General features: G+C 39.4%; 1 non-coding gene across 1 annotated transcript; it reads left to right on the forward strand.

The window, feature by feature from the left end:
- The first annotated feature begins 17,452 nt into the window (after positions 1-17,452).
- On the forward strand, positions 17,453-17,559 carry LOC141609730 (small nucleolar RNA R71). Its single transcript, XR_012527645.1, has one exon. It is a non-coding gene; the product is annotated as a small nucleolar RNA R71 (small nucleolar RNA).
- Positions 17,560-72,089: the final 54,530 nt, after the last annotated feature.

The raw sequence follows: 72,089 nt of genomic DNA on the forward strand, positions 1-72,089 counted from the left end.
TCGCTCTCGGCTTTGGCCGAGGTAATCGGGGTTAATGGCTCGGTAGCGATTCTTCTCTTTGAGTGACAAACACTTCGACGGAAAAGTTGGGTGATTCATTCGTTTGCTATGATCATGCGTTGGGGTGTCCACAATGGGTTTGGACACCTCCGCCGCTATACAAAGTATTTCCTCAAGTTGTCGGTGTTCCAATGGCTCATCAAAGGCACACCTCCCATGTCTGTCAGTCGGTATGTGCCCGGTCTCATCTCTTCAATCACCTTGTAGGGACCCTCCCAGTTGGCCGTCAGTTTACCATGAATATTTCCTTTGTTGGTGGCAGCCGACTTCCTTAGGACTAGGTCTCCCACTTTTAAATCCCTCTTGTGGACTCTTCTGTTGTAGGCTCTTTTCATCCGGCTTTGATATACTGCCAAGTTGAGGCGTGCTGTATCTCGGCTTTCTTCGACCAGGTCTAAGGAAGCTTTCAGGCCATCCTCGTTTTCAACTGGGCTGAAGGTAGCCGTTCTGAATGTTGGCACCGTTGCTTCAATCGGTAGGACTGCTTCGGAACCGTAGACTAGGTGGAAAGGGGTGTACCCCGTTGCTTCTTTCTCCGTGGTTCGAAGGGACCATAGGACGCCGGGTAGTTCATCGGCCCATCTTCCCTTAAGGTCTTCGACTGTCTTCTTCAAACCGTTGAGGATCGTTTTGTTGGCCGCCTCCGCCTGTCCGTTGCTCTGTGGGTGGCAGACGGAGGAGTATGCAAACTTGATACCAAGCTCTTCTAACCAATTCATTATCAGGTCACTCCAGAACTCTCGGCCGTGGTCAAATACTATAACTTGGGGTAATCCGAAACGAGTTATAACATTTTCCCAGTTACCTTTCGACGGCCGCCGTGGTCTTCGCCGTCTCGCTACGACTTCAACCCATTTGGTGAAGTAATCAACAGCGACGATCAAGAACTTCCTTCCTCCGGAGGCTGTTGGGAATGGTCCTAGCATGTCCATCCCCCACTGTGCGAAGGGAAGAGGGCTGAGCACCGGTTGTAGGTCCCTGGAGGGAGCGTGTATTACCGGGGCATGCATCTGACAGTTCGTGCACTTCTTGGTCTTTGTTCTGGAATCTTGAAGCATGGTGGGCCAGAAGTAGCCGGCTCGTAGAGCTTTGTGGGCTAGCGTTCTTGCCCCCATGTGGTGTCCACGATGCCTTCGTGAATCTCTGTCGATATTAGCTCTGCGTCGGTTGGACCGACACACTTCAAAAGTGGTCTTATTACGGACCTTCGTACGTTCTCCTTCGAACACTAAGTACACGCGGCGATCCGTTTCATTTTGGCCGAGGGATGGCGGCCCTCCGTAATTCACCCGTAAGTTTGTATTTCATTATCGGAGTCATCCATGTTGTCTCGGCCTCTACGTTGCCCACCATGCCGTCGGTCTCGGTGATGCTCTTCGCATTCGGATATCTACCAAAGACGGTTCGGGCCGACGTTCTTGATGGTTGGTGGCAAGTTTGGAGAGAGCGTCGGCCCGGTTGTTCTCGGATCTGGGAACGCATTGGATTCGGAAAGACTTCAATTTCTCTATGTCGGCCTTTACCCTTTCTAGGTACCTTACCATTCCGTCGTCCCGAGCCTCAAACTCTCCTCTGATTTGGTTAGTAACCAACAGTGAGTCTGTCTTCAACACAATGTGCTCTGCTCCGGCAGCCCTAGCTAGCTCGACCCCGGTTATCACCGCCTCGTATTCGGATTCGTTGTTCGAGGCCGAGAAGGTGAATTTCAAGGCGTACTCGAACTCGTCCCCGTTTGGGCTGATGATGAGGATGCCGGCTCCTGAGCTGTTCGTCGTGGAGGAGCCGTCGGTGTAGACCTCCCATACGCCTGGGTTTGGCTCTTCTTGATACGTGCATTCGGCCAGGAAATCTGCAAGTGCTTGCCCCTTTATCGAAGGTCTTGGTTTGTCTTGAATGCCGAAGCCGGAGAGTTCCACCCCCACTTGATGAGCTCTTGGGATTGCTCGAATTTTTCTAAAGCTTTCTCTAACGGCTGATCGGTTAGGACCGTCACGGGGTGCGCGTCGAAGTAGGGTTTTAACTTCCTCGTGGCAACGATGACAGCGAAGGCTGCTTTTTCGATTAGTGGGTAATTTCTCTCGGCGGGCAACAGTGTATGGCTGACAAAGTAGATTGGGTGTTCTTTGTTTGTCTTCTTCCCTGATGATCACTGCACTGACCGTGGCCGAGGTAACTGCTATGTATAGGTATAGCGTCTCCCCCAGCATCGGCCTGGACAGAGTTGGGAGAGTCTGAAGATGAGCTTTCAACTGCTTGAAGGCCGTGCTCTGCTCCTCCCCCAGTGAAGTCTTTATTCCCTTTCAAAACTTTGAAGAATGGGGTGCTCTTGTCGGTGACCGAGAGATGAAACGGCGAGAGCCGCCATTCTTCCGGTCGACATCATAACCTCTTTTCGATTCCTTGGCTCCGGTAGGTCTAAGATTGCTTGGACTTTGTCTGGATTTGCATCGATGCCTCGGGCACTGACAAGTACACCGAGAAATTTACCTGCCCGGACACCGAAGTTGCATTTCATTGGGTTGAGCTTCATCTTGTACTTCCTTAGTGAACAAAATGTTTCGTGTAAATCGGCCAGTGTTCGTTTGTCGGACTTGCTTTTTACAATAGCATCGTCGACGTAGGCCTCAATGTTTCGCCCTTTTTGATTTTGGAACACTTTGTCCACTAGCCTTGTATACGTTGCGCCGGCGTTTTTCAAACCGAACGGCATCATTTTATACATGTATGTGCCGTTAGCGGTGATGAATGCGCATTTGGGCATGTCTTCCTCGACCATGAAAACCTGGTGATATCCCGAGAAGGCGTCTAGCGGGCTCGGCATGGTATAGCTGCCGTGGCATCGATTAAGCCGTCTATCCGTGTGCGAGAGGGTAACAATCTTTGGGGCATGCTTTATTAAGTTGGGTAAAGTCTACACACATTCTCCATGCCCCCGATGACTTCTTTACCATCACAACATTGGCTAACCACTCCGGGTAGGTGCAAGGCATAATAAAGCCCGCCGTAAGTAGTTTGTCTACCTCGGCTTTGATGGCCTCGTCTTTCTCGGCTGAGGAGTTCCTCATTCTTTGCTTGACAGGGCGAGCGGTGGGGAGTACGTTCAGCTTGTGAATAATCACCTCCCGGCTCACACCCGGCATCTCGGCCGCTGAGTAGGCGAAGACGTCTTTGTTTTCCCTTAGCAGGTCCAGGAGTTTGGCTCTGAATTTTGGCTCCAGGTTGGTACCGACGGTTACGGTGCGGCCTGGGTCAATCTCCACCTCTTCGGTCTCTGCTCCTTCGACCATGCTGATGGTTCGGTCGTGCTCGGGCCTGGGAGTGTGCTGTATCTGGAAGGATTTTAAATTTGAAGCGCCGGCTCTCACCCTCTCTAGATACCTCGTCGTCTTATAGTCCCGAGCCTTGTATTCTCCTTTGATCTGGTTGGTCAATGAGAGTGAATCTGTTTTTACCACGACGTGTTCTGCCCCGGCGGTTCTGGCTAGCCTGACTCCGGTTATCATTGCCTCGTACTTGCATTCGTTGTCTGAGGTCGAGGAGGTGAGCTCCAAGGCGTGCTCAAACACATCTCCGTTCGGGCTAATGATAACGACGCTGGCTTTCGAGCTATCCGTCGTGGAAGGGCCGTTAGTGTGTATCTCCCATACGCCGGGATCCTTCTCGTTCTTCGAGGTGAGTTTATGAGCCTCCCCCCGGTCCGAGACGTATATTAATGTCAAGGCCCGGACGGATATTACGGCTTGGGTTTCACTCAAAGTGACCCGGCCTATGAGGACGTCGTGGGCAGATGTGCCGTTGATGACTATAAAATCAGACATAACGTTCCTGGCTGCAGTTCCCTCGCCGAACCTTACCGGCAGTCTGACCGACCCCAGGGGTACCAGGCCGACCCCGAAAAAGGCGTACGGCGGGTTGGTGCGGGGTTCAAATCTTCGACTCTCAGACCGAGGCTGAGAAAGCATTCTCTGTACATAATGTTCGTGTAGGCGCCCGTGTCGATTAGGCACCTCTTCACCAAATGGTTGGCTATGTTCAGGTGGACTGTGAGTGGGTCGCTGTGAGGAGCAATGACTCCCTCGTAGTCCGCCAGTCCGATAGTCATATCGGGGATTTTGGGAGCGGGGGTGGCTGTGTTGGGCACAAAGTTGACGGCTTTGACATGGCTCATTCGATTCTGCCGTTTATGTCCATGAGCGGACCCATCGTTCCGTTGCCTCGATGACAACATGGATTACTCCTATCCGTTCAAAGACGGATTCTTTGTTTGACCCGCCGGCATTCGGTTTCGGCCTTTGGCGACATACTTGCCGAGGCTCCCCTTCCGATCGGCTCTTCAATGGCGTCCTTCGGATGTCGGCAGTCGTTGGTTAAGTGTCCGGTGTGGCCGTGGTACTCACAGTATTGGCTCGTGTCACCGTCACTCCTCGGCCTAGGGGGCCTTTCCCACTTCTGGCCTTCGCTCTTGCTCAGAGCGAATACCTCGGCGGCCGACACGACTAGGGGGTGTGATCGCCGCACCGTTTTTGTAGTACGCTCCCGAACTCCCCCGCGCCCGTCGAGTCCCGTCTCTGGCAGTTGTCGGACCGTGACCTATTATTGTCACGGCGTCTTTCATCGGGGTTGCCCTCCCGGCGCTCTTCTTTTCGAGTGCTCGGCCTCGTTGGGGCCTAACCACGTCTTGTGATAGTCTTCTACTTTGATGGCCTGGTCGGCCATTTTTCTGGCGGCATCCAAGCCCAGGCCTCCGCACTTGATGAGCTCATTTTTCAAATCTCCCCTTGGGAGGCCCTTCATCGCGCGAAGGCCGCCGATTGCCGGATTAATCTCTCGAATCTGTTGGACCTTTCCGTCGAACCTCTTCATGTAGCTTCGTAGAGACTCGCCCCCCTCCTGTTTGATAGTTAGGAGGTTCGATGTCTCCACGGCCCTTCTCTTGTTGCAAGAGTACTGGGCTAAAAAGGCGTCCCTTAGGTCGGCGTAGTAGTACACCGAGCCGTCGGGAAGCCCCTTGTACCAACTTTGAGCCATCCCATGCAACGTTGTTGGGAAAACTCGGCACCACACTTCATCGGGCTGCTCCCATACCGACATGTGAGACTCGAAAGCCTCAGCGTGGTCGGCTAGATCGCCTTCCCCTTTGTATGATATGGGCGGCAACTTGAGCTTAGTTGGCACCTGGACTTCTAGGACGTAGGCGCTGAGGGGCTGTCTGATCACATGCCGGATGGCACTCGGCGATCGGCTCCTCGCATTCCTAACCCGGCTCCTCTCCTCGTAGCGGGAGGGGCTCCTTCTTCGACTTGGACTTCTTCTCCAACTCTGCTGAGTCGGACTCCTCTGGCTCCTTTGGGGTATGCCTCGTTCGTGTTGCGGGGACGCTGTCCTCCCATGAGTACGGGAAGGACTTAGGTCTACCACGCCCACTTTGGGCTCCCCGACTTTGTTTGGGCCGCTTCTCCCTAGCGCTCCGTTCAAATTTCTCGGAGTCACATTTTGGGCCCTGGTCTTCTGGACAGTTTCCGCCGCTCTTGTCGGCGTGACAGTGTGAGCAGACGTATTACTAATTAGGTCCAGGACCATTTTCAGCTTTGCTATGTCAACCACATGCCCCATGATGGTGACCTGGTTGGCTGGCAGCGGCATGTCTGGTGTTATCGGCATCCCGAACTCCGGTTGGATTACCCCGCCGGTGGAGGGCTGCACGACTCCAGAATTGTTGAAGGTATCATCTTGGTGGAACGCGGTTTCGTCGGTCACGACTGCGTCTTGTTGTTTCGACATCTTCTCAGCTTTTTGGGTGGGTTTTTGTTTTGTGTTTTTGAGGGATTTTATTAACTTTTAGTATGTCTCCCCACAGACGGCGCCAATTGTTCCGGGTGTAATTCCAGAGCAAGTATAGTTACCACCCGTGGCTTGTTGAATGATGTCTTGAGTTGGATTCTCCCTTGGTCTTAATCGTTCCTCTCGGCCTCTCCTGCAACAATGAACGAACTGAGGGCTTGGCTTTGTGCCAAGCGTACCCACTCCGACGCCCAAGTCAGTAAACTTAGATGTATCAGTTGTATGCTAATTGGCTAGGAATATATTGTAGAGAGATAAGGAAGATTATACCAGATGAATAGTGTATTTAAGTCAAGTTGTGTATTTCTGGATTGGATCCTTTCCTCAATGAAGGTTGAGGAGTATTTATAGACTTCACCTTTTGTCACGTAGTGGCCAAGTGGCCAAGTGGCTAGCAGGTGGAAAGACTGATCTACCCCTCGGCCGAGGGACCTATGGCTGGCCGGCGGGCCCTGGTGACTCACCGCCGAGGGGTCTTGGATATGAGTACGCGGGTATGTGTTCCGGCTGGCAGGTTGTCATGCCGGGACCCAGGTTGGCAGGCCGATGGGCCGCATCGGCTAGGTCGTCTAAGTCGTTGACTTGCTGTGGATATCTTTGACCTTGCTCAATATGTTGACTTGGTCAGCGGTGCAGAATATGCCCCATCACTTAGCATAAGGCATATTATTATGATAAAGACTTGAATTATGAGCTTTGTTTTCAAAAATAACGGGTCAAACAATGTACATGGATAACTGTATTGGGATTCAAGTTGTAACACCCTTATAAGTCGGGATCCTTTCCTTTAGGCATTCCCAACGTATGGAGGCATCACAAGACTTGGTTTCCCAAGTTTTGCAGTGCGAATAATCATGTAAAGAAGTTCCCATCTCAACATAAGCAATAGATAAGTTATAGTTAAATGGTTACAAGTTGGGGGATGCTATTACCATCCCAAATGTTATACAACCAAATCTAAAAGTAGGAGTTTAATTGTCAAAAAGCTAAGATAAACACAAGTGGTGACGATAAGTGAAGACCGCTCCTCAAGCCCTCGAATGATTCAAGCTAACCTGTCAACACTGCTCCCCATATGGGCGGAAATCTCCATATGGTACACCACAGATCATTCAAAACCCAAGTGTTAGCTTAATGATATAAATGTTCAATGCATGCGATACTAAGCTTACCTAACATATGACAATGCAAGATGAAACAAACAAGGTACAATGAGAGATAGGAAATCACCCTCCAACACACATTCACACAACTGGTGACCGGGACACGCCCATGACGTCACTAACACACACAAGGTACTCGGGACACATCCGTGGTACCGGGCCCGAGTGCGACTCGAGTCCCCTGACAGACGTCGTGCCTCACCACACAAGTCCCTCCGTAACCCAAGTACTAAATGTGCACATCCCCCTTGGAGTGGAAGCTCCAAGGGTGACTTGAGCGGAAGACGGTTTCCCAACCGCCTTTCGTCTCCAAAAACGGAACCAATGATCTTCCAACATCCTCCAATGTCCACCAAACCAAGAACACACCAACAAGTCCAAACAACAAAACTATGCAACCATAGTGGTAAGACAAGTACAATCATGCTCAACTCTTTACTAATTCATTTCTCATCATTTAATTGCTCTTTAACATGTTATAATGCAATGTAATCATCTTTGTGACAATTTACCATTCTCATCTTAACCAAATTACCATGAAGTCATCTTACATGATAAACCCTAATTACCAAAACATGTTATAATGCAACTATCATAAGACAAATGCAATTAGTGACAATAAATGCACAATTAAACACTAATATCACCATAGCTAAGTAGGGAAAACCGTACCTCAAGCTTATCTTCAACAATCCACAAGCTACTCACTAGAAATGCTCCTCGATAAAGCTCCCTACACATATTAATTACTACAATCAATACTACAATCTATTGTAATTACCATACTAATTAAATCGCCCCTTAAATATCCCCTTTAATTCATACAACCTAATTAAGTATAGAGTAATCTACTAACTAAATAAGATTGTTAAGACAAGATTAAAGGGAAAAGGAGTGTAGATCAACTTACAACCAATTGGAAGAACAAAGGAGGCAACAATCTTCTCAAGAGAATTAGGGTTTTGAGAGGGTTTGTTAGTGAGGAATTTAGAGAGATATTGAGGGAGTTTAGAGAGTGGCGTGAATAGTGTTGAAGAAGGGTTTTGTGTTGGAAATCTGAAATGATAAGGTTCCGAAAGCGACATCTCACCAACAATCTTCTCGTATAAGTCACACTCGACCGGCACTCGGTTGAGTGGCCGGTCCACTCGATCGAGTGGAAGCTCCACTCGGTTGAGTGGATGGTCACTCAGTTGAGTGACCAACTTTACAACCTTCCAGAATACTGTCCAGTAGCACTTGGTCCTTCACTTGGTCGAGTGGGGCTCCACTCGGCCGAGTGAATCGTTTACTTGGTCGAGTTGAGTCTATATAAATGCAGGGTATTATAATCTGCCCTCCTTAAAAGGAACATCGTCCCCGAAGTTCACACCCAACACTCTAAGAGTCAAAATTCTATATCCTATGAAATTCTCAAAGTTAAAGGCGGTGAGTCGGGTATCAAGAACTAGTATGCTATGACCAACTATGACCAACCAAAATTTATACGGCAAGTCAATAGATTAAGAGTTTCGTGTTACTTGTACTTGCGTAATACGCCCTACCCTTCTAGAAATATGGTTACGACCTCGTAACCGACTCATACATGTTCGAAAAGGTGAGGGTATCGTTCTTTCATGCTCTCCTCGGCCTCCCAAGGGGCCTCTTCAACACGATGGTTGGACCACAACACTTTCACCAAGATTGTCTCGCCATGTCTTGTTTTCATAACCTTTCGGTCTAGGACTTCTTTGGGTTTTTCTACATACGTTAAGGCATCATCGAGTTCGATCATCTCCGCTTCGAGCACATGAGAGGGGTCACTTATGTACTTACGCAATTGAGACACGTGGAATATATTGTGAACTCAGTCCAAGGCCAGTGGAAGTGCTAAGAGGTAGGCCACTTCCCCGACTATCTAAAATTTTGTAGGGGCCAATGAACTTTTGGCTAAACTTGCCCCTTTTCCCAAATCTCATGACTCCTCTCATGGGTGAAACTTTGAGTAGTACTTTGTCTCCTACCGCAAATTTGATGTCTGGTTCGATATTATCTCGTCGTCAAAGTTATCAACCAAAACAATATTTATAACTATACAAACTACTCTTTAGTGGAGTGGTAAGTAAAGGTCGGATCCCAAGGGATGGGTATTGATTTAGGATTTCAATTGCAAGTTGTTTATATCTTAGGGTGTCACAAATTTTGGGTTGAGAACAGATGTAATCTAAACTAATCAACAAGATGAATGTAAATTAATGAAAACAAGGTAAAGCAATTAAAGGGGTTGTAAACAATTGATTAAAGGCACTAGGGTGTCATGGGTTCATAAGGGAATCATGGAAATAGATCATACAAACATGTTCTCAAATAGATGCAAGTAACTTATTATTGTGATGGAATCGAATTAGTGTATATCTTACAATTCCTAGGAAGATTTAGGTCTCGGAGCCGAGTCGATCAAGACTTTACAACACCTACAAGTCGACTTAGTCTCTTCCTATTCAACTCTATGCATGGTCTAACAAGGCTCGAGTTGATTTATATCTTACAAGCCTCATTGAAAAGATAAGAGATGGGTAAAAAATACAAGGTTTCATAGTCTAGCATTTCATCAAACATAGCATGTGCATAGGTTGAAATCACAACAAGCAAGCAAGTGATTATGAAAGCATATTAGATTAAGCATAGATCAATTCCCATGATTGTTTCCCCTAATTCCCCATTAACCCTAGCTAAAGGACTACTCACTCATGATCAAGTTTAACATGCTAATAAGGTTGTCAATCATACTAATAAAGCAAAACATGATGAACAAATGATGTGAATGACAATAATTAAGCAAAGGTAAAAGGGATTATACCTACTTGAGATGATCCAAATAATAAAGCAAAGAATAATAGAAGTAAACTTGATGATTGATGGAAGGTTGTAAATCCTCCAATAAACCCCAAACAATCTTCTAATTACCCAACTAATACTAAGAACAATTGAGAGATTAATGAAAGATTAAGATGTGATTAATATTGAAATGTGTATTACAACTTTTATTAAGACTAAATTAAGAGATTGATTATGATATGATCCTAATCTAGGTAGTACAATTGGGTATTTATACTAAAATTAAGTACAAGGATTAGGGTTACTAAGGGCTTAAATGACGATTAAGCCCCTAAGAGAAGCTTGATAATTTACAACTCCCGAGGGACATGCGCGGATCATGTAACAACTCCCAAGGAAATCCGTGCGTCCTAGCTTGAAGCACGTTTGGTCCTGTAAGGGGATCCGCTCGGGCTGGCACTGGGACGCTCGGATCCTATGTCTGGGACGCTCGTCCTGAGCTCGGGCCGCTCGGATCCTGGGACAGGGTTCTTCTCTTATTCTTGGCTCCCTAACAATTCGTGGGGATTGTCTTAGGGATTCACGGATATTTCATCATTGCCCATTTCACTTCATTTATTTGCTTAGGCTTCTAGTGTCAATCTCCTCTTCGCTGCTTGGTCATTTGATGCGATCCATTTAGCTCCATTTTGCTCCATAAATGCAAGGTTAACAATCCTCTCCTACCAAGGACACAAAACCTCAAAGAATATGCAAAATGGGAAACTAAAGATAAGAGGACCCTAATATATGCTAGAAAGCATGGGAACGAGGTTAATTCGGGGACTAAATGTGCTCAAATATGAGTCACATCAAACATCCCCAAACCGAACTTTTGCTCGTCCCGAGTAAAGAGGTGACTAAAAATATGACCTTTATTTAAACTATCCTACTAATATAACCGATATGAGACAATTAGCGGGTTTTACTCCGCCCCTTCAACTCACAACAAGACATCCATGAGGTAAGATGCCTTCTTGCAAGGCAAGGTGGGGCTTGCCAAAATGGCGATACATCCAATCATTAAGCATACAAAACAAGTAATGGATGCATCTACAAAAAGTAATAGCCACTTTCCTCATCTAAGTGACAGAGATTATCTAGAAGGGAAGTAATCTAAGGGTACACACTCCATTATAGATATAGTTTCTTCAATTTACTAAGCCTAAGAGGATACCAACAAATCATCTCCAAGTTGTGTCAAGCTAGGGTACCTTTGTCCTCAATCGCTAAATGCTTTTGTCAAGAGTAGACTCCCTATGGTGTTAGAAACACTGTAGGATCACGGAATCCTCCTTCTTGCCTAGACAAGAAGAAGTGTCATCCCCTCTCCACCATGCACAAAAGTGGGATCAATTAAAAAAGGGATCAATATGATTTTGAGTTTCATAATGGGAGTTTGCATTTGATTTTGTTATTTCCCCCAATTTTCTTGTGGCATTTGACACTTTTGAGAACAATTTCGTTGCCATTTCTTTGATGTTTGGAATTTTGATAATTGACAATTTTCAATTTTTGCATTTTTTTTGAACATTTTTCAAAGTCACCGTAATTTGTAACGAGGGTGCTTTTATTTGAAGCATATGAGTTCTTATTTTTATACTCCTCTTTTTTTTGATGCAATTTGTGCAAACTTCTTGATTTTCATTTTGATGCTTGAACTCAAATTGAGAATTTTTATACCCATTCCCTTTTTGTTGACAAAATATGATAGAAGTGGAAGATGGTTGCATGGTTTCAAGGGTCACCTTGGATTAAACGGTAGCCAAGGTGTTATCACACCACAAGGTACTCTTGACTAAGCCTTAGTCCATGAGTAAAAGGATACTAGCATAACACATCCTAGGATGTTTTGGAGGTATTCTAATGAGCAAAGTCTCAAGAAGAAAAAGTATCTACAAGGGCCTTATATACACTTGTCAAGCTTCCCAAATAGATGTTTTCACAAAATTTTCCTAGAATGCAACTACATGCCCTGATGCAACTAGAATATATACAACCTAATGCAAATGCTTCTATCAACTAGTTTGCCATATAAACTAAACGCAACTTCTAAAAGCACATTGGTTTGTACCGCATCAACCAAAATAAAGCCACATTGTCATTAACATATAAAAGGAGGAAGGAGATTTGGAAAGATCATTCCATGCGGTTTTCTATTTCCTTCATGCCTCGAATGTGGCGTAGTCGGTCCAATGTGATAAGAGTGACAAAGAAACACAAATATATACAATATGTACAATTCTACACTACAAGGGAATGAACATGTTTTTGGATTTTTAAAATTTTAAATTTTTATGATTTTTGTTTTTATGAAATAAAAGAACATATTTTTGAGTTTTTCGAAATTTTTCAATTTTTATCATTTTTCGATTTTTGAAAGGTTAGAATTTCCCATCCCCACACTAGTATGGGCATTTTCCTCAATGGCCAATACGATAGAAAATTATGCAATACAATCTATATGAAAATGCATGATTTCTAAACTAGCTATGCAAACTATATGACATATATAACAAGTGATGCAATCTAATCTATCCTATATGATGCATGCTTTCAATTAGTCGGAGAGCTAATTTGAATTAACTCGCATCCCTTGTGAGTGAACTTCCCCAAACCGAACAAGACACTATTTCTAATGTTAAAATAGGGGGAGTTCATGCACAAGGTATGAATGCAATGCATGAATTCTAATTTGTCATTTTGGATTTTGCAAATGGGAACAAAATATGAAACACCTCAATGGGACTGAGGTGTGAGTCCTTTGAATGGTGCTAGGATTCAAAATTATCAAGAGCCAAGATGGCTCTACAAATGATCAAGATTAAAAACAAGAGTTGGTTACAAAGCTAAAGGAGGGGTAGGAGACTCACAATGGAATACGTTGATGCTAGGCACTCAACGCCGCGCTTATTGTATCCTCCATAAAGCTCTGTCAACCCTCAATTGTCGCTCATTGCGACATCATCATCAATGGCCTTATCACCGCCATCATCATCATCGGAATTATCATCATCGGAATCATCACTTTCATCATTATCAACTCCATTGGACCGGAGGATTCACCAACTTCTTCGTCATCGGAACTTGAACTTTGCTCTTCTTCTTGGCATGAACCAATACCTTCCCCATCTTCCTTAACAACAACCTCCTTTCCATTAGCCACCCGACTATCCTTTTCGGTATCTTAAGAATTACTAGGGAAGAACACTTCCTTATCCGCCCAACTAGGCAAAGGACATGAAGGGTCAAGAAGTCCTTGCCTAGCTTGATGTAGTAGGGGTGGATATTGGGCATGATACGTATTCACCCGGTCATCATAAGCTTCTCTATTCATATGTTTCATCAATTGCGTCAAGTAATCATTGCCTACCACGTCATTAGAGCTACTTGGTTTAAACTTTTGGTAGACAAAAGGATAGGGTATAGTCACAATGGTAGAGGAGGAGGGCTTTTCAACTGGATCCCTTTGTTGCTTGATTATCAATTCGGCTTCTTTGGAGACAGGAATGAGGTAGTTGGTTCGAAGGGTAGAGATACGGCAAATCTTGGTGGGCAAGACAATGGACTTTGCTTCCTTGATGAGCCAGTCATTTTTGACCCAATGGAATTTGTTGATCAAAGTACTCAAGTCAAGAAGGTTGCTCCCCTTAACCGGTTTGTAGGTGTTATCCTTGTTGAACTCCAGATTAAAGTGTTTGGCTAACCTTGTTACCAAGCCCCCATTTACAATAAAGGCCGCTCCCTCTTTCCCATTATCAATCTCTAACCACCGATCAAGCAATAATTGAAGAATCTTGTACTTTTTGGTGGACTTTCCATTCATATTCAAGAAGGACTTGAGGTAGACAAAATCCAGTTCGGTGAAGTGGTTGGTGCCTTTTCTAGCAATTAAAGTATTGGACACAAACGTGTACCAAGCTCTTATGCCCGTATGGTGAACATATAAAGCATGACACTCCCGGAAGGACTCAAATTTTCGACCTGTTATAGCCTTCCAAAGGGCTGCGGCATCATACTTCAAAGGCTTTTTCTAAAAATGATCGTATCGCACAAGATCAAACACTTTACCAAACTCACTCTTAGTCATTCTTCTACTTTTATTCTCAAGCCGGAACTCAACATAATTTCGAGTCTCTATCTTGTACACCCTCAAGGAGCTACTACCAAAGCCTTAGATGCTAGAAGAGCTTGTTGCCTCTTTGACAAATTTGGAGTTTTGGGTGCCTTGGTTCCTCCTTTAGTCCTTGCCATTGTATGCTCCTTATCAATTTTGTATCAACAAACCAAGATGTTGCTTGAATGTTCCTTGCTTCTTCAAACTTCAATCAATTCCTCAATCAATTGGGGATTTTCGAAATTTTGCCCAAACCCTAGAAAATTGATTCAATTTGTGAGGAAATTGATGGTTAAATGGTCTTTTGTTGATGAAGGAGTGATTTAATCTTGTTTTGAGCAAGTTTTATATGGATTGTGGTGAATTTTGTTGAGAAATTGATGTTTTTGGATGAGGGGATTGAAGGTTGAAGTGAGGGAAAATGTATGTGTTTGTGTTTTTGAAAGATGGAAATGAATTGGGAAGAAGGGAGTGTCCCGTGTTTGTTTATGTATCAGTGCTGGGACGCTCGGATCAGAGTCGGGACGCGCGGATCTTCTTACATGATATTCTGAAATAGCAAAGCAGTACTGGGAAGCGCGGCTTGAGCTTAGCTCGAGCGAATTTCTGCTGAGACGCTTGAATTAAGTCTGGGACGTGCAGATTTTTTTTCAGCAAAATTTCATAAGTTTTAAACTTCCCAGGACCCGCGGCTCGATAGTAGGACGAGCGTCCTGATGTTGAAGGACGAGCGTCCTGAGCTCGGCTTGCGCATATTTTCTTACAGGACTTTCTCCCTCATTTTGAAGCTTCCCAGGTCTCACGTCTTAAGGCTAGGACGCGCGGATTGAGCCTGGAGACGCTCGGATTGCACTCAGCTCCCACGAGCTCAGGTCTGCTCGTGGGGATTCTCTTCCCGTGTCATTCCTTCTTCCTTTCCTTGTTAAATGTTGTTGGTTGCACTACAAAGGCTTTGTTAGCCAAGGCATTTGTCATCCCCACACTTTATCAAACACTACACATTAAAACACGGTAAAATACCTCCCTCACTCGCTCTCATGTCAAAAATCTTGTATCAAAGCACAAAAAATGTAAATCCAAAAATGACAAAGATGCAATAAAGGAAATGAAATGCTAGTTAAGGGGTTAGAATATTTACAAATGGTGGTTTAGGGAGGACTCCACCAAACTCTTCTTCTTGTGAGAGGTATCAAGGGAGAAAAGCCATGGTGTTGTTGATGTTGCTCAACACCTTGTAGAAGTAGTCGAAGGCGTGCTCATTTTCATGATAAAGATATTGCATAAACCTTTGTGCATTGTTTTCTTCATTGTTGTAGTCCGAGTCAAAGTGATGACAAGGATCAACAAAGCCTTGGTCCAAGGTCATAGCATTTCCAATATAAGGATTGACCAATCCTTCAAATTCTTCGTCCCATAGACCACAAACTTCGCTTGCTTGTTCCCCAATGATGTCATGAGTTGACAAGGGCAACTCTCCTTTCTTGTTGTCACGGCCAATGAGGCCTTCTTCATTACTTGTAATTATGGGTGAGCTATTCAAGCTCTCATTGTTGTTGTTGAAAATTCCATGTTCTCCGAATAGAGCTACTTGGATGTCATCAACTTTCTCCTTCCATATGGGTAATGTTTCTTTACTTTTGGCTTGATCTTTGCAAAGAGATTCTAACTTCTTCCTATCACTTTCTCGGCTATAGATCAACCATGAAGCATGGCTCATGTAGTCGAGGAGCTCTCATTGTTTTGTCAAGATTGAAAGTAATTGTCTCATCCCCTACTTCAAGTGTGAGCTCTCCATGTTTCACATCGATTACCGCTCCGGCGGTGTGCAAGAAAGATCTTCCTAAGATGCTAGAAATGTTGGAATCCTCATCCATTTCTACAATGACAAAGTCTACCAGGATGAAGAATTTGGCAATTCTCACGGGCACATCCTCCCATACCCTTAAAGGTATCTTTGTTGATCGATCCAAAATTTAAATGGTAATGTCGGTGCATTTGAGTTCTCCCATCCCTAGTCTGTTACATACCGAGTATGGCATGACACTTACACTTGCTCCAAGATCACACAATGCTTTGTTGATTATAGTGTCGCCAATGGTACATGGGATAGAAAAAACTTCCCGGGTCTTTGAGCTTTGGAGGATAACTCCCTTGAAAAATAGCACTACTCACTTTGGTAAAGGCAATAGTCTCCAACTTTTGGATGGATTTGTTCTTGGTAAGAATATCCTTCATGTACTTTGCATAAGCCAGAACATGATTGATCAATTCAGTGAATGGGATTGAGACTTCTAAGTTCTTCACAAATTCTATGAACTTTCCAAGTTGCTCATCAAACTTAGGCTTAGCTTGGCGACTTGGGAATGGAACTCTAATCACAATAGGCTCTTTATCAATTTCCTTAGCCTTCTCTTCATTTTTCTTCTTTAAAAGTTTATTGGTAGTAGGATATACTTCCTTAGAGTTCTCCACAACTCCTTGCTTGCTACTAGCATTCACAACATCTTCATCAATTGGCCTCTTCGGCCCCTCATATCTTGTACCACTCCTCAAATGGATGGCACTAACCATTTCATGTCTTGGGGGATTACCTTATGGCGGTAATTGCCCCTTTTGTCTTTGAGAGCTAGAAGCTACTAATTGAGTCATTTGAGTTTCTAGCATTTTGGTGTGGGCAATTATGTAGTTGATGGTGATTTCTTTGGCTTGGCTATCTTTTTGCATTTGGGTGAAGAATTCTTGTTGGTTCTTTTGCATTTAGAGGACTGCTAATTGAACGTCAAAGCTTTGGTCATTGGATTGGTTGTAGGAAGGTTGATTTTGATATCCTTGGCTTTGGTTGAAAAAGGGTCTTTGAGCTTGATTCATTGGAGGTAGGGTGTATGTTGGTTGGGGGTTTTGGACCTTTTGGTTCTTGTATGAAAGATTTAGGTGGAATTTGGTATCCTCATTATAGTAGTTTGAATAAGGGGTGCCATTCTTGTATGCTTGGAAAGCATTCACTTGTTCATTTGTTCCCCTACATTCGTTTTAATCATGTCCCAAGGTTCCACAACTTTCACATACTACATTTGGAATTGGGGATGATGCCACCATAGCATCGACATGTTGTTTGGGTGATTTGAAAGCTTCATCAAGCTTAGCCATGCCCTTCTCAAACTTCAAGTTGATGGTGTCGATATGAGCACTTAGTTGAGCACCCAATTGTGTGATGGAATCTACCTCATGCTTTCCTCCCCTAGTGGCCTTTTGAGGCCTGCTATATTGGGAATTATGAACCGCCATCTCTTCGATTTTGGCCTATGTTTGGTTGTCATCAACTTCGGTAAACCTCCCATTGGATCCCATATTAAGAACATTGCGTGATTCTTCATATAAGCCGTTCCAAAATTGTTGAACAAGGAACCACTCACTAAATCCATGGTGTGGACAAGAACAACAAGTGTCCTTAAATCTCTCCAATGCTTCATATAACGATTCCTCATCCCTTTGCTTGAACCCGGCGATTTGGGATCTCAACATGTTAGTCTTCTCCGGAGGATATAATTTCTTGTAGAAGGTAAGTGATAACTTCTTCCATGAATCAATACCAAGGGTAGCCTTGTCTAGGCTCTTCAACCATTGCTTTGCGGTACCGATCAACGAAAAAGGAAACAATACCCATCAGATTTGGTCTTGAGTACCTCTGGTTTGAGAAATTGCATCACAATAATTAGAAAAAGTCTCCATATATAAATTAGGATCTTCACTAGGCATCCCTCCAAATTGACTTCTCTCAACTAATTGTATGAATGCGGATTTGGCAATGAAATTACCGGTTAAATGTGGTGGTGTAGGAGTACCGTTTGGTAGGTTCTCCTCGGTTGGTACGGAATGAGATGAAAATTTAGGCATCATAGGTTGATTTTGTGGTTGGTTTGGAATTGGGTTATCCTCTCCTTCTCTTGCAAAAGGGTTGACAAACTCAATGTTATTTGGTTGAATGTCCACAATCTCTCCAATACCTACTCCTCTTGAAGTACCTCTAGCAACTCTTCTATTGTTGGTTAAGGTCCTTTCAATATCGAAATCAATAGGTAATAACTTACCTTGTGATCTCCTAGTCATGCAAAATATCAAACATCTAGAAAACGATTAGAAAAACCTTGAGGAAATTGACTTCTCCAAGGCAAAGAAAGATACAACTAAAAACAATTAACGAAAAATCAAATCAATTGAACACCGTCCCCGACAACGGCGCCATTTTTGGTTCAATATTATCTCGTTGTCAAATTTATCAGCCAAAACAATATTTCTAACTCTACAAACTAATCTTTAGTGGAGTGGTAAGTAAAGGTCAGATCCCAAGGGATGGGTATTGATTTAGAATTTCAATTGCAAGTAGTTTATGTCTAAGGGTGTCATAAATTATGGGTTAAGATTAGATGTAATCTAAACTAATCAACAAGATGAATGTAAATTAATGAAAACAAAGTAAAGCAATTAAAGGGGTTCTAAACAATTGATTAAAGGCACTAGGGTGTCATAGGTTCATAAGGGAATCATGGAAATAGATCATACAAACATGTTCTCAAATAGATGCAAGCAACTTATTGTTGTGATGGAATCGAGTTAGTGTATATCTTACAATTCCTAGGAAGATTTAGGTCCCGGTGCCGAGTCGATCAAGACTTTACAACACTTACAGGTCGACTTAGTCTCTTTCTATTCAACTCAATGCATGGTCTAACAAGGCTTGAGTTGGTATATATCTTACCAGCCTCATTGAAAAGATAAGAGATGGGTAAAAAACACAAGGTTTCATAGTCTAGCATTTCATCAAACATAACATGTGCATAGGTTGAAATCACAACAAGCAAGCAAGTGATTATGAAAGCATATTATATTAAGCGTAGATCAATTCCCATGATTGTTTCCCCTAATTCCTCATTAACCCAAGCTAAAGGACTACTCACTCATGATCAAGTTTAACATGCTAATAAGGTTGTCAATCATACTAACAAAGCAAAACATGATGAACAAATGATGTGATTGACAATAATTAAGAAAAGGTAAAAGGGATTATACCTACTTGAGACGATCCAAATAATAAAGCACATAATAATAGAAGTAAACTTGATGATTGATGGAAGCTTGTCAATCCTCCAATAAACCCCAAATAATCTTCTAATTACCCAACTAAAACTAAGAACAATTGAGAGATTAATGAAAGATTAAGATGTGATTAATATTTAAATGTGTATTACAACTTTTATTAAGACTAAATTAAGAGATTGATTATGATATGATCCCAAGCTAGGTAGTACAATACGGTATTTATACTAAAATTAAGTACAAGGATTAGGGTTACTAACGGCTTAAATGACGATTAAGACCCTAAGAGAAGCTTGATAATTTGAAAATCCCGAGGGACATGCGCGGATCATGTAGCAACTCCCTAGGAAATCCGTGCGTCCTGGCTTGAAGCATGCTTGGTCCTGTAAGGGGATCTGCTCGGGCTGGCACTAGGACGCTCGGATCTTATGTCTGGGACGCTCATCCTGATCTCGGGCCGCTCGGATCCTAGGACAGGGTTCTTCTCTTATTTTTGGCTCCCTAACAATCCGTGGGGACTGTCTTAAGGATGGACGGATCTTTCATCATTGCCCATTTCACTTCATTTATTTGCTTAGGCTTCTAGTGTCGGTCTCCTCTTTGATGCTTGGTCATTAGATGCGATCCATTTAGCTCCATAAATGCAAGGCTAGCAATCCTCTCCTACCAAGGACACAAAACCTCAAAGAATATGCAAAATGGGAAACTAAAGATAAGAGATGACCCTAATATATGCTAGAAAACATGGGAACGAGGTTTCGGGAACTAAATGTGCTCAAATATGAGTCATATCAATGTCACTTCTCCTCAAGTTGGCGTAACTATTTTGCCTATCTTGTGCCGCTCTCATCTTTTCATGGATTACATGGACTTGATCAATCATGTCTTGAATCATTTTAGGTCCCAATAGCACGGCATCGGTGCTATCATCCTTACATATCGGGCTTCGGCATTTCCTTTAATATAGTGCTTCAAATGGTGCCATTCCAATGCTAGCATGGTAGCTATTGTTGTAGGAGAACTCAATCAAATGTAGTCGTTCTTCCCAAGAGCCTCCAAATTCCAAGACACAAGCTCTCAAAATATCCTCCAATGTTTGGATGGTCCTCTTCGTTTGTCCATCCGTTTCCGGGTGAAAAGTCGTACTCATCTTCAATTGGGTGCCTAAGGAGCTTTGAAGTTCTTGCCAAAATCTTGAAATAAACCGCGAATCTCGGTCTGATACTATGTCCTTTGGGAACCCATGAAGCTTGACCACATATTTGCAATAAGCATTAGCCAACTCTACCTTACTCCAAGTGTCCTTCTTTGCGATGAAATGAGCCGACTTGGTCACTCTATCCACAATGACCCAAATCATGTTGTTCCCCTGTTGGGTTCTGGGTAGTCCAACTATGAAGTCCATAGATATCGACTTCCACTTCCATTCTGGCACATCTAAGGGTTGTACTTTCCCTTGATGTCTCTTGTGTTCACCTTTTACTCTTTGGCAAGTCAAGCACCTTGCCACGAACTCTGCCACCTCCCTTTTCATAATCGACCACCAAAACGTTTTCTTGAGGTCCTTGTACAACTTATCACCACCCGGATGCACCGAATAAGGTGTGTTGTGGGCTTCATTCATAATATTCTTCTTAAGCTCATCATCATTCGGTATACACCACCTCCCTTTGAACCTATGACTTACATCCTCGTGTAACTCGAATCTCGAGGGCTCTCCCTTTTCTAGTATTCCCTTCCATTCTTGAATTTTCGCATCACTTGTTTGCCTTCCCCGGATTTCATCATATAACTCAGGCTCTAAGGTCAAATCACCCATTGTTTCCCCTTTTAGTATCACGTGGATACCCATGTTGCTCACTTCTTCCTTCAACCTTAGCATGGACAAGGGGGTACACAAGAAGTGCACCGACTTCCTACTCAAGGCATCGGCCACCACATTAGCTTTCCCTTCATGATAGACTATCTCCATGTTATAGTCCCCAATAAGCGCGATCCACCTCCTTTGTCTCATGTTCAAATCCTTTTGGGTGTAGATATACTTCAAGCTTTTGTGGTCGGAAAACACCTTAAAGTTTGCTCCATACAAGTAGTGCCTCCAAATCTTCAATGCAAAGATAACGGCTCCCAATTTTTGGTCGTGGGTTGGGTAGTTCTCTTCATGGGTCTTCAATTATCGCGAGGCATAGGCAATGACTCTACCATTTTGCTTAAGCACACACCCTAGACCATTCTTTGAAGCATCGGTGTATACCTCAAAATTTTCACTCCCTTCTGGCAAGGCTAGTACTCGGGCCATGGTTAGGTGTTTCTTTAGAGTCAAGAAGGTCGTCTCACAACTTCCGTCCCATTTGAAACGGCTCTCTTTCCTCATCAATGATGTCAAGGGTCTAGCAATTTTGGAGAATTCTTTCACAAATCGGCGATAATACCCGGCTAGGCCTAGGAAGCTTCGAATTTTCGCCACATTCTTGGGTGCCACCCACCTAGACACGTCCTCAATCTTGGTAGGATCCAGGACAACTCCTTTCTTTGATATTATATGTCCTAGGAAATCCACCTTTTCCAACCAAAACTCGAACTTACTAAGCTTTGCATAAAGTTGGTGCTCCCTCAAGGTTTGTAAAACAATTCTTAGGTGCACCTCATGCTCTTCCTTGGTCTTGGAGTAGTCCAAAATGTCGTCTATGAATACCACCACGAACTTCTCCAAGTATGGACTAAACACTCTATTCATGAGGTCTATGAAAGCGGCCGGTGCATTTGTTAACCCAAATGGCATCACCACAAACTCGTAATGTCCGTACCTTGATCTAAATGCGGTCTTTAGAATGTCTTCATCCTTGATCTTCAATTAGTGATACCCCGATTTTAGTTTAATCTTTGAAAATATTCCATCTCCACTAAGTTGGTCAAACAAATCATCAATTCTTGGTAGAGGATACTTGTTCTTGACGGTGACGTTGTTTAATTCCCGATAATCTATGCATAGACTTAACGTCCCATCCTTCTTCTTTACAAAGAGGACTGGTGCTCCCCATAGTGAAACACTTGGCCTTATGTAGCCTTTATCTGCCAACTCCCAAAGTTGTTTCTTCAACGCTTCTAATTCCTTTGGACTCATCCGGTACAGGGCCTTAGAGATTGGTCTCGTACCCGGCTTCAAGTCCACCCCAAATTCCACTTCCCCAGGAGAAGGTAACTTGGGAAACTCCTCCGGGAAGACATCCTCGAAATCCCTCACTACCGATATATCATGCGCTTGCGGCCTTTCTACACTAGTGTCCCATACATGACACAAGATCATAGGAGAACCCTTCTTCAAGCATGTCTTCAAGGTCATCACCGAAACTAGCTTTACCTTAGGTTTGACTAAGTAGCCCTTGTATGACACCCTAGTGTTGGAGTATGTGTCCTCAACAATAGTGCGATCAGATGTTTAAATCTCAAATTAAGAATACGAAAGGGATGATTCATTTATATAGTCAACTGATCAACATTAATCAGTAATGATTGGCTAACTAGAGTTTGACATTACTATCGTTTGACGGTGGTGATCAGTTGATCCCTTATGGTCTCACCTATAGGACAATTCCCTTAATAGATAAGTTGATTAATTATATATCGATACAAGTTGATCAATTCCTTAAAATTGAACAATTGTTTTGTTAGTGAGAATATTTATATCTTATTGTAATTTGATTAAATAAGATTTATTTTAGTAATTAAAGATTTCATTACTAAAATTGATCATTGTTTTTGAAACAATTAAGATAAGAATGAATGGTTAAATATAATTAAAAAATGTTGTGAATTATATTAACATGTCCCATTTTATACCATGGAATTATGAATTACTAGAACAATTTGTTATATCTAATTTAATTAATATATATATATATAATGATATTTATTTGATAAATATGCATTAAATTAATTAATAACATGTTACATACTACCTGTGACATATTGTGTGACAAATGACAAATTGACAAAATAAAATGGAAGTCCATTTTACCTAAAGTGACCGAAAATTGGAGGGTGGAAGGAGTTAGTGGATAATTTATTTTATATAATAAAATTGACATAATCATTCCTACTCTACCTAGCCTTAGACATCTTTATTTTAGATAAGAGAAAAAGGAAAAGTGAGAAGGCCATGCATTGGCCTTCCACCCCCCACAACCGGCTCCCTCCTTTCTCATATAGAGAAATTGTTCTCTATATTTTCACGTGTGCATTATTCATTCAACTCACTCTCTAAAATTAGTTTTAGAAAGTTTAAAAAGTGTTCATCTAAAATTCTAATTTCAATATACGATTACTAGTGTAGTAATAAAGATATTATTAGAATCATTTTAAGGATACTAGTATATTAATCTAGTTAGTTAATATATTAGTTTAAGAGTTTTGTTTTGGGTGCAAAAAGAGGAGGATCTCTATATTTGGGATTTAGGAGGATCATCCATAATACTTAAGCTCCAGAACAAATAAGGAAGGTGTCCTTGATTGTGCCCAAATTTCGAACCAAATAATGTAAGGAACATTATTTTTCTCTTTATCTCTTAATTAGTTATGCATGCACTAGATCTTAATGAACTTAAGTTAATATATTAATTAGTTCACTATTATAAGAGTCTAATAATAGGTATATGAACCTAACAATTGTTATCAGAGCATAGGATGTTGCATGCATAATCGATTTATAGTTTTTTCGAGTTATTAGTAACTTAATTAAAACTAAAAATTTGTGATTTATTAGATAAAGTCAGGAAATATTGATGCATGTTGTATATTCTGGTCCTAAAATGTTTTAGGTCAGTTTTATGATTTATGGTATTTTATTTCTCATTTTAATGATTTTTAGCTATTTTATTACATTTTAATGACTAAAATGGTTTTTAAAATGCTAAAAATAGTTATACTTAGTTTCTGACCTTGAAATTTTTATATGACCTTACATGCATATTTTACTTATTGTATGTAAAATTTCGTATAAACTTTATTTATTTTGAATGATTAATGATTTTTATGAGATAAAAATGGATTAAAAGGAGAAAATTTTAATATGACTTCGAAATAGGCCATGAAATTTTAATATGTTGTCATATGCATATTTTAATCATTGTGTGTAAAATTTAAGATGAGCTTGATTCATTTAGCATGATTTATGAATTTTTAGTGTAAAAATAACATAAATAGTGACTATTTTAGCATAAATGACTAAAAGAAATTATGTGGCATGAGAAAATTTTTTTAGGTTGCATTAATATCCCACTTATCAGATCTAAAGTTGTAAAATTGATTAGATTAATTTTTTTATACTTTAGATGTTTTATTTGATAAAACCGATAAATCGCAACTACTTTTTCTCGAAATAAATTCGAAAATTTTAACCATAATTTTTGACATTATGAGTGTCATGGATATATTCCAGAATGTTCATAAAATTTAAAATTCAAATTTTGAAATTATTGTAATTAAATTTGGATTTATTTCATAATAGTTATGATTTTAGGGTCAACATGAGCATGAAATTATATCAAGTTGAATTATTGTCAAAAATTGAAAAATGACTAATTTTTGAGTCCTAAGAGTGTTAGGATAATTAACTTGGACTAAAATTAGATTTTAGTATTTTTTAGCGATTTTAATAAGTTAAAATCATGAATTTCTATAAAACCGGGTTTTATAATCGATATAAGTTAAATAGGGCGATTTGGCACATAATTTGGCATGATAGACACATATTATAATGCTGCATATTTCATTGTTGAATGCCATATTTTATTTACGTAATTCTGAATTATGTAATTTTATCTTAGTATGGCCTTAGTTTTAATCGATATTACCCGTAATGTAAAGGGATATTGATTCGGTTGTAATTTAATGTGATCTCGTATCACTTTTATTTTTATTAGTTTTTTATTTTACAAATGTATAATAGGAATAGCTATGTATTTTTATTATTATTTGGAACTCCGGAGTTCCTTCAAGACGGTGCCATTCGGAAAGCCGTTCCGACAAAGGCAGTGTTCTAGGGAGGCGTGCCACTTGAAGATTCAAGGGACCAAAGGAGTTGGTTTCCGATTATGTAATAGATTATTTGATTTTCTATTTTAGGAAGGCCATACTAGGAATTTATTTTTTGCTTTGCATTTCTCATAATATGTTGCATGCATTGCCAAATCGCCATAACAACACATGCATGTCATATCGAGTTTTCGACCGTGTCAATTATAATTATCGATAATTCGACTTTTAGCTCACTTAAAATTGATAGATAATAAATTGAAAAGACCTTTACTTTTAAAAGATTGAGACTTAGCCTTACCAAATAGTAGGACCCATGACTCCCCGTGACATGTGAGGTAGGTTCGGTTTTCCCAAGGTGCCTTCATTTATCATTGGGTAAGTGGGGTAATAAAACGTTATTACACGTGAAATTTGGTTGGTCTCAACGGGATATTATCACTAGTCTTATGTTCCGTGGCTAGAGATGGGTTTTATGAAAAACATCGACCGAGAGGTCTAAAGTAGAATCAATTAAAGAGTTAATTCACCAAATTTTTATATGTATGGGATGTATCGGTTTTCCCGTGCCCATGTTTGTATAAATATGGATCTCGAAATCATTTATTATAGTTGGGTAGAGGTCACTATATAAATGTTAAACTTGTTTAAAAATATTTACAAGTTTTAAGACAATAAATGTTTATAATTCCTTCATTTTCTATTTTGTAGTCAATTTGATTAATTAGCAATGACAACTCCAATTTCATCCACATCGACTAGCGCAAACGCTCCACCACTCCCCAATGCTTCTTGGCACCGATCCTTCATGGATCGATGTAAACTTGATAAGAATGGTTCTAATTTCGCCGATTAGGATGCGCAACTCCGTTTGGCCGCGGAAGGTGACGACAAGCTTCGTTACCTTACCGAAGCCACTCCCACCACACCTACTACTAGGTCAACCGCCTCCGTAAGGGAAGCCTATGAGGCCTACCTAAAAGAGTCGGCCGCTATCAAGAACGTCTTGATTTTCTCTATGGAGCCCAATCTCCAAAGGAGTGCTATTAAGATGAGCACGGCCTATGGGATCTACACCAAGCTTGTGACCATGTTTTCGCAAGCTCCTAGGATAATCCAATATGAGGTGGCCTCCGCATTTTTCGAAATCAACATCAAAGAGGGCCAAAAGGTTAGCCCTCATGTGCTCAAGTTGATTGAGCTTGTTGAGACTCTTAAGATCCAAGGGGTTGACATTCCCGAACAACTCGTTTTAGACCGAGTTTTACATTCCTTGAATAAAGTCAAAGCATATGTGCAGTTTAGGGTAAACTACAATATGCAAAACATGAAGACTTCTCTCCATGAATTGCACAAATTGCTTGTGCAAGCCGAGAGAGATATGGGTCTTAATGTTAGCTTAACCAAGGACGTGCTCGCAATTAACAACAAGAGCAAAGGGAAATTTAAGAGGAGTGCTAATAAGAGCAAGAAACCCACTTCCTTCAAGGGAAAAGGAAAGGCAATTGAGAGAAGCTTTTTAAAAAAGGGTGCTACTTCCGAAGACAAATGCCATTATTTTAATGGCATAGGACATTGGAAGAGGAATTGCCCGAAGTATCTTGGTGATATCAAAGCTGGAAAGATTGTTCCAGTAGGTAATAAATAAAATTCTCCCTATCATTTATGTTTTGATTTAAAATCTCAACTTTGGTATTTGGATACAAGTTGTGATTCTTACCCTTTTTAATTTGTTTTTAAGGGCATCCGAACAAAAACAAAGGCAAAGAAAAGCAAACATAAGGAGGCTCTTCAAGGAAAGCTAGTGTAGCCGCCCATAGTAGAAGACCTATGGAAGCTTGGCCTTTATTTTGATAGTCTTCGTTTTTATTGTTGTATTTTAAAGTTATTGTTTTAGAACTCTCTTAATTTCCTTGTTAGACATGGAAATTAGTTTATTTCCTTTTGTTTTCAAGAACAAGAAGTTGTATTTGAATTTTAGTGGCTTTGTTTTCAACCCACGTCACTTGGTTAGTGGAAATTTTTCGTTCTAAAACTTGTCATTATACACCTTACACATCAAAACATAAATTTTGTTGACTTTAATTAATCATGATAGAATTACAATGATTGGATCATTGTAATTAGTTTATAAGTCAAGAATTAGATTCTCACTTATGCTTTTGTGACTTAACATCACATCTTATTTGATATAAGAAAGAATGATTGTAAAGTCAAAAGGAGTTATTTGAACTCTAAAAGGAGAAATTTTATAAACCAATTGGTTACACCACTTAACTAAAACTTGAGACCACTTGTTAGACTCCATACGAGCTATGGGAGGGCTTAAGACCTTATGATTATGTTTGACATGGATATGAGTCCAATCCTTTACTCTATAAGGACTAGTCTACTTTGAAGCTAGATTATAATGTCTTTACAAAAGAGTCATTTATTAAGGTTATAATATACGGTATTTTCTTCCTTCACAACATAAGTTTGAAATTATTTGTTGCTTATAAGGCTATCTTTCAAGAAAAATAGATGTATTTTTCAAAAGATAGAGTGGGAGAAAAATAGCAACAAACATACAACTAGTTGGGAACTAGCGTGGAGACCAAAAGAAAGCGTTCTAAAGTGAAACTCATGTCATGTGAAGAGACCAAAAGATAGCATTCTTAGGTAAATCTTCAGACTAGTGAAGAGACCAAAAGAAATTGTTCTTTAGATAATTAGATTATAAAGTGGTTGTATCAAGTAAATTCAATTCTATTTTACATAAGAGCCGTATGAACCAAAGTAAAATATGTGCAAAAGAATAAATTTGTTTTGAGTTGCATAGACAGACATAAGAGATTTCTACAAAAGCTAAGTTAACGTATAACTATGCTAAGATCCATGTTATTATTGCGACACCTCATAGTGTGTATGATAAGGTTAGATGTTAAAACCAATTTCTAAATAGGTATTTAGAAATGAGTGTGTGTTTGTTACATAAACACAAAGTTTTAAATATCACTTAAGATAACAATGATCCTTTCAATCATGTGAAAATAAATTGATTTCACCCGAGTTGTCGAGAAGCCATATGTATGCATGGATTTAAGTGGGAGTCAAAATTGCCATGTATAGACATGAAATTCAGTGCGAGAAATTGTCTTCCATATAGATGTCATATTACTCATTGAGAATATCACGCTAACACTACTATCTATGAGGGAGTGTTTTGATTTTCATTTCTCAATAAAAGATGACATATTGAATTCCAAAATTCCAAATCTAATATGACATAGGGAATTTTAAATTGGCAATTAGATAAGTATCCTATATTGATAAGATTCTTGATCTGCTTAACATCAACAAGGTTGCGTAGGTTATTCATATTGATGAAAGTGGAATTACTATGATAGAGTCATAGCCATTCACTGAACCTAATAAGTTGTTGATCACATGAAATCGATTGCTAATGTTTCCGCCATTAGAACGATTATATAAGTCATTAAATGCACACGACGTGATGATTCATATGTTGGGAGCATTATAAGTCAATAACAAGTTAATTTAAATAAAGGACTTTTGAAAGCCATAAAGAACATCCTTTAAGATTCTTGAGAAGGATTGGGAATTCGTTCTTATGTTTGGATGATATACTAAGTTGTGTGTTGAAGGGTTACACAAAACTTTAGTTTCCAAACCTGTAAGGATTTATCGAAATCCTAGGCTGATTTTATTGACTTAGGAGTAAGTGACTAGAAAAATGTTTTAGTATCAACCATTGCAAATTCTACAAATAGAATATAAGTACATTGTGATAAGATGGTCTACATAGAGAGTAAGAGTAGATCCCTCTAACATAGACTTTGTCACAAGTTATATGATAACAGTGGGTGCATCTTCCAAGTATAAGAGCCCAAGTCTAGTAAGAAAACTGGACATCTACTTAGATAAATTCATGTCATTAGAAATAACATTGAATAGAAGGAAATAGCAATTCATAAAGTTGGAATGTATGGACACATGAAATATCCACTTACCAAGCTTTTATTGCATTGTAACTAGTGTAAAATGTACACTATAGATTATAAGATATGATGTAGTAATAGGGTATTGACTATTCATATATGATAATCGCATTTATCGTTTGAGTTTCTTTAAACTCACCTATTACTATGTTATATCCAAATGGGTTGTTGAGACAATATTGAACCCCATTGAAGTGAACTGGTTTGACATAGTATGTGCCCCTGGTTACTTATAGGAGGTGATGTCTCGAAGTAACTAGAGTGTGATGCGATTGATGGCAAGTTCAAGTGCCATAGGGTCATATGGGATGACTAGTCGATCACATAGACAGACTATATGAGACACTCTGTCGGGCAGTGACCGCTTATAGAGTTCTGGAAATTCATAAAGCCTGGTCGTGGCAAGAGGTACTATAGTATTCTTATGAGTCTATTCTTTTTACTAGAGACCATTCGCCCAAGTTGGCACAAGTTTCTGATTGGCTTTGATTTATACTCTAAGACTGTCATAACTGAAGTCAAATGAGTGTATTTTGGGTCATGATGATCTGTGGCTAAACGAAGGGAATAGTGCGATAGGAATTGTCCACCCCCTTTTCAGGGTTATTCGAAATCTTAGGGCCACTTGAGGAGAAGTGAACTGAAAATGCGTGGCCACGCTCGGAAGGTATCTACGGTAGATAATTCCGGTCAGACAGTTACTCTCCAGATCGAGGAAACCACTCAAGATATGATCAAATGCAAGTACGACCTGCAAGACACCTTGCATTGAGTGGGAGATTGTAATAGGACAAGAGAATTGGTGACGCACACTTGTCTCGAACAAGTGGGAGATTGTTGGAGTATGTGTCCTCATCAATAGTGCGGTCACATGTTTAAATATCAAATTAAGAATACTAAAGGGATGATTCTTTTATATAGTCAACTGATCAACATTAATCAGTAATGATTGGCTAACTAGAGTTTGACATTACTGTCGTTTGACGGTGGTGATCAGTTGATCCCTTAAGGTCACACCCATAAGACGATTCCCTTAATAGATAAGTTGATTAATTGTATATCGATACAAGTTGATCAATTCCTTAAAATTGAACAATTGTTTTATTAGTGAGAATATTTATATCTTATTATAATTTGATTAAATAAGATTTATTTTAGTAATTAAAAGATTTCATTACTAAAATTGATTATTGTTTATGAAACAATTAAGTTAAGAATGAATGGTTAAATATAATTACAAAATATTGTGAATTATATTAACATGTCCCATTTTATACCATGTAATTGTGAATTATTAGAACAATTTGTTATATGTAATTTAATTAATATATATATATATATATATATATATATATATATATATATATATATATATATATATATATATATATATATATATATATATATATATATATAATGATTTTTATTTGATAAAATATGCATTAAATTAATTAATAACATGTTACATACTACATGTGACATATTGTATGACAAATGACAAATTGATAAAATAAAATGGAAGTCCATTTTACCTAAAGTGACCGAAAATTGGAGGGCGGAAGGAGTTAGTGGATGATTTATTTTATATAATAAAATTGACATAATCATTCCTACTCTACCTAGCCTTACACGTCTATATTTTAGATAAGAGAAAAAGGAAAAGTGAGAAGGCCATGCATTGGCCTTCCACCCCCCCACAACCGGCTCCCTCCTTTCTCATATAGAGAAATTGTTCTCTATATTTTCACTTGTGCATTATTCATTCAACTCACTAAATACATCTCTCGAAAATTAGTTTTAGAAAGTTTAAAAATTGTTCATCTAAAATTCTAATTTCAATATAAGATTACTAGTGTACTAATAAAGATATTATTAGAATCATTTTAAGGATACTAGTATATTAATCTAGTTAGTTAATATATTTGTTTAAGGGTTTTGTTTCGGGTGCAACAAGAGGAGGATCTCTATTTTTGGGATTTTGGAGGATCATCCATAATACTTGAGCTCAAGAACAAATAAGGAAGGTGTCATTATTTGTGCCCAAATTTCGAACCAAAAAATGTAAGGAACATTATGTTTCTCTTTATCTCTTAATTAGTTATGCATGCACTAGATCCTAATGAACTTAAGTTAATATGTTAATTAGTTCACTATTAGAAGAGTCTTATAATAGGTATATGAACCTAACACCTAGTACCCTTGGGTCCCCTCAAGGCGATCTTCTTTTGGGTAACAATCTATGTTGGCTTTGTGTTTACTTAGCCAATCCATCCCTAGGATCACTTCAAACCGCTCTAGAGGGAACTCGAAAAGGTTTGCCGGAAAGTTGGTCTCATGCACTATGACCGACGCTTCTTTATGTACTTTTGAACATAAGATTGACTCTCCTGAAGGTAAAGATACGTCATCATTGGCTAGTTCTCCGTCCCCCAATCCTAGGGTCGACGCATAACTCTTAGACACAAAAGAATGGGTAGCCCCTGAGTTAAATAAAACGAAACAAGGATTAGAATTAATAAGGAATGTACCGAAGACAACGTGAGCATCCTCCTCGACACTCTTCTTATCCATGGCAAAGAGCTTGCCACTAGACTTGGGTTCACCTTGCACCGTGCTTGCCGATTGGGTTGGCCTACTCCCCGAAGCATTGCCTCCTGCGAAGCTAGTCGACCTAGATGGAGCTCCCCGGTTGAAATTTCCCAGGTTGTTGCCGCCGTTGAAGTTGGAGTTAGCATCCATGGGTTGCTCCATGCCCCCGAACTCCGGTTGTTGGTCCCACTTTGAGAAGGAGTGTAGTTAGAGTTTCCTTGCCCGAACCTCCGGTTGGGTTCTCTTGGGGTGATCGTGCACTACACCTTCCTGTGGCCAAAGCCACCACAATTATAGCATCGAGGTCCTCCTCCTTCACTCACGGCCCTGACGCCGTAGCCGCCCGACTTCCCGTAGCCACTTGTAGGCGCTCCTCCCGAGTAAGATCTAGCTTGGTTGAAATTATTCTTCTTGGGTTGGTATCCTCCATTCTCACTTTCGACCTTCCTCTTTTCCCCCGACCTTTCCTTAGCCTCCTTGGCCATGACGAGTAGCCTCTCTATATTTCCGGCCCTCACATAGACCTCTTTCACACTCGACACATCTCCGGGTTGAAGCTTCTCTAGGATCTTGACGGTTAGTCCTCCCTCAAACTTGAGATCCAAGTGGGATTGGCTAAGATGAAGGTCTTCCTCGTATGTAGCTTGTTCGTTGAAACAGATGTAGTAATCTTGAACGGTCATAGCATTGGTTATGACAAAGCGACCGAACTCCGCCCGGAGTTTGCATCTTACATGCTCGGGAATGAACTCATTCCTCATCTCCACCTCGAAATCGGTCCATGGTATTGCGACCTCACCTCTTTCTTTATAAAATTCCGTCATAGCATCACTCTCCTTATACCACCACCCTCCTGCGAGACCTCCTAAGTAGAAGGCGGCTTGCTCCACCTTGAGCTCTTCGGGGCACCTCACTACCTCGAACACATTCTCCATTTCCCTCACCCAGTCGCTAAAGAGGCATGGCTCCTCAACCCCAAGGTACTTGATGGGGCGGTGGGGCGAGATGGCGGTGCTCACGGAGGAGGCATCCATTGTCGCATATCTCTCTCTCTAGTGACATTCCTAAGGGCCTCGATGAGGGCTTCATTTTAGGCTATGAGTCGCTCTATTTCTTCCTCGGACACGCGGGATGGAGGCAAAGGAGTCATTGCATGGGTTATCGGCATTATGTCTCTTCAATAAGCGTAACAAACGTCAATACATGCTCAAAATTAGGAGGAGAAAGGCATTGACCACAACACAGATCCACTTGATCGAGTGAGGATTATCACCCGGTTGAGTGGTGAGCCCACTCGGTCGAGTGGTGTCCCACTCGGTCGAGCGACTCAACTTACAGAATGTTTCCAGAATCCCCTCCAAGTCTACTCGATCGAGTGGTCCTCCTACTCGGCCGAGTGACACACAATCGGTCGAGTGCCAAAACTTACAGGAGGTCCTAAGGGTCTGTAAATATGCCCACTCGGTCGAGTGGTAGGGGCACTCGGTCGATTGCCTTCTAGTCGGCTGAGTCCCTTTTCCCACTTGACCAAGTATGCACTTTAAGGGCTATTTACCCATCCCAACTCCTAGAAGTCCACATACAACCCTAATTGCATGTTCTTAAACGCATGTACGGGAAAAGTAGAGGCATTGATACGATATACAACTCACATATGACGGCAATTAGTATATGTTCACAATAACACATCCAACACACCCTTCCTAATCGTATCATCATCAACAGGTTGTCACATTGGATATTACCAAACAATGTAACAAATCCACAACACTAAGCAAGAAATATGCAACAACCATATGCATCACGCACGCCCCATTGCCCCCGTATAGTGACCGACTTAAGTTAAGAGGACAATGGCACAACTTTGGGATGTCTCCCAAAATTGTTACAAGTTCTCTATGACTCAAACCGGGTTCATTTTAGATTGACTTACCCTAGTTCATTGGTTCATTGATTTAGGCTCCAAAACCGATGCTCTGATACCACTTTGTAACACCCCCATAAGTCGGGATCCTTTCCTTTAGGCGTTCCCAACGTATGGAGGTATCACAAGACTTGGTTTCCCAGGTTTTGCAGTGCGAACAATCATGTAAAGAAGTCCCCAACTTAACATATGCGATAGATAAGTTATAGTAAAATGGTTACAAGTTGGGGGATGCAATTACGATCCCAAATGTTATACAACCCAATCGAAAAGTAGGAGTTTATTTGTCAAAAAGCTAAGATAAACACAAGTGGTGACGACAAGTGAAGACCGCTCCCCAAGCCCTGAATGAATCATGCTAAGTTGTCAACACTGCTCCCCATATGGGTGGAAATCACCATATGGTTCACCACAGATCATTCAAAACCCAAGTCTTAGCTTAATGATATAAATGTTCAATGCGTGCGATATCAAGCTTACCTAACATATGACATGCAAGATGAAACCAACAAGGTACAATGAGAGATAGGAAATCACCCTCCAACACACATCCACACAACCGGTGAATGGGACACACCCACGACGTCACTAACACACACACACAAGGTACTCGAGACACGTCTGTGGTACCGGACCCGAGTGCGACTCGAGTTGTAACACCCGCGAATTTCCCATTTTGACATTTGAAATTTATTAAACCGTTTAATTACTTTATTATATATTTTTGAATTTTTTGAATTTAATTAATTTTATGTTAAACACGATTTTTATAAAAGTAATATTTAAAAGCTCATATATATAAAAATACGTATTATTAAATTATATTTTTAAGACATAATTTATATAAGAATATATGTATACGTATTTTGGTCGGACAATAATAGTGACAGTAAAAATAATAATTCCCGTCTTAACTTTTGTCTAACTATAGACCGTCACATTTCCACTTGTGAGACTAATCTTTTCTCGACCCATCCTATATTGACAACACACTCACCTACCCTCTTACACCCTACCTCTAAATATATCCTTTATATATTATTATATATTTTATATAATTCTTTTATTATTACTATTATATATTATTATTATTATATACTATTATTATTAATATCAATACTTTGTGTGGTTGTGGCGATACCGTGTCCGACTCCTCCCTTCATTCTTCCTCTTCTTTGCGTACGACCTGCAGTACAACAGACGAAAGCAGCAACAACAACAAACACCCATTTACGTCTCCTTCAACCTTCGTTTCCTCTCTTATTTCTCAACCAAACTCCATTATTTTTGTACCATTAGCTTCCTCGTTCCTTCCTCATTTTTTTAAGGTAAGAAAGTTTCTGTTTTGACTTAGTTTTCGAATGTGTCGTCTTATGACAAACTCGGTTTTACGACTCAAACAACTCGTTTTTCCTCCTTTTTAGTCGAAGACCTTGAAGACTGAAGAAAGGCTCGTGTTATGGACGTTTTTGCTCTGAAATTCGTGAGGTTAAAGGTAACGGTGATAGGTTACTCGACAATTGTCGACATCTCTTGTTGTTATGTCGTTCTGTGTGCTAAGTTCGTGTGTGGAATGCTTAGTTGCAGTAAAGTCTCAATCTTTATGGGATTTAGCTTATTTTTCGTCTGAAAATGGTGTCTTAACTAGGTAAGAGTTCAGCTTATTCGTGGTCCGTATGTCTTCTTAACCCGAATTGGTTTTGGGCTGCTTTAAGCGTAAAAACAGAGCACATGTATACTGTTTTGAGGTGAAAGTTAGGGTGGTGCGAATGGTAGTCGTTTGGGGGTTGCTCGTGGCCATTTTAGGCGGTCTTGATGCTGAATTGCGAGTCGTAAAACGCAGCTTTTGGGCTGCTTTGAATGGTTTATGGGAGGTGGTTACGGTCTAGTTCTAGATGGTAAAACTTAGCACATTTGGACGGAAATTGGTCATTTGTACATATGAAATTATCGTCTTGATTCACGTTTCATTCATACATATAAAACCCGTCTTAAACTTGTCTCGTTTTGGTTGTTGTTATATGGTTTTAGTGGCTGCCCTATTTAGGTGTTTGTAGGAGTTGTTTTGGAGTTGGACGGGTGGCTGGCCGTGGGCTGACAGCGCGGCCACAGCCTGGTTATCCTGGGTCAGTCGTGGGATTGGAGTATAGTATGTCGATGCTCCTTGTCCTTCTCCTCCTCAATTTATGAATTGGTAATGATCTTACAGTTGGGCTGTTTGTTTTGATGCCATCGGGCCATAAGGAGCTATGGCTTGCCTAGTTGGGCTGAGTTTTGCTTTGGATATTGGCCCAGTTAATAAAATGGGGTGGTCTTATGAATGTTCGTTACGATTATTCAAATCCCGTCTCATGCTTTATATAACTTAATTCGTAAACATTGTTCATTATATATATGTTTTCTCACATGATCAAATTGTTGGGTTTCACCTGATTTAATAGTTGGATTCGTTATATTCTATATGTTGGAGTTTTTATGTTCTTTATGTCGGGTTTATTATGCTCTATAGGATGGACTAATTGTGTTTTACATGTTGGACTTAAATAGACTAAATCATTGGACCAAACCTATAGGATGGTATAGGATTATGATTGACCCATTTGTTGTTATTTACATTTTAACCCTCATATTTTATATAACGTAAATTATTCATTATCACTTGTTATATTTTATTTAACCGGCATGTTAAATTATGAAATGGAATATTTATTAATATGATACAAGTACGAGATATTTACTATAAGTACTGGTAAGAGTCATATTCTTGATAATGCCTTGTATTGTTCTGTTGTGAGAGTCTTGGTCCTATCAGATACTAGAGGTGAGCTATAAGCTCTCTAGTTGCGATATAATCATCGTCCTACCAGGAGGTTGGAGTCTAGGATGTAGTCTTGTGTGTGGTATCTCGGACATGCTTTAAAGGTAGCCTCTGAGTTGGATACTCCGTCTACACTTTGTGTTGGTCTTACACTTGAGATTCGTATTCTTGTAGAAATGTCATGATACTATCATTTATGCTTGGTCTACATTTACGCCCTACTTGTGCTATTCTGGCAAGTACGGGTTTGGCCTACTTGTGCTGTTCTGGCAAGTGTGGTTTTAGGCCACTTGTGCTGTGCTGGCAAGTGAGTCTTATCTTAGTCTTTCCGCCACTTTCGTGCTGTTCTGGTGATTGGGGTACTCGGTCTCCATGCGTAGTCGAGTCTTGGGTTCGTGTTGTGCTGGCGCATGTCGAATCGGGATGTACACCCGAGAATCTGCAGATTTAGACTAGGACCGTATCATTATCGTAGTCCTACCCAGTGAAATTATAGTCTAAGAGTAGTAAATGTCTTGCATTATTTGGATGGTTACTTTGGTCATATTTCCTTGAAATACGCGCTCGTGGCTAAGTGGTTGTGTCTGTTTCCTTGTCTTTCTCCTCCATTTATTTATTGTTGCTTATGCCTTACTTGTTTATTTAATCATTTCTTTTATCCTTGTTGGTTTAAACACGTATGATCCAATGTTTAGTTATAATTCGATTCACTCATGTCTTATCTAATATGACTGTTTGTTTATGTTCTTTGTTATGTTCGTTTCGACATATTATGGCTGGGAGAACCTTGAATTACTCCCCACTGACTGTAGCATTCATGTTTACATGAATGACGGGTTGTGAAGATGCTTATGTGCGGGAATACGTGTGGGCTAGCGAGAACTAAACCCTTGGACCTTAGTTGCTAGTTTAGAAACCGCTTATATGTTTATTCGTGGGATAACCTAAATTTGTCTATTGTTGTATTTGTTTCATTTCATTAGTGGCACCCGCGTGCTATTCTTTAACTAGTAACAATAAAAGGTTTCTAAAATATCACAAATTTCCGCTTTAATTTATTAGTTATATTTTCTGCTTTATCGCGGGGTGTCACAAGAGTCGCCTGCTAGACGTCGTGCCTCACCACACGAGTCCCTCCGTAACCCAAGTACTAAATGTGCACATCCTCCTAGGAGTGGGAAGCTCCAAGGGTGACTTGAGCGGAAGAAGGTTTCCCAACCGCCTTCCGTCTCCAAAACCGGAACCAATGATCCTCCAACATCCTCCAATGTCCACCAAACCAAGAACACACTAACAAGTCAAAACAACAAAACTATGCAACGATAATGGTAAGACAAGTACAAGCATGCTCAACTCTTCACTAATTCATTTCTCATCATTTAATTGCTCTTTAACATGTTATAATGTAATGTAATCATCTTTGTGACAATTTACCATTCTTATCTTAACCTAATTACCATGAAGTCATCTTATATGATAAACCCTAATTACCAAAACATGTTATAAAGTAACTATCATGAGACAAATGCAATTAGTGACAATAAATGCACAATTAAACACTAATATCACCATAGCTAAGCAGGGAAAGCCCTACCTCAAGCTTATCTTCACCAATCCACAAGCTACTCACTAGAAATGCTCCTCAATGAAGCTCCCTACACATATTAATTGCTACAATCAATACTACAATCTATTATAATAACCATATTAATTAAATCCCCCTTAAATATCCCCTTTAATTCATACAACCTAATTAAGTATAGAGTAATCTACTAACTAAATAAGATTGTTAAGACAAGATTAAAGGGAAAAGGAGTGTAGATCAACTTACAACCAATTGGAAGAACAAAGGAGGCAAGAATCTGCTCAAAAGAATTAGGGTTTTTAGAGGGTTTTTTGGTGAGGAATTTAGAGTGGTGTGAATAGTGTTGGAGAAGGGTTTTGTGTGGGAAATCTGAAATGATAAGGTTCCGAAAGTGACATCTCACCAACAATCTTCTCGTATAAGACGCACTCGACCGGAACTTGGTCGAGTGGCCGGTCCACTCGATCGAGTTGAAGCTCTACTCGGTCGAGTTGATGGTCACTCGGTCGAGTGACCAACTTTACAGGCTTCCAGAATACTGTCCTGATACGAAAATTGCGCGGACGCGGTTTAATAGAATAGCGAACAATCATGAAAAAGGGATATTTGACCGATCTAGACCTATAGTTCGTTCAATGGTGATCAATTTCGCAAGACCTATTGCTAGTTGATCAAGTTAATATTTGAAAATGCGTCAAACAAGAACTAGGGTTGGAACGAAAACGCGTCGATCCAAAAAACACAATTGCAACAGCAATTCTGTTTCTTTTCTTATTCAATATTCAATAATCTGTTGTGACAGCCATTACACGCCTTATATATGCTTCAAAAATAACCTAATAACCGACCTAGTATCTCTGATGAGATCTTATTCTTGTTGAATAATAAATTACCTAAAAGATATAATAGATAATTAAACTTCCTAAAACTTAAATAAGGAAATAACTAAATACTAAAAAAACTAACTAATATTCTGAAATCCTAAAAAGCCTAATAATAATAAATAAGACGATATTTTATTCCATTCCGAGCTCTACCAATATCTCGTGCTATAGCTGAAAACAACCCCAAGTAACCGAAAGTAACAGTTGTTGAGACTGTTTCCTTGAGCAGCTTTTAAAAGCAACAGTTGTGGACACTGTTTCTTACTCCGTGCATTATCTACTTCCAACTATGATAAGTGCATAATTTATATTATTTTACCCCCTATATTCCCATTTTACATGTCATTTAGCACTTATCATAGTGTTTTGAGCTAATATTTGTTATTCTAGTTGCAATTGCTTGTTTCCACATGTTTTGTAGGAGTATAAGCTTTTAGGAGCTAAAATCCAACAAAGATGCAAGCTAGAGTGTAAAGGCTAAACAAGACCAAGTATTGGACTAAGTGTATGAAGTTGCATGGGTTTTTGCATGAAGATTTAATGGATTGGAGTAAGAAATTACAAATGAAGTCAAATGCAAAGTCAAGCCCAAAATGAGAGTCCAACTTAAAGGTGAAAGCATTGGATGCTAAGGAGCTTTGGATGCTAAGAATATAGAGCATTATCGGGTGATTAAAGAGCATTAAAGCATGAACATAGAGATTCCTCGAGCAATTAATCGAGGAATTAAGAAGAAATGCCCGGACAACCACGCCCCCGATCGGGGCTGGCAACCCCGATCGGGGTTGACCCCCTTTAGGACTTTTACGTTATGCCCCTATTTTCTTATAAATAGGGGCCTTAATCCGTCATTAGGGTCATCTTATTCTCACGTATTACATACTCTATAATAGCCTTAAGCAATATTTCTCTCATTAGTTTTCATATTTAGTTTAAAGATTGTTAAGCATTTGGTTATTTATACAAGCATTTGGTTCTACTTTCTTCTTTGCAATACAAGTTCATTTCCATTACGGTATTTCTATTTCTAGTTTGCTATTTTACTTTTTCATTATAGTTATCACATAGTTTTCATCAGTAGTACTCTTATACCACATAGTTTAGTTTTATATTATATGCTTTACCATTTAGTTTACATTATTTCCATTAGCATGTCTATCATTTTCTTAACAAAGTTTGTAGTTTATACTTTAAAATGATTAGCTAAATTCCTTAGTCTAGGGGCTAGGGAAGCCAGGCAAAATCAAATATGCAAAATGGTAAATTAGGTTGATATAATAATGTCTAATTGTTTCTATCACATGTTTGCATCATCACGTTTAATATATGTTTAAAGGCCTTATTCATTGATTAAGTTTGTTCATTCGTTCTAAAAGTCGAGAGTGTTGGAAATCATATTTTAAATATCACATATTTTGGTTTAAAGTTTTAGTCATAAAAACTTAAATATAGATCTTATGCATGCAAACTAAATAAGAAGAGATAAGAAAATCGTTTTCTCACCATATGATTTTCGGATTAAAATGGCACAAGTAAGATCTCCTTCTTACTTGTTCTTGAGCTTCCTAATATTGGATGAACAAGGATTCAAGCTTAGAATCTTTCCCAAGGAATTATACCCAAGATAACCTCTTAAAAGACTAATATTATTATTACTAGAACAATACTAATCTTAATAAAATTGACCCAAAATATTGTTTTGTCCTCTTGAAATTTCGGCCAAGAGGAGAAGAATTTTGGAGTATTTGTTTCTCTTTCTAAACTTCTTTAAGTTATTTTGTGAATGAATGAATAATGCTCTAACTTTTGCATGTAGTGTAAGAGTGGAAAAATAAGCAAAATGTTTGCTCTTTTTCATGTGGGAAAACCGAAAATGGGAAGGGGAGATAGCCCAATGCATGCTCTCCTTTTCTTCCCAAGAGAAAGCTATGTATGCAAGGCTATGTTTAGGTCTTATAATTATGTTTTCCACTACTAAATAATCAACACAATTTTTATCCTAATACACCCTCCATTTCGGTAAACACACATAAAATGGATGAGTCCATTTTATTTGTGATTTTGTCAATATGTCACATGTGACACATTACATGACATCTTATATAAAAAATGTATTTTTAACAATTAAAAATCAACATATTAATAAAATATGTCACTTATAAAAATTAACATAGTAATTCACAATTACTTGTACCAAAATGGTTTACCAATTTATAAATCACAACATCTTGTATTTATAATAAATTATTCATTCAGATTCAATTGTTTCTGTAAACAATAATTTCATCTAAGTAATAAAACAATTCGATTACTTAGACCGTATCTTATTTAATCAAATTACAATGAGACACGTAAATATTTCTTCCAAAATCGTCCGTCAATTTTAAGTAATTTAATTAACTCGTATCGTCATACGATCAATTAAATATTCAATTAAGAGTGTTACCCTTTAGGTATGACCTAAGGGGATCAACTGATCACCACCGTCACACGACAGTAATGTCAAACTCTAGTCAGCCAATCATTACCGATATGTGTGGACCAGTTGACTGTAAAATATTACATCCCACATGTATTCTTAAAAACGAAATTTAAACATGTGATCATCATGATCGACAGTTGTGATCGCATTATTGTCGGAGGACACATATTCCAACAATCTCCCACTTGTACTCGACAAGTGTGCGTCACCAATTCTCTTGTCCTATTACTATCTCCTACTCAATACAAGGTGTCTTTCAGGTCGTACTTGCAAGTGATCATATCGAGAGTGGTTTCCTCGATCTGGAGAATAACTGATTGACCGGAGTTATCTACCATAGATACCTTCCGAGCGTGGCCACGCATTTCCAGTTCATTACTCCTCGAGTGGCCCTGAGATATTGTTATAACCCTGACAAGGGGGTGGACAATTTCTATCGCACTTATTCCCTTCGTCTAGCCACAGCTATCATAACCCAAAATATGCCCATTTGACCCCATTTACGAAGGTCGTAGTAACATAAATCAAAGTTAATCTGTAACTGTACCACCTTAGGCGAATAGTCTTTAGTCAAAAGAATCGAGTCATTAGAATACTATAGTAGCTCTCGCCACGACCAGGCTTTATAAATTTGCCAGAACTCTATAAGCGGTCACTGCCCGACAAAGTGTTCCTAACAGTCTGCCTATGTGATCGACTAGTCATCTCACATGACTGTATGGCACTGAACTTGCCATCAATCACATCACACTCTAGTCACTTCGAGACGTCACCTTATATAAGTGATTATGGGAGAATACCATGTTAATCCGGGTTCACTTTAACGGGATTCAATATTGTCTCCACAACTCGTTTGGATGTAACAAAGTATAAAAGGAGTTTTTAGATTTTTAAATACTCGAACGACAAATGTGATTATCACATATGAATAGTCAATACCTGATTACTACTTCATATTGTATAATCCAGTTTGATCTTGAATGTAGTTGTTCATCTCAATTCAATTGAAATGACATGACTCATCATGTTAAGCTTATGAGAAGGCTTTGGTTAGTAGGTTTTATCAACTTCTTGTACCTTACTCAACCTTACTACATACTCGTGTTCCTTTGTAATGTATACATTTGCATCAAAAAACTTTCTGAGTACGTGTCTAGATCCAATCTAGACATAGGCCCTCTAGCCTTAGAATAGCTCCCACTGTTTTCACAGTGTGCGGGACTCATCCTTTTTGCACATCTCATGATTGCAAGTGTACTCAATTTCCGTTGTAAACATCCTCATTGTTCTTTATTGCTTAGAACGATTCTAACAAATCCATTTCTTAAATAACATAGCCACAATGGTTCCTTAACCATCCTAATATGTTTTGATTATGGTTTTGTCTGAAACCATGCGCAATCTCATTTGTCAATTGTCATTTGTGTAACACCCTTACACAAAATTGCATCAAAAACAATTTGCTTTCCATCCTTAATGCTTCCTCAAGCACTTAAGATTAATCTATATGGCTACTTGGTAACTATTACTTCAATTCGATTTGAAACAATTCATCATACTCTAAGTATATGAAGTGTTATACATCATGTCCTATTTAATTGATTCGGTAGCGGAAGCAAATGGAATCAATCAAATATGTTCAACTTGATTGAACTAGTCATGAATCTTATTAACATAAGACTTCTTATTTGACGCTAATATCATGTGGATTTTTCTACATAAATCTGGATATTAAAGATGTATTATATTACTCCAAAAGTCTTAAATCATTCCCAATTATCAATATGTCATCCACATATAAGACTAATTAAAATTTCCGTAACTCCCACTAAACTTCATGTATAAACACAACTTCTCGACTTATCGGGAAAATTTTTATACCATGATCAAATCATTGATTCCAACTCATTGATGTCCTACTCAAGACCATCTCTTAAGTTGCACATTATCTTAGGATTGTAAGAATCTATAAAACTCATGACATGTATTGAATACATTCCTTCTAATTGAAGAAGTGGGTTTTAGATTTACTTGCTATATGTATATCATCATAATGAAACACAATCCCTAAGAAGATCCAAATAGACTTAAGCATTTCAACTAGTGCAAAATCCTTTGCAACCAATCAAGCTTTGAAATCTCTCTTATTTAGTGCAAAACGCTTTGTCACTAATCAAGCCTTTTATTTCGGATTTTCTTGGCTCTAAGCCTTTTATTGAGTTGTGACTTAAACACTCTCATGTAAGTCATATGTTCATTACTTTCCAGAAGTAATTTGAATTAAACAATTTCTTTGTAAGTTGCAAGGTCTTTACTTTCTAAAAGTAACACTAATTTATCAACTTCAACAAGTGATGACTTTAACCTCCTAGGTTTTGAAGAAACAACGTCTTACACAAAATGTCTCATGTCGCCAAGAAAGACCAGTTTCTTGCGACATAACATTCTTTGTGGCTCTTGAATCATAACATTCTTTGTGGCTCTTGAATAATTTCTCCCACTCTATCTTCTAGAAATAAACTTGTATTTTAGAAAGACAGCTCCACGAGCCACAAACCTGTTGTACTCGTTATTATAGTAAGGAAAAATGAGCACTTGTTTCTTTTGAAAACTTACAAACATGGTACCCTACCATTTCATATCTGATATGAATTGAGAGAAGTGAGGGAGGGGCTTATGAGTTTATTGATGTGTAGTGCTTTGCCTTAGTGTGGGGATATCAATTGCCTAGGTTATTCATGTCTTTGTAGTGCCCCTACAATGAAGAACACGAGAATTGAAGAATGAATTGACACAGGTTACGAAGCACCCACGGATGGACCTGAATCCGTGTGGTAAAGGAAGAATCCGAGCGGCCCGAAGGACAATCCGCTCATTCTAAAAGAACCCAAGCGTCAAAGTCACAAGACACTCGTCTTGTGAAGCTGCAGAAAATAAATTTTGGGTCTGATTGAGAATTCGAGCGTCCAAGCCAGGAAACCGCTCGTCTCAGTTAGGACGGTCGTCCAACAGGAAAGACGCTCGTCTTTTTACTACTAAAATCCGGGATCTTTCACTGGAAAGGAATCCGAGCATCCTGAGCCAAAGACGCTCGTCTCAGCTAAGGAATCCCCTCGTCTTTTCTGCAATCCGCTCGTCCCATGGCGTCTTTACCTGAAACCAATTTTTGAAGAATCCGAGCGTCCCGACACTAGGTCCGCTTGTCTCCCTCTGCATTTCAAAAACCAACGGGTCTTTTAAACCCTCCTTTCCCATTCATTTTCATTATTTCAAAACACAAACACTACCCAAAACCCTCAACCTCTCCATCAACAAAAACCAAATTCCTCAACCAAAATCAACCAAATTAAATCCAAAATTCCTCAAAACAAAAATTAATCACTCCTTTAGCCTCAACAAGTGATCCAAACACCAAAATCTTCAAGTTTTGAACCGATTTTTGGGATACAAGGCAACTTTCATTTATCCTAAATCGATTTGGTCATTACTAGAAATTGAAGATTTCAATCTTTTATTGGTGTAACTAAGCAAAGGAGTATAGCAAGAACAAAAGTTGGAAACAAGGCATCCCAAAAGAAGACCCTTTCTAAGAGGCAACAAGCCCTTCTTGATAAGCAAACATCAAAGGCATTGGTAGTCCATGATGCAAGGTTGGAGATTCAAGAACAAAATCTTCCTATGGAAGCTACTACTTCTACCACTCCGGTCATTGAACAATTAGCCGACTATCCGGAGGTAATCTTCACTTCTGACTCCCATAGGAAGAAATTTATTTACTTTGCTAAGAAAACTATGATGCCTACTAAGTTCATATGTGAAGATGCGTTGTCAAAATTGGGTGTCCTTGAGCAAACTAAGACCTATTTCGAGTCTATGGGGTTAAGTAAATTGTTTACAATGCAAGAGTTGATATACTCCTCCCTCACCTTAGAATTTTTCAGCTCTTTGAAAGTCACAAAGGTGGAGACCCAAACCATTATCGAGTTTCGTCTTGAAAATGTTGATAGATGCTTATCGTATGACGAATTGGGTAAGATATTTGGCCTTAGTGATAGTGCGAAATTTACAAAGATGCCTACCAAGTATGACCCCGCTCCTCTTTGGATGGCAATTTCCGGAAGGAAATTCACACGTTTTCATGATTGTCGTGCTCTCTTAGTCCACCATCCGGGCATTAGAGTATGGCATAAGGTCATCGGGAATACTTTGATAGCTAGAAATGGCACAAACCATCTTACCAAACTTGATTTTATCCTTCTTGAGTCGGCTTTGAACATTGGGAGAGAATTTACCAAGCCATACAATGCTTTACGACTTTTGGTTGATCGATGGCTTAATGTTGATTGTGGCAAAGAAGGCACGGCCTTTATTGCCAATGGAAGATTAGTTACCTATTTGGCTAAGCATTTTAACCGGGATTTCAACAAGAACAACACTTATGCACCGGTAAAAGGAGGTCGTCTTATCGATGTGCCCACCATGGTTCTAAAGTTTAAATGGGTCAAGAACGACACTCTTGACAACAAATTTGGGTGGTTGACAAATGAAGCTAGATCCTTCACTTTGCCTAGCAAAATTTGCTGATTGAATGTTCATAGACCGAACTACCTTCTTCCACTCTCTGAAGAGACCGAATACATCATTTAAGACCAAGGGGAAGAAGTTGCCGAGCCCTCCTCCTCCATTATCACCCCACCTTATCCATTTGAATACCACGAGTTCAACCCCGAAAATGCCAAGGCGGGAAATGATTACTTGACTCTACTAATGAAGAAAATGCATAAACAAGCTTATAATGATAGAGTTGATGCTTACAAGGCCCAATATCCGCCCCTCCTACATCTTGCTAGGCAAGGACTTCTCGATCCATCTTGTCCTTTGCCTAGTTGGGCGGATAGGGAGGTATTCTTTCCTAGCACTTCTAGTGGTAGAAGACCGGGTGGAGAGGAGATGGTTGTTGATGAGAGTGGTGACCAAGAAGGTGAAGATGAAGAAGTTCAAGTAGAATAGGAAAGTGAGGAAGAACAAGAAAATGAAAATGAGAGTGGACATGAGAGTGGACATGACTCCACATCGATGGAGGTTGATGATGCCTCAAGTAAGGAAGAAGATGATGATGATGACACGATGGGTGAGGACTACCAAACTTTTAAAGGCTTCTACATTCTTACACCTCCTTTATGGTTTGTCTACTTCTCTTGTTTGTATCTTATCTTGATCATTTTGTGGAGTCCTAGCAACATTAGAGGACTAACACCTTGGCTTCATTAAGGTGTTCATTTTTATTGTTCCCAACTCTCAAAATCCAAAATGACAACTTGTAGTTTCATGCATTGCATTTTATGTGCATGAACTCCCCCAAAATTTTTGACATTAGAAATAGTGTCTATTTTAGTTTAGGGAAGTTTATGCATATGCATTGGGAGCTAATCTAAATTATGCTCTCCACCATAACAAAAACACATGCATCATGTAGTGTAGTTTGGTGTAGTTTGCATTTAGTTTAGAAATCATACATATTCATGTAAATTGCATAATTTTCTATCGTATCGGCCATTGAGGACAATGCCCATACTAGTGCGGGGATGGGAAATTCTAACTTGACCTTTTTATAAAAAAAAAATGATAAAAAAAATACAAAATTTTGAAAAATACAAAAATATGTCTTTTAATTTCATTAAAACAAAATACAAAAAAAAAATTTGAAAATTTGAAAAATCCAAAAATAAGTTCATTTCCTTTATAATGTAGTCTTGTATATATTGTTTGTATATATTGTATTTGTTCATCCTTGTTCACATTGATTGACTACGCCACATCCGAGACATAAGGATATTGAAGACCGCATGGTATGATCTTTCCAATCTCCTTTTCCTCTTTATGTTAATGATTATGTGGCTTTATTTCGATTGATGCGGTGTAAACAATGTGAATTTAGGATTGCATTTAGATTATTTGGCATATTAGTTGGTAGAAGCATATGCATTAGGATGTATATATGTTAGTTGCATCATGGCATGTAGTTTGCATGATTAGAAAAACTTTGTTAAAGCATCTATTTGGGAAACTTGACAAGTTTATATAGGCCCTTGTAGATGCTTTTTCTTCTTAAGACTTTGCTTGTTAGAATACTTATAAAACACCCTACGATGTGTCATACTAGTATCCTTTGACCCATGGATTAAGGCCTAGTCAAGAGTACCTTGTGGTGTGATAACTCCTTGGCTACCGTTTATTCCAATGTGACCCTTGAAACCATGCAACTATAATCCATGTTCTACCACATTTTGTCATCAAAGGGAATGGGCACAAAAATTGTTCAAAATTTGAGTTCAAGAAATGAAAAAGAAAAGTCAAAAAGTTTGCACATTGCATCAAATGAAAAGAGGAGCAAAAATAGACTCCTAATGCTTCAAATATAAGTACCCTCACTACAAATGGCGTGACTTTGAAAATGTTAAAAAAGAAATGCAAAGAAAAGTTGAAATTATCAAGTATTGAAATACCAAACATCAAAAGAAATGGCAAAAAAGGAAATTCTTCTCAAAATGTCAAATGCCACAAATTGGGGGGAAAAACAACAACAAAGCAAACTCCCAAATGAAACTCAAATACTATTGATCCCTTTTCCATCGTATCCACTTTTGTACATGGTAGAGAGGGGACGACCCTTCTTCTTATCCAGGCAAGAAGGGGAATTCCGCCATCCTCTAGTGTTTCTAACACCATAAGGAGTCTACTCTCGATGAAAGCATTTAACGATTGAGGACAAAGGTACCCTAGCTTGACACAACTTGGAGGTGATTTATTGGTATCCTTTTAGGCTTAGTAGTTTGAAGAAACCATATCTATAATGGAGTGTGTACCCTTGAATTGCTTCCCCTTTAGATAATTTTCGCCACTTAGATGAGGAAAGTGGCTATTCTTTTGTAGATGCATCCATTACTTGATTTTGTGTGCTTTAATGCTTGGATGTGTCGCCATTTTGGCAAGACCCACCTTGCCTTGAAAGAAGGCATCCTACCTCATGGTTGTCTTGTTGTGAGTTGAAAGGGTGGAGTGAAACCCGCTAATTGTCTCATATCGGTTATATTAGTAGGATAGTTTAAATAAGGGTCCTAGTTTTTGTCACCTCTTTACTCGGGACGATCAAAGGTTCGGTTTGGGGATATTTGATGTGACCAATATTTGAGCATATTTAGTCCCCGAATTAGCCTCGTTCCTATGCTTTTTAGTGCATAATAGGGCCATTTACTATTTTTAGTCCTTTGTTTTGCATATTCTTTGAAGTTTTGTTTCCTTGGTAGGAGAGGAGTGCAAACCTTGCATTTTAATGGCAAAATAGAGCTAAATTGATCGAATCTAATGACCAAGCATCAAATTGAAGACAAGACTAGAAGGCCTTTGTAAATAATGGGCAATGATGAAGACGATCCTTGCATCTCCGACAAGATCCTTGAGGATTGTTGGAAGAAGAAAAGAAGAAAAAGCTTGCTGAACTAGAATCCGCCCGTCGTAGCATCGGGACGCTCGTCCAACCTCCACAATCCGAGCGTTCCTCCAGCCTGCCCGCTCGTGCAACACCTCCACAATCCGAGCGTCCCACCTTCCAGTCCGCTCGTCCAACCCCCACAATCCGCTCGTCCCGACCCCTTGGCCGCTCGGATTGTCATCCAGGACAGCACGCCTTCTCCTTGTTCTACTCGGGATGCGCATATTTCTGAAAGACTAGCAAAAAGGAGACTCGCATCTTTCTTCGAGAGGAGCATTTTCTCAACTTTTCTTAAGGGTCTTAATCATGATTTAAGCCCTTAGTAACCCTAATTTATGTACCTAACCCCCACTATAAATACCCCTTTGTACTAATTAGATTGACATCAATCCTTAATATAATTTATGTTCTTCTAATCTCTCTTTAATCTTGTAATTAACTTTTAATTAAGCATTAATACAAATCTCAATTCCTTAATTTCTCTATTGTTCATTATTTATTTTGGGTAATTGAAGATTATTTGGGGTTTATTTGGAGGATTGACAACCTTCCAATCATTCATCAAGTACTTCTATTATTCTTTACTTATTATTTTGGAATCATCATTAGGTATAATTCTCTTAATCCCTTTTTAATTATTGTTAATCATCTTCATTTATTCATCATGTTTTGCTTTGTTAATATGATTGACAACCTTGTTAGCATGTTAAACTTGATATGGAGTGAGTAGTTTCCTTAACTAGGGTTAATGGGGAATTAGGGGAAACCAACATGGGGATTGATTCATGCTTAATCTAATATGCTTTCATAATTAATTTGCTTGCTTGTTGTGATTTCAACTTATACACATGTTATGTTTGATAAAATGCGAGCCTATGAATCCTTGCATTTTTTACCCATCACTTATCTTTTCAATGAGACTTGTAAGACATAAACCAACTCGAGTCTCATTAGACCATGCATATTGTTGGATAGGGAGGATTAAGTCGACTTGTAGGTGTTATACAATCTAATCGATTCGGCTCTGGGACCCAAACCTTCCTAGGTATTGTAAAATATACACTAACTCGATCCCATCACAACAATAATTGCTTGCATCTAGTTGAAAACATGTTTGTATGATCAAATCCCATGAATCCCCTGTGAACCCATGACACCCTAGGTCTTTTAATCAATGGTTTAAATCTCATCTTAATCATCTTACTTGTTCATTTACATTGTTATTTAGTTTAGTGATCTTATTATCTCAACCCAAATTGTGACACGCTTAGATACCACTACTTGCAATCGAAAATCCTACATCAATACCCGTCCCTTGGGATCCGACCTTTACTTGCCTCTTTACTAATAGTAGATTAGTTTGTGAAGTTATAAATATTGTTTTGGTCTAGGTTCTCCTAACGACAAGTAACCGAAAAATATAGTCTAACCAGCAGAAGCGCTACAAATGCTAGTATCACAAGGCAAATTACACATGCTCGGTCCGACTCCAGACCCTAAAAATATACTGCTTAGATGGAACAGTAATGCATATTTCTAATATCATCATGGTAGGGGACATGATACATAAGCATGATTTTGTTTAAAGCATATAATTCAAGATATGAGTGAAAGTCGGAAATTCTCCCTCTCAACTTTTAACCCACAAGGCAGTCTAGACAATCCTCATGGATATACCACTTATCAGGAAACTCTTCTTGACTTTTATCCTTCTAGTATTCCCAAACAACGAGGACGAGATGCTCGTATGGATGGATACTCAAAGCCGAATGTCGAAGTCAGTTGCTGGAAGGGGAAATGTTCAAGCATGGGCCGATGATTACAAGTCTGGATCTAAGATCGAGTCAAAGTTCAAGTCCGAGTCCAAGGCTTTCTTTCCCGTTATTTTTTCTAGTGTCTTTCTTTGTGTCCATTTCCATTCCTAGTGAGAACTTTGGGGCTGTCCCACGAGTCATTTATTCTCGAGTCTATGTTAAATAAACATTAATCGTTGCAATGAAAGTACAACTTTTCAATCCACATATTTTATCTTATCTCTTCCTTTACCCTTTCTTGTGACAACAAGAATTGGTTTGAGACATTTTAAAACAAATAACCAAACGTGCCGAGTCAATGTGAGTGCACTTAGTCGACGATCTTATTACAAGTTGTGGAGAATCTGAAACTCCGTGTCCATTTTCCTTACCTATTCTATGTCTGACAATAGAAACCCCTTGTTATAACTAGTTTAGGACGAGCCTATCTCAAGAGATTCTGGGACGAATCCAGACCATCTCCCTTGTTAACGATCCATGATGGAAGGCCAGCCCATTCCCCACAATAAACAACCTGTTTACTAAAGACCAACCCCTTTCACACCAAAGGCGATCTTCTGACTCAAATCCATGGTAGCACGCAAATCTAAGACGATACGAAACATGATCAAAGATAAAGGCTCAATCAAGAGAAACTGATGCCAGTATCCAAGGCCGCGGTTATGCCCGTAATCCAATTCAAAGGAGTCAAAATAAGGAGGCTCAATCAAGCAAGTCAATGTCAATATCCAAAGTCAAAGTTATCTTCAAAAACCTGAATAAATAATCTGAGCGAAAAGCTGAGATATATTCCAGATCATGAATCTGCGTCAGAATCAAGAACAAGCCTGAAATCAAATAATGAACAGAATAACGCTGAAGTCTATATAGAATAAAGTTATAGGGTAGAATCAAGACATCGATGAAGATGGTCAGCTAGCACCCTTACCTAGACTTTCACACATCACACACCCTAAGTCCTTCTCAAGACCGTTACAGGGAGATAGTTAGGAATTTTGAGAATCCTCTCAAGCTAGTCAAGTATACCCATCCTTTAGAGCCAAGACATGGAAGCTTGATCCCGTATCAATTAACCTACCTTTATGTGCTCAGGCTGCATCAAGCCAGGAAACCCCATTTCCAAGCCACATTACAAGCAAGCCATAACCCAATAGAGCCTTAACTCCATAAAATCAAGCTCCAGAGATTTATTCATCAAAGCCTCTTATTTACGAGCTCCACATTCCAAATATCCAATCCAGTTTCACCTTCACCCAGACACGGAGTCTTAAAATTCTTTGCTACCCAGAACAGGACATACCCAATTCATCCTTAGGGTCCACTTTCGAGTACGCTCACACGACAAGGAAATTTTTACAAACTTAATTATACATCTTTGGTCTATGATTAGGGAGAGGAATTATCTCAAATCGATTATTCGAGTCACCAAAGGATTATATCCTTGTGACCCACACATTTTATGGCTCTAACAGCATAGCTTAGGCACGCACTCAAAACTACGATCTGGTTTGATTTCACTCCACGTGAATACGTAGGCAGTCCTCAAGGACACAACCATCCCAATTATCAACTTTCAACCTCAATTCTCAAAGCCAGCTAAGAACTACGATCTGGTTTGATTTTACTTCACGTGAATACGTAGGCAGTCCTCAAAGACACAACCATCCCAATTATCAACTTTCGACCTTAATTCTCAAAGCCAACTCAGAACTACGATCTAGTTTGATTTCACTCCATGTGAATATGTAGGCAGTCGCATAACAAGGACACAACCAACCGAACCATAAAATTCCAACCTCAATTATCGACACCCATTTTACAACCATCCCTTCCACAACCAAAACCTGTTTACTCGGGGCTGCTTCTCGTCGCCCAGTCTCCTATCTACTAAATTCCTGAGTCATGTTCTTATCCTGGGGCTTCTCTTCCGAGGTGACACCCTTCCTTTATTGCACTCTTATTTTAAGTCAATCTCGTGCTCGGTCAAGGCTATGACAAAGGTCTTAGATCGACTCTCCAAGTTACCGTGCCTCAAGAGGGGTCTCTTTTACAGCAAACGGTGGCGAAAGACATCCAAAGTAGAAAATTGATCCATGCCCATCAATACCTTTATGTGTCCTCATCATTCTTGCAATTCTTCTACCTTTGGAACTGATACGCGTTGTCACCCATATTTGGCTAGGGGTTATGCAAGCTTAAACAAAGTCTGTCAGAGTCATCCCCATGTCACGTCAGTCAGTCCTATGTATGTATTGCATCAGTCTGTCATCTTGCGTCTGTATGAGTCTATCAATTCCTGCGTCTAAAGACCATTTAATATGCATAATGCATTACAAGCAACAAATTTTATGTTTTAAACAAATTTTATAAAGAGAAGAGTGATGTGGGTCATAATTACGTACATTTAGTCCCATAACTAACCTAATTTTGCATAATAATATAGCATTTCATAGCCATTTTATTCGTCAATTGCTTCCTATTTGCTTTCCTAGTGCATTTCATATGTCTTGTAGGAAAGAAGATAAATAAGGCTGAATTCCCGTCTCTCACGCATACTCGGAAGCTTGTTGATGATCTTGGACGGACTAGCATGAAGATGATCAAGAATGGTGACCAACGATGATAGGAATAAGGAGTATATGGAAGCATCATAAGCATAGAAGCAAAGGGAGAAGAACTGCTGCTCAACCCACTCGAGTAGGGAACAACCCGCTCGAGTTGGCCAGTGACTCGCTCGAGTCAGATTCAACCCGCTCAGGTTGATGCCTAGACTGCTCAATAACTCATGCGGATCCTCTTGAATCGTGCAAAGGATCATTCCTTCAACACATAAGTATGTTTCCTAATATACCCTTGCATAACCTAATATTCTACCCACTATATATATATATATATATACTTCAATTGTAATAATTAAGGAATTAAGTTTCCTTGGAGTAGATTAAGACCTCTCAGATTAGATTAGGAGTAGATTAGTCTTTAGTCATTCCAAAAATTGCACTTTAGTCTTTCCTTAATTATTTCTCAAACAATCTTAGATCTAGCCTTATAATTGAAGAATTCTTGGGTTTGTATTGGGGAATTGACAAGTGTCCATCATTAATCAAAGGTTTCTTCTATTATCCTTCCAATTTCCTTTGCTCAAATCAAGTTATTTACATTTGGATCTCTTGGGTATATATTTGAAGACTAAGTGCCAAGTCTCCATCTTTATTAAAGGATTCTCCTTTATTTATGTTCATCTTTACTTTCCAAGTTGGTAACCTTCTTAATCCCTCTTTATTTACTAGTTAATCTCTTATTTTATTACCTTATTTAATCATCATGTTCATTTGTGTTGTGATGTGTGACACCATTACTAGCATAATAATCATGATGTGTAGTGAATTGTAATACTACGGATTCTATTAAGTTGCATACTCGACCGAGTAGAGCCTACTCGGCCGAGTAATATTATTTATAGGGTCTGTTTTGATTCTGCCGATGAAAACTCGGCCGAGTATGGGAATACTCGATCGAGTAGAGGATACTTGGCCGAGTATACCTTTACTCGACCGAGTATCCGGTCTGGCGAGTGTTGTTTAAGCGGTTTGATGCGGGAGTGTTTAGGGTTATTTTATAATTACCGTCAGTTTCTAAACATCATTTTAACCCTAATCACTTTTACGATTACCTTCATTACTCTCTAATCACTCCCGAATCATCCTCTAATCTTGTGTCTGTGCAATCGTTGCGACCTTTACGTGCAACCTCGCGTTCTACTGTTGGTAAGTTTATTTCCTATGTCATTTACGTTTTATTGGGGAATACTGTATGTTGGAATTGGGAAATAAAAGGGGAATGGTTCTTTATGTAATTATGCTATGTGATTATTGTATAGGAGAAGACTTCGTAGAGGAGCCTTTTTGATTGCCTGACCTACATTCCGCTGTTGATTACTAAGGTAGGGTTTCCTACTCAGTTTTACTGTTAATTGTATGGCATGATTGTTCCGTGATATTTGTTAACTGCTGATCATCAGAGTATGGGCGTTGTGGTGACGGTGTTGGTGGGGAGAGGTGGTGACAGCTGTGATGCTGTGTGTTGTGATTGTGGTGGAATCACTTGCGGGAGTGGCTTCACATCCTAGTCCGCCCTCCGTGGAACCTGCCACGGGAGGGGATGTGCACATTAAGGGAGTCGCTCGTTGATGATCTAGACTTGGTGGGATCGGCTGCGGTCACCCACTGGCGGCGTGGATTACCTGTTGCGATATGTAATCTGGCAGGGCTACACACTTCGGTGTGTAGTCGGTTACTGTGTGAGATCGGGAGACCGGGGAGTGTGGATGATCAGCTGGTTACCGTGTTGTTTGCCTTACATTGATTGAGTAATACTGACCCCGTGTTGATGTTTGTATAACCTGCGGTGATCCATTCGGGGATGGTGAGCAGACTTGACAAGTATTACTTTTGGTGAGCTTGGGACAATCATGGGGGCATTGTCATCATCAGTTGTAGCATCACTGTTCGAGTCGTAGTTATGATTTTCAGTTGTTAGACATTTATTTACATTTTCTCGTTGGATAAGTTGGGATTTGGTTTTGATGTAAACTTTATATCATTAGTACTTTAATAAATGTGCTTTGTTCAGACGCTTATGATATTTACTAACCTCGGGTAACCGAGATGGTAACACACTTTCATGGTAGGGTGGTCCTGGTAAGACACCTTGGTATGAGGGGGTGTTACAAAGTGGTATCAGAGCCAAAAATTCCGGCACCTAAACAAATGAGCCTAATGAACTTAGGGAGTCTAAATAAAATGAACCCGGGGAGAGTTGTTTGGAGCTACCGCAAAGACTCGTGAGACGTCCCGGAGTCGCAATTTGGCCCTTATTAACTCGAGCCGGTCACATGGGGAAGATTCTTGAGTGTGGTATCTTGTATGTGTATGCATATGACGATTTATGTTGATAATAAATGATGGTTGGAAGTTTACATGTGGAATTCGTAAGATGGTGATTTGGAAAGTGGTAGAAGAATGAGTATATGAATTTTGGTGTATTGGATTCACCTGTATGGCTATGTGTTTATAACGTGGCATTTTAATTCCTGTTGCTATGTGTTTGATGAGGGAATAGAAAGCATGATAGGGGACCTTATATTGTTTTCACCCGTCTTTGGCATGACTCGGCCGAGCAGGGCGGGTACTCGACCGAGTAGGGAGTACTCGGCCGAGTAACCAAGCACTCGACCGAGTGTTGTTTGGCAGTGCGTAGCAGTAGCTACTGGTTGTGTTTACTCGACCGAGTAAATAAGAGTACTCGACCGAGTAGTGTCTACTCGGCCGAGTGTTGTGTATACTCGATCGAGTATAATTTCTAGGTAATTTAGATTGGCTACTGGAGTCGACAACTCGACCGAGTACCCGAAGTACTCGACCGAGTAGTCGTTACTCGACCGAGTATTGCCATACTCGGCCGAGTGTTCTTTTGGCGGGAGATTTTTACATTTTGAGTCATAGGCTTTTGTGCTTACGTTTCCTTGTTTCTTATCAGCTCAAAATGCCGCCCAAAAGAACCCCTGCGCAGATTCAAGCGTCCGAGATGACACTTGATGACGTTGCTCGCATGATTGAGCAACAAGAGGCCCTCATGGAAGCTCTTAGAAATGTGGGAAAGGTAAATGAGAAGTCGTTGGATGCTACTCAGCTCAGCATCAACATTGCTCGTTTCAACCCTCCCACATATGAAGGGGTAGGGGAACCAAAGCTACTCGAGAAGTGGCACCGTGAGATTGAAGCTCTCATGGAAATGGTTAAGTGCCCCGAGGACATGATCGTTGAGCAGGTAGTGTACTACCTGAGAGGTGAAGCAGCTGTTTGGTGGCAAAATGTCAAGGAGGATGCTAGAGCCTATTACCAGGCCGAAGGTTTGGGAGCTATTCCGTGGTCTGGGCTGAAGAGTGCTATGAGAGAGCAGTTTGTGCCAGAGCATATTCGACACAAGATGAGATCCGAGTTCGATTCCTTCACCATGACTGAGGAGATGACCGTCACGGACTACTATCATCGGTTTATGGAGCTATCTCATTATGTTTACGACATGCAGCTAGGACCGAGGGGTTTGGCTCTTCGCTTTGAGAGGGGTTTATCTACCAAGATCATGAATCGCATGGCAGCAGGGGTTGCTACTGACCTTAAGGAAGTGTATCTAAGGGTGGGCCAAGCTGAGAGGATGGTGGATCTCTCCAAGGAGATCAACGAGAGGACTGCTGCTGAAAAGAGGAAGGCTGACAGTGGAAGCAACAGTCAGTCAGGCAACAAGAGGGGTAACTACAACCACTCCAAAGCTTTTTCGGGTGGGGGTCATGGCTCCGGGGGTTTTCGCGGCTGGGGCAATAACGGAGGTCAGAGTGTGAGTGACAACTCCAACATAACATGTTACGGTTGTGGTGGTATCGGCCACAGAAGGCGGGAATGCACCAGATTCAGGCCTGGCACCGGATCAGGAAATCAGCAGGGGAATTTCTCCCACGGGCCAACTCAGAGTTTTGCTAGTAACCGACCGGGAGGTTCATGGGGCAACCGAGGTGGACAGGGCAACCAAGGCAGCTACAACCGCAGTGGTGGTGGGTCATATCAGAGGCAGAACAACACCACCACCCAAGATTCAACAGCTAAGATAAGTACCTCTAATGCTTCGGTTCAGGGTGGAGGACAGAAAAACAGTGGAAAACTTTTCATGATGGACAAACAGGAAGCGCAAGACGATGCTCATGTAGTTATCGGTACCTTTCTTGTTCATAATGTACCATCTTTCATTTTGTTTGATTCGGGGGCTACACACTCTTTTGTGTCTAAGGGTCATACCATGTCTATGGGTTTGGGTAAGTTTGAGGTTGTGAAAGATGATGTGTTCATACCTTCAGGTGAGTCGGTGTCATGTCTTAAGTTGTATAAGGGTGTGTCTATGGTAGTTGGAGGGCTAGATTTGCCGATAGATCTGTTAGAGTTTCCTATGGATGGGTTCGAGGTGATCGTTGGGATGGATTAGTTGGGTAGGTATGATGTCAGGATAGATTGTCGGCAAAAGAGAGTGTCTTTAAAGGGGCCTAAGGGTGTTAGGGTGTCTTATATAGGGTTTGTGGTGAAACCTAAGTGTAAGTTCATAGCTGTGATGACTTTAAAGTCATGTTTGAGGAAGCAGTGCCCCTTGATTCTTTGTCATGTGAGGGATGACCGAGTAGAGCCGCCGACAGCTTCTGAGATACATGTGGTAAGTGAGTTCGAAGACGTCTTTCCTGAGGAGATACCGAGTTTGCCTCCCAAGAGGGATGTTGATTTCAATGTGGAGCTTAAGCCGGGAACAGGTCCAATATCCAAAGCACCTTACCGTATGGCGCCTAAGGAGTTAGCAGAGTTAAAGAAACACATACATGAGCTGCTAGGCAAGGGGTATATCAGGCCTAGTGTGTCACCGTGGGGAGCTCCAGTTCTTTTTGTAAAGAAGAAAGATGGGAGTATGAGGCTGTGCATCGACTAGAGCTCAACCGTGTCACAGTGAAGAATAAGTACCCTTTGCCCAGGATTGATGACTTGTTTGATTAGTTAAATGGAGCGGGTGTATTCTCCAAGATTGACCTGAGGTCAGGTTATCACCAGCTGAGGATAGCGGATGAGGATATTCCTAAGACAGCGTTTCGATCTCGATATGGTCATTATGAGTACGTGGTGATGCCTTTTGGGTTGACCAATGCACCAGCAGCTTTCATGGACTTGATGAATCGAATCTTTGCACCGTTCTTAGACAGGTTTGTGGTTGTGTTCATCGATGACATCTTAGTCTATTCTAAGACTAAGGATGAACGTGAGGAGCACTTGAGGATAGTCTTGCAGACTCTGAGGGAGAACCAACTTTACGCCAAGCTATCTAAGTGCGAGATCTGGTTAGAGGAGGTGGCTTTTCTGGGGCATGTGATATCTAAGAAGGGGGTATCTGTGGATCCTAGTAAGATTGAGGCCGTGACCAAGTGGGAATCACTGAAGAATGTTGCGGAGATTCGGAGTTTCTTAGGCCTTGCTGGATACTACAGGAGATTCGTGAAAGATTTCTCTACCATAGCACGACCCATGACGTCCTTGATGAGGAAAGAGACCAGATTTGTTTGGGATGAGAGTTGTGAGACGGCGTTTCAGACTTTAAAGGAACGCTTGACCACAACTCCTATCCTAGCTTTGCTAGAGGGATGTGAGAACTTTAAGGTATATACCAATGCTTCAAAGAATGGTCTTGGTTGTGTTTTGATGCAGGCAGGGAAAGTCATCGCTTATGCTTCGAGGCAGCTGAAGCCATATGAGGAGAACTACCATACTCATGATCTGGAGCTGGGTGCAGTTGTTTTCGCACTTAAGATTTGGAGGCACTATCTTTATGGAGCAACTTTCAAGGTGTTTTCTGATCATAAGAGACTAAAATATATCTACACCCAGAAGGAGCTTAACATGCGACAAAGACGGTGGATGGAGCTGATCGGGGATTACGATATGGAGATCATCTATCACGAGGGTAAGGCCAATGTGGTTGCAGATGCTTTGAGTAGGAAGAGCGTTCATTCGTTATGTACAGCTATGTTCTTGTTAAAGATGAGGGATGAGATATCTAGGATGGGGATCTTTATGCTAAGGAAGGGAGATACCATCGGGGATTTGACGATCGAGCCGGAGTTATATGAGAACATCAAGAGGATGCAGGAGCTTGATCCTAAGATTCAAGAGTGGAAGTCAAGAGTAGAGAGTGGGACAGTTTCCAGGTTCTCTATCCATACAGATGGGAGTGTTCGTTTTGATGGGAGATGGTGTGTTCCTGAGGATGCAGAGTTGAGGAGAGTGATCTTGACAGAGGCTCATTGTACTCCTTATTCAGTTCACCCGGGTGGTGACAAGCTTTACAAAGACCTTAAGAAGACTTTCTGGTGGCCAAACATGAAGAAAGATGTAGCTGAGTTCGTTGCCAGGTGTTTGACTTGTCAGAGAGTCAAAGGTGAGCAAAGGAGACCACAAGGAAAGATACAATCCTTGGAAGTGCCTGAGTGGAAATGGGAGTCAATCTCTATAGACTTCATTGTGGGATTGCCTAGGTCACAGCAAGGTAACAACATGATCTGGGTGATTGTTGATCGGTTAACTAAGTCAGCTCACTTCGTTCCAATGAAATATACTTGGTCTAAGATGCAGCTGGCACTGGGTTACAGGAGGCAGGTGGTTCGGTTGCATGGTATACCTAAATATATCATTTCTGATCGTGATGCGAGGTTCATATCCAAGTTTGGCAAGAACTTCAGGAGTTGATGGGTACGACCTTGAAGATGAGTACAGCCTTCCATCCAGCAACTGATGGTCAGACGGAACGAACCATCAAAACCTTAGAGGACATGTTGAGGGAATGTGTTATGGAGTTTGGAGGCAGCTGGGAAGACAGGCTTGATCTGATCGAGTTTTCATACAACAACAGTTATCATACGAGCATCGGGATGGCACCTTTCGAGGCTTTGTATGGCCGGAAGTGCCGAAGTCCAGTTTGTTGGGATGATAGTTCTGAAACAGTGGTTTTAGGGCCACAGCTAGAACAGGATATGGTTGAGCAAGTCCAGTTGATTCGGCAAAAAATGAGAGCAGCCCAAGATCGTCAGAAGAGCTATGCCGATTTACACCGCAGAGATATTGAGTTCGCAGTAGGTGACAAGGTCCTTTTGAAAGTGTCACCTATGCGGGGTGTAATGAGGTTTGGGAAGAGAGGTAAGCTAAGCCAAAAGTTCATAGGCCCTTATGAAATTTTGGATCGTATAGGCGAGGCAGCCTACAGATTAGCTTTACCACCAGCTTTGGATAGAGTCCACAATGTTTTCCATGTTTCACAGCTTCGGAAATTTGTGAGTGATCCATCACATATCCTTGAGATGGAGAACATCGAACTTGATGAATCCTTGACTTACGCTGAGATTCCTAAAGAGATTCTTGATCGCAAGGTCCGTAAGACAAGAAATGGTGAGACGGTCTTACTCAAGGTCCTTTAGTCCAATCACAATGTGGAAGAGGCCACATGGGAACCCGAGGAAGCCATGCGGGAACGTTTTCCTAGTCTTTTTGATCAGGTACGTTTGGTTACGGGGACGTAACCGTTGTCTTTTTAGGGGGGTAGGAGATGGTCGCGGTTGTGTTTTGTCTTAGTTGGTTGTGTTTGGTCTTAGTTTGAGTCGGGTTAGTGAGTTTTGTGGTGCCTTGTGTCGTTCTTTGACGTTGGTAAATGCTTGTTAGCATAGTCTCTTGCATGGTGTAGTGTCTTGTTTTGGGATGGAGTGTGAACTTCGGGACGAAGTTCTTCTTAAGGGGGGAAGACTGTAATACTACGGATTCTATTAAGTTGCATACTCGACCGAGTAGAGCCTACTCGGCCGAGTAATGTTATTTATAGGGTCTGTTTTGATTCTGCCCATGAAAACTCGGCCGAGTATGGGAATACTCGACCGAGTAGAGGATACTCGGCCGAGTATACCTTTACTCGACCGAGTATCTGGTCTAGCGAGTGTTGTTTTAGCGGTTTGATGCGGGAGTGTTTAGGGTTATTTTATAATTACCGCCTGTTTCTAAACATCATTTTAACCCTAATCACTTTTACGATTACCTTCATTACTCTCTAATCACTCCCGAATCATCCTCTAATCTCGTGTGTGTGCAATCGTTGCGACCTTTACGTGCAACCTCGAGTTCTACTGTTGGTAAGTTTATTTCCTATGTCATTTATGTTTTATTGGAGAATACTGTATGTTGGAATTGGGGAATAAAAGGGGAATGGTTCTTTATGTAATTGTGCTATGTGATTATTGTATAGGAGAAGACTTCGTAGAGGAGCCTTTTTGATTGCCTGACCTACATTCCGCTATTGATTACTAAAGTAGGGTTTCCTACTCAGTTTTACTGTTAATTGTATGGCATGATTATTCCGTGATATTTGTTAACTGCTGATCATCGGAGTATGGGCGTTGTAGTGACGGTGTTGGTGGGGAGAGGTGGTGACAGATGTGATGTTGTGGGTTGTGATTGTGGTGGAGTCACTTGCGGGAGTGGCTTCACACCCTAGTTCGCCCTCCGTGGAACCCGCCACGGGAGGGGATGTGCACATTAAGGGACAGGGATTTGTTTAGTCGCTCGTTGATGAGCTGGACTTGGTGGGATCGGCCGCGGTCACCCATCAAGGCGGCGTGGATTACCTGTTGCAATGGGTAATCTGGCAGGGCTACACACTTCGGTGTGTAGTCGGTTACTGTGTGAGATCGGGAGACCGGGGAGTGTGGATGATCAGCTGGTTACCGTGTTTTTTGCCTTACATTGATTAAGTAATACTGACCCCGTGTTGTTGTTTGTATAACCGCTGCGGTGATCCATTCGGGGATGGTGAGCAGACTTGACAGGTATTACTTTTGGTGAGCTTGGGACAGTCATGGGGGCATTGTCATCATCAGTTGTAGCATCACTGTTCGAGTCGTAGTTATGATTTTCAGTTGTTAGACATTTATTTACATTTTCTCGTTGGATCAGTTGGGATTTGGTTTTGATGTAAACTTTATATCATTAGTACTTTAATAAATGTGCTTTGTTCAGACGCTTATGATATTTACTAACCTCGGGTAACCGAGATTGTAACACACTTTCATGGTAGGGTGGTCCTGGTAAGGCACCTTGGTATGAGGGGGTGTTACATGAATAGTCTTCTAGCTAGGGTTAGTGGGGGATTAGGGGAGTAATCATGGGATAGATCTATGCTTAATGAGTTTACATGACTGCTTCCTTATTGTACTTTCAACTTATGCACATGTTATGTTTGATGAAATGCTTGATTGCCAACCTAGCATGATTCTCTTATCTTTTCAACAAGACTTATAAGACATAAACTAACTCAAGGCTTGTTATACCATGCATATAGTTGAATAGGGAGAACCAAGCCGATGTAGGTGTTGTAAAGTAGTGACCAAATTGGCTCCGAGACCTAAGTCCCCCTAGGAATTGTAAGACATAAACTAACTCGATTTCAACAATAATAATTGCTTGCATCTATGTAACTCATTAATGTTATCTTACCATGATTCCCCTATGATCCCATGACACCCTAGTGTCTTTTACCTTTTGTTTACATCCTTTTCTTTGTTGCTTGTTTTACCTTTCATTGCTATTTATTGCTTTCATTAGTTTAGAACCATCAACTCAAATCAATTGTGACAAACCTAGTGCAACTACAATTAGATTGAACTATTCAAATACCCCCGTCCTTTGGTTCGACTCTGACTTACTTTCTATGCTTGTAGTTGGATATAAATGTGTTTGACGGCGGACAACGACCCATCGCATCAAAATGGCGCCGTTGCCGGGGACGGTGTTGTGTATTGGATATAAATGTGTTTGACGGCGGACAACGACCCATCGCATCAAAATGGCGCCGTTGCCGGGGACGGTGTTGTGTATTTGAATCGTTCTTTTGTCTAGTTTTAGTTGTGCTTCTTCTTAAGGGATCTTGGTTCCTTGAGAATTTTATTTCTTGTACTTGCTTTATTTCATATGTTCAACATGTCTTCTTTCACTTTTTGGCAATTTGAAAATGAGTCATTTGATAAGTATATTGCAAGATTTGAAGATTATATGACTTATGCTTGGCATCATGGTTTTACTCTTTTAAATTGGGAAACATGTTGTGTTGTTTGTGATGGCATAAACCTTGAAACCCACAACTAAGCATTTCAATTGAGTGGTGGTAGGATATGTGAGATGAGTTGTGAGGATTTTTGGGAATTTGTTGAATTCATGGCCACCAAATGTCTGAAACAAATTGTGCATGACATATTTGAAAGTGCCCGTGAAGGTGTGTTGGAAGAGATAAAAACCCATTTCAAAAATTAATTGAGGAAACCTATGATGAAAATGAGATTTGTGAGGATGAGACACATTTTTATAACCTTGAGCCTACCTACTATGTGAAGAAATTTGCCCCTCCTTGGGAAGATAGAGTGATAAATGAAGAGAGTGATGATGATGGGGAGTACATTTTTTATTGTGAAACCAATGTTTGGACCCCGTTATCTTACTCTTCTTGTGTAACAATGAATCCAACTTCCATGAAATTTGATGTTAAAGGGAAAGTTGAGAGTGAGATGGAAGTGAGCTTGAGTGAAAACGTACCCTTTGAGGATGACATGTTGGAGGGTGATAAATGTGTTGAGCTGGGTGAATCTTTGTTTGAGCCTTGTTACAACAACCCCTTTGATAATGGACCTCGTTGGGATGAGGAATATAATAACATTTGGGAACCCCAAATAGACACCATTGAAGTCACCTTGGATGAAAGTGAGAGTACCTTCCTTGAATGTGGTGATTTTGACTATTTGGAGGACGAGTTGGGTGAAGTGTTAAGCAATAATTACTCGTTTTATGTCCCTTCCATCCATCATATCTCCTATAATTTTTGTCATAATGTTCTTCACATGCTTGTTCGGTCTATTGCTTGGGCATTATTTAATTTCATAATCTTGTGTTGCTTCTCATGCCTATTTATGTCCCACTCCCAAGAATTTGACAGACTTCTACGATTTTTGAGTGCTAGTGATACTTTTGTATCAAATTATTAATTAACGATATTTGGTTTGATGGAGCTCCCCAATAACCATTAACTTATATATATGCATTTAGTGTCATTTTGCATACATTCATTTAATTATTGCATGAGAGATGAAAGGGAGGGATCTCATATTTTAATTGAGCTTTTTAAAGGAAAACAATGAAAATGAAAATATAGGAAATGCAAAGAAATGAAGAAAATAGAGGATTCGAGCTTTTGTCTATATTGCAAGTCATATAAAAGTTTTGGGCCAAATCTTGCATGAACCCGTGTATTTTGAGATGGACTCGCGCGAGTGGAAGCCTAAAGAAAGAAAGAATATTGCCCTGAACGTTAACTCGAGCGGATTCTAGTGAATCCGAGCATCCCCAGCCACAACCCGAGCGGGACAAAATCAACTCGAGCGGGTCGACCTATAACCCGAGCTGGTTAAAATAGACTCGAGCAGGTTGAGGTTAAAAATCCAGAACAGAAGCGGAAACCAGGCGAGCTAAGCCCAGCCTTCCCGAGTCGACCCTAGAACTCACCTTTTGCTCCTAAATGGCTCGTGACAATGCTTGATATTCTATCCTATCTTATCTTCATCTTCCACAAACACACTTATTCATCCCCAACTATCAAAAGAGATGATGATAGCTCCGATGAAGGGGGATTTCATTGAGATCGTAATTGTAAGACTCTCTTCTTTCCCTATCTCTCATGTATAGTTGCATTGCATTACATTTTAGATTATATTTCATTCTAGTTTACATCTCATTGCACTTGCATTTAGCCATATATTTACATATACCTTAAATTTATGTAGTTACCTCATGATTAAATCTCTTTCTTTCTACATTAGCAATAGTGTTTAAGTTCGGTTTGGGGAGGTTAAACCATGAAGTGACATACATTATAATTAATCATATAGTTTAGGCTTGTATTTGTATTATATTCCATATTGCATTTGCATTAGTTAGTTCATATAGTATAGTTTGGATTGTAATATATCTCACATATCTTATACTCTCTAATGACCAAACCTATTCATTTCCACACTAAAAATAGTGCTTAAATCGGGTTGGGGGAGGTTTGATCATAGGTGACATAAGCTAATTTAAATTAGCTTCCAATTTAATAGAAAACATGCATCATCTAATGTAGTTTAGATTACATTCATTTGTTATATATATCATATAGAATTGCATTTACTTAGAGCATGTATTCACTCATATCACTGCATTTGTATTTGTACTTCAATTTCCATAAATCCAAAAATCCAAAAATATGTATTTCCTTTTTATTCCTACTCCTACATGTGCATTGAGGACAATGTTCAAAATAAAGTGGGGGATGAGTATTTATAACCCAAAATACATAAATATTAAAAATCTCGAAAAATCCCAAAAATATGTTCTTTAATTTCATAAAAACAAAATCCAAAAAAATTTGAAAATTACACAACCAAAAACATGTTCTTTAATTTAGTAGTGTAGAATTGTATATACTTGTGTTTTTGTTCTCTTCTCACATAGATACGACACTACATTTGAGGCATTAGCAAGGGAATCTGAAGACCGCTTGGTATGATTGTTCTAATCCCTATTTCCCTTCTATTTCTTTTCATTATTCATATAAGGATGATGGGCTTACATGCCAAGGAGGATGTGGTGTATTTTATTTGTTGTTGCGGTTTGGTACCTATGTGTTGTTAGTAGTTTCATCTAGATTACATGGCATACTAGTTGGTAGAAGCATTTGCATTTAGTCTTATATATATGTAAGTTGCATCATGGCATATAGTTGCATTTAGAAAAGTTTTTGAAAATTCCTAATTGAGAAATTTGACAAGTGTGCATAGGCCATTGTAGATACTCTTTCTACTTAACACTTTGTTCACTATAATAGTCTTAAAACACCCTTTTTAGTGTCATTCTAGTATCATTCGACCCATGCACAAGAGCCTAGTCAAGAGTACCTTTTGGTGTGATAACTCCTTGGCTCTCGTTTATTCAAAGGTGACCCTCAATGCCATGCAACCGTTCTTTCATTTTTACCATCTATCATTTTCTTAACCAAAGGGGAATGGGCACAAAATCATCAAATTGAGTTCAAGTTCCAAAATCAAAGTCAAATATTTGCAATTGCATCAATGAAATGAGGAGAAAAAATAAACTCATATGCTTTTATAGAAGTACCCTTGCTACAATGGGGTTACTCTCAAAATGTTCACAATGCAAAGTTGAAAATTGCCAAGTCAAAAATGCCAAATCATCAAAAATGGCAAAAGATATGTTCTTAAAATGTCAAATGCCACAAAAATGGGGAGGATACAACTCAAATTCAAACTACTATCATGAAACTCATATACTTTGAAACCCTTTTATTCGTTGATGGTCCTATATTTGTTGCATGGTGGAGAGGGGATGACCCTTCTTTTTGTCTAGGCAAGAGGGAGGATTCCGCGATCCTATATTGTTTCTAACGCCATAAGGACCCTACTCTTGACAAAAGCATCTAGTAATTGTGGACGAACGTAACCTAGTTGAACACTAATATGAGGTGATTTACTTCTATCCTCTTAGACTTATTAGTTTGTAGAACTAGTATCTATGACGGAGTATGTGCCCTTAGATTGATTCTCTTTTAGTGATTCCGCCATTTAGATGAGGAAAGTGGCTATTCTTTTGTAGAGGCATCCATTATTTGTTTTGAGTGCTTAATGCTTGGATGCATCGCCATTTTGGCAAGCCCCACATTGCCTTACAAGAAGGCATCTTACCTCGTTAAAATGTTATTATTATACTAAAAATCAAAAAAATGAGCAAATAATCTTCCATAAACCATCTATAATGACCTAAAAAATTTTAGAACCAGAATGTATACATGCATAAAAAATTTCGTGTATATCTCATACTTACACAAATTTTCCGGTTTTTATTTTACTCATCTAATAACTCGTAAAAAAACCAATAAAATGATTTGCATGCAACAACCAAGGAGCTCTGATACTACTTGTTAGGTTATTTAACCCTTTTATTAGACTCTTCTAATATAGATCTAAGTTACTAGTTAAATTAGATGTTAAGAATCTAGTTGCGTGCAAACAAAATAACAAGAAATAAAGGGAGAAAACAATGTTTTCCTTACATTGGAATAGATGGAAATATGGGCACAAGGAAGGACTCCTTCCAACCTTGTTCTTGAGCTATGAATATAAGGATGATCCTCCAACCTCAAGTGTCGAAGTTGCTCCTTTTGATTGCACCCAAGATTAGACCCAAATATTCCTTAATAATATTAACTAGATATTATTAGAAATTAAACCCTTAATATTATTTATATTACTACTTTAGTAATTAGAGAATAATATGGTTGCTGTGTGTATTTTAGAGAGATGTTTGCATAAGATGAGAATAAGGAATATGAGCAACAAAATTGCTCTTAAAAGCTCCCAAAACCGGCACCCACCTTCCACTAGTGGGCAATTTCTTTTCCTTATTTCATTTTGCATGCAAACATAGGTATGATTACATTAAGGTAGGTCACTGTCATAAGCATGCAACTAGTAAGATGATTACATGCAAGTTGATTATAATAGAAAATGTAAAATAAAAATGTTGTCCTACAACACATATATTTCGGCCAACATGTGTATAAAATGGACCATTTTGATTTTGTAATGTTTGTCATACAAATATAAGAATCATATACTTATTTATCTTATATAAATAAGTATTAGTTTTATCATATAACAATTATATAATATAAACTAATAATTAATATACACTTAACTCTTAAGTGATAATTATGTTATTATATTAATATATAATGGGTCCTATAATGTCCAACTAAATTAATTTAAAACCCTTTGTAAATATAATCAACAAATAACCTCTATCTCTAAAAATACAAAACCTCGATTAATTTAACGAATTAACGTTTAATAGTTAAATTAAATCTTCTTCAATCATATTAGAAAAAAATATAAAATTTCATTAGTCAATCATCGCATAATTGAATAATAAACTTGTGTTGACTCGAGTTCTAAACTCGACTTCAACAAACTCACACAACTAAATATATATATATATATATATATATATATATATATATATATATATATATATATATATATATATATATATATATATATATATATATATATATATAGAGAGAGAGAGAGAGAGAGAGAGAGAGAGAGAGGCGGGATCCGGTGAGGACGGCTAAATATTTGAGGATTGAGGATTGCAATACAATATCACGGGTTCTTCAATACAATATCACGAAAAAATCAGACTTGTCCAAAAAAAAAAATTTATAAAAATTTTTTTTTTTTTTTGTAGCTATTTTTTTCGTGTGATATTGTTTCGAACAACCTGTGATATTGTATTGAATATCACGAAAAAAAAATCAAACTTGTCCAAAAAAAAATAATTTATAAAAAAAAAATAATTTTTTTTTTTTTTTTGCGCAGCTATTTTTTTCGTGCGATATTGTTTCGAACAACCTGTGATATTGTAACGAAATCCTCAATCCTCAAAAAGATAGTGTATCCTCACATGATCCCATTCCTATATATATATATATATATATATATATATATATATATATATATATATATATATATATATATATATATAAATTGAATCATGTGAGACACCCTCCTTAGGTTGAGGCGGCTGAACCATTTACTCACCATTGGATCTAATTATATCAAATGCACCAGATGTTGACACGTGTCCCCCATATATACTCCCAAATAACGCACTTCCCTCATTTACAATCTCACTTCCTCACCATTTACTAACCATTTATTTCTCTCTCTTCCTTCACAGCTACTTTTCCGCCATTATCACCATTACAAGCTCATCTATTCCGTCATTATCACCATTACTCCGTCTTCGCCATTCACTCCGTCTTCGCCATTCACTCCGTCTTCGCCATTCGCCATTCACTTCGTCTTCACCATTCGCCATTCGCTGAACTTCGTCTTCAACCATTTAAGTCGATTTCTCCTTTTCTTCGTATGTTCCTTTCCGCCATTGAAGTCGATTACTCAGTTTTCTCTTATTTTTCTATTTTCCTTCACTCGACTTCGTTTGATTTTTATGCATTTCATTTCTGCTCGATTATGCTTGCAATTTGATTGAAACTTTCTCTTATTTTTCTATTTTCCGTTTCTTTACTAAATTATTGTTGTTATTATGCAGGTTTTGATCGCTTTGTGAGCATAATCGAACACAGTAGGAACGCATAAAATCAATTGCAGTCGATTTCTCCGCTTTTTCGTATGTTCCTTTCTATTTCAAACTTGTGAAACCAGTAGCTTATTTTGTGAATCTAGGAGGTAAATTTGTGAAACCAGTAGCTTATTGTTCTATTATCTTCAAACTTGGACTTAATGTTTGTCATCTGTTTGTTAAGATTTCGTTTACCTGCTTTTGTGAAACTTAGAACTTATTTTGTGAATCTAGGAGGTAAATTTGTGAAACCAATAACTTATTGTTATATTATCTTCAAACCAGTAAATTTGGCTGCGTGTTGCATTTTCTGCTGTTGTTGTTGTTGTTGTTTCTCTGCGTGTTGCATTTTCTGCTGTTGTTGTTCTCATTGAATAAGGTCTGAGATTATTCAAAGGTTTGCATAAATTACAGAGGTTTGCATAAATTATACTAGCTACTTTTTGTCTTCTGCTGTTGTTGCTTGAGTGTTAATTGAATAAGATCTGCGATTACAAAGAAGCAGAGAAACAAATTAAGAAGAAAAGAGCAAAATAGATGATTTTAACCACTTATAATGACCAAGTTTCACAAAACAAGTTCTTAGATTCACTGAATAAGGTCTGAGATTCACAAAACAAGGTCTGTAAATTCACCAAATAAAGAAATGAGCAAAACAGATGATTTTAACCCCTTAAAATGACCAAGTTTCACAAAACAAGCCTTTAGATTCACTGAACAAGGTCTGAGATTCACCAAACAAGGTCTGAGAATCTAAACCTTTTTATTTTCCCGACTTTTGTGCTTCCTAGATCTAATTTTGTGACCTTCCTTCACCTTTGTTTATTTTCCCAGCTTGTTAGTCCAACTACCTAGGAATTTGTGTTTTGTATTTTCACATTTCTTTTGTTTAACTAATATTTGTATTTCACTTGTTTCATAGACAAGTATGACACCTTGGTGCAATGGTTGTGTTGTTAATCTTCTTGATGAAGATCAAGTGTCATTTCGCGCACTTTACGTCACTGAAAAACAAACAGCTATGGATTTCTCTTTTTCGCCGTTAAAGGAAGTTATAGTGCCTGGCCGTCACTATCAGGCTTGTCATTCTGTTTTTAATAATCAAGATCTTATGGAAAAAATCTTCTCTAAAATTAATCATTACGAAGATAAAGCACATATGGCGCTCGTATGTCGAAATTGGGCTCAACTATTTATGATACACAAAACTGCACCTGGGATCACCTTGGCATATTGGCTTTCTGTAGACATAAATGATATGAATGGTGTTCGGACTATTCGTAGGGGTCCTAGAATAGTCTTTCAAACTTGCAAATGTTTCATGACGGAGGATATGATTGCCAAATTCTTACTGCATTACCAAGCAAAAATTCCATCTCAGAGTACTCATCTCAATGCTCTTGATGATGCTGCACGCAAGGCAGTTAATGAGTCATTGCATGTTTTAGCTACGCCGAGTGAAGAACGAGATATAGTTATTGGCATTGCTGCTGACTTACTAGTCACTCGTAGAGATATATCTTTTCTTGACTTACCTTTGATGCTGTATATATAGCCTAGAGTTGTCCCTTGTTTCTAATTTACTATCTGTGTAACCAGGGCTTTGCACTTTAAGGTTTTAACTTTGTCCTTTTGTTATTTTGTATAATTTCGTAGTAGTGTCAACCTTCTGTATAATTATGTATGTCTTAGTTTAACATTTTGGATAACATAAATTATCATGTAATGTTGGACTTTGTTTTTAATATTTGCATGGATCACTTTTCTATGTATAATGCAATGTTCTTTACTTCTGATTTTCTATTTAATTTTGTATTTGTTTTCTTACATATTCTTCCATGCACTTATAATGACCAACTTATTTTGTGACCTTATTTTGTGAAATGTGGAACTTCTTTTGTGAATCTTCCAACTTATTATGTGAATCCCGGAACTTATTTGTGAATCCTGGAACTTATTTTGTGAACTTATTTTGTGAATCTTAGACCTTGTTTAGTGAATCTGAGACCTTGTTTAGTGAATTTTCCTGCTTCTTCATACGGTTTTCCCTTTTCTTACCTATTATCACTTAAATTAAGTAATTGACCATAGCTTATTGTTATAATGTAATGTTCTTTAACAACTTATAATGACCAAGTTTTACAAAACAAGCACTTAGATTCACTGAATAAGGTATGAGATTCACAAAACAAGGTCTGTGAATTCACCAAATAAAAGTATGAGCAAAATAGATGATTTTAACCACTTATAATGACCAGGTTTCACAAAACAAGCCCTTAGATTCACAAAATAAGGTCTGAGATTCACAAAACAAGGTCTGTGAATTCACCAAATAAAGGTATGAGCAAAATAGATGATTTTAACCACTTATAATTACCAAGTTTCACAAAACAAGCCTTTAGATTCACTGAATAAGGTCTGAGATTCACAAAACAAGGTCTGTGAATTCACCAAATAAAGGTATGAGCAA

The sequence above is a fragment of the Silene latifolia genome, chromosome 10 (genome assembly GCF_048544455.1).
Source record: "Silene latifolia isolate original U9 population chromosome 10, ASM4854445v1, whole genome shotgun sequence".
Classification (NCBI taxonomy): Eukaryota; Viridiplantae; Streptophyta; class Magnoliopsida; order Caryophyllales; family Caryophyllaceae; genus Silene; species Silene latifolia.